At 40.0% G+C, this 55,526-nt stretch overlaps 3 protein-coding genes and 1 long non-coding RNA gene across 6 annotated transcripts in view; 3 read left to right on the top strand and 1 right to left on the bottom strand.

Moving 5' to 3' along the window:
* The first annotated feature begins 7,933 nt into the window (after positions 1–7,933).
* atp5f1b (ATP synthase F1 subunit beta) lies at positions 7,934–11,720 on the top strand. Its single transcript, XM_015052992.1, has 10 exons — positions 7,934–8,084; positions 8,743–8,916; positions 8,994–9,168; positions 9,256–9,377; positions 9,941–10,125; positions 10,213–10,371; positions 10,451–10,573; positions 10,713–10,925; positions 11,005–11,206; positions 11,284–11,720. The coding sequence occupies exons 1-10, from the start codon at positions 7,982–7,984 to the stop codon at positions 11,379–11,381; spliced, it is 1,554 nt and encodes a 517-aa protein (XP_014908478.1). The 5' UTR covers positions 7,934–7,981; the 3' UTR covers positions 11,382–11,720.
* A 1,447-nt stretch (positions 11,721–13,167) lies between these two features.
* Positions 13,168–16,521, bottom strand: LOC106960082 (retinol dehydrogenase 3-like). 2 transcript variants are annotated; one of them, XM_015053001.1, is made up of 5 exons: positions 16,414–16,521; positions 14,066–14,380; positions 13,718–13,976; positions 13,473–13,636; positions 13,168–13,400 (listed from the first exon to the last, which is right to left on the bottom strand). In XM_015053001.1, the coding sequence occupies exons 2-5, from the start codon at positions 14,376–14,378 to the stop codon at positions 13,177–13,179; spliced, it is 960 nt and encodes a 319-aa protein (XP_014908487.1). In that variant the 5' UTR covers positions 14,379–14,380; positions 16,414–16,521; the 3' UTR covers positions 13,168–13,176. The 2 variants fall into 2 exon arrangements, with proteins under 2 accessions (XP_014908487.1, XP_014908488.1); XM_015053002.1 differs by lacking the exon at positions 16,414–16,521 and adding an exon at positions 16,338–16,360.
* A 5,188-nt stretch (positions 16,522–21,709) lies between these two features.
* Positions 21,710–38,764, top strand: abcb11b (ATP-binding cassette, sub-family B (MDR/TAP), member 11b). 2 transcript variants are annotated; one of them, XM_015052999.1, is made up of 28 exons: positions 21,727–22,547; positions 22,685–22,703; positions 24,260–24,289; positions 24,378–24,429; positions 24,510–24,817; positions 24,957–25,044; positions 26,280–26,413; positions 26,490–26,661; positions 27,466–27,590; positions 27,680–27,854; positions 27,977–28,090; positions 28,188–28,298; positions 28,678–28,803; positions 29,254–29,457; positions 29,650–29,820; positions 29,905–30,106; positions 31,160–31,232; positions 31,617–31,737; positions 31,811–31,981; positions 32,109–32,213; positions 32,491–32,652; positions 33,111–33,314; positions 34,022–34,263; positions 35,007–35,163; positions 35,394–35,591; positions 36,217–36,423; positions 37,241–37,387; positions 37,869–38,764. In XM_015052999.1, exons 1-28 carry the CDS (start codon positions 22,469–22,471, stop codon positions 38,067–38,069), a joined length of 4,098 nt encoding a protein of 1,365 aa, XP_014908485.1. In that variant the 5' UTR covers positions 21,727–22,468; the 3' UTR covers positions 38,070–38,764. The 2 variants fall into 2 exon arrangements, 1 of the variants encoding a protein (XP_014908485.1); XR_001427496.1 differs by lacking the exons at positions 32,109–32,213; positions 32,491–32,652; positions 33,111–33,314; ... (4 more) ...; positions 37,241–37,387; positions 37,869–38,764 and having other exon boundaries at positions 21,710–22,547; positions 31,633–31,737; positions 31,811–31,901.
* Positions 38,765–41,473: 2,709 nt separating this feature from the next.
* LOC106960078 (uncharacterized) overlaps positions 41,474–55,526 on the top strand; it is a 45,073-nt gene continuing 31,020 nt past the window's right edge. The window contains exons 1-2 of the long non-coding RNA XR_001427494.1: positions 41,474–41,670; positions 47,406–47,568. This is a non-coding gene — a long non-coding RNA (uncharacterized LOC106960078). The remainder of the gene's footprint in view (positions 41,671–47,405; positions 47,569–55,526) is intronic.

The following is a 55,526-nucleotide window of genomic DNA, read 5'->3' as shown; positions in this document are numbered from 1 at the left end:
AAATATTTATTTTTAATATAGGTACATTGTAGTTTATACAGTACATGAGGCTTATCAGCATCTTTTGAACCCTCGTGTTATGTTCGCTTTTGAGGTACAGCAATAATGTTCCCGGGTCAATTTGACCCGGGAACACCTATCGTGTCAGAAAAAAAAGAAATTCTCCAAATCTTTTTTGTGTCTGATTATTAACTCCTATACTAACCATTTCAATCAATATTTGTGCAATTGTGTTTTTAATTCCTCACAAATAAAGGATCAATGACAACAATTTACTCATTCGGACATAAAAAAATGTGATTTACATTTTTTTATGGCCACTGAAAAACCTAAACACAAAATAACACTAAGTATCTTTGAAAGTGACTTTTTGTAAAATTTTTTATATTACATTTAGATTTTTTTTTGAAGGGGTCATCTTTATAATTGAACTTGAGACACTATTCTGGTCTGGGTCAAATTGACCCTCTGATTAAAATCAAGACAAATGAGTCCTGAAGATGATCCTCCAGCTGGCTTTCCAGTTTAAACCTGCATGTCCAAAACATAACTGGTTTTTGCATCACATGCTGCCCAAATTTTTATGCCATATTTAGCTGATGTGGAAGGCATACATTGCCTAAATAAGCAGCGACCTCTGAATGCCACAAGCCTGTCATCCTCTGTAACATTAGGGCCTGGGTTATAGAACAGGGCAAGTTGCAATCCACATGTTCCACACTGTCCTATTAGCTGATAGTTTGTCTTGTCTGTCGATTGTCAAATCGGATTACTCTGGAGAAAAGTCTCCAGAAACATTATGGCCCGAAATATTACCCTGCCTGTCTCTGCATCACATAGACTGACTGTTGATTCATTCTTTGACTTGAAAATTCTGGTCAGAATGAGGATCCCCCAAATATGCATGTAAATGCATTTGGTCATGCTCCTTCCAGTTCTATCCAAAAACTCGCCTTATACCATTCCCCCTATGTTAAAGGGGGGAACGGTATCTGATGCCCATATTTCACCCATCAGATACCGTTCCACCCGTTTTGTCGCCTGGGCGGTGCGGAGTGGCAGGAAGACGCAGGGGGAATCATATCTGATGGAGAAATGTGGATTGACGTAACACCTGAACACCTGAACGGTATCTGATGGGTGAAATATGGCCATCAGATACCGTTCCCCCCATTTAGCATGGGGGGAACGGTATCCGATGGGTAATATTGAGCATTGAAATGAATTTCCCTGTTTTTAATTTTATATATATATCTATATATAGATATAGATATAGATATAGATATTATTATTATTATTTTCTCGAGAAAAGGTGAAAGTGTGACAACTTTGCCGAAACAGGTTGTTTGAGCTTTCACGGTGTCCCTAGTTCTCCAGATAAGCGCGCTGAACAAGCGCGTGCTTGTTCAGCCCCTCTCGGGAGGTGTAACGCCACCAACAGGTGTTACGTCAATCCGCGTTTCCCCATCAGATATGGTTCCCCCTGCGTCTTCTTGACGCTCCGCACCGCCCAGGCGACAAAATACGCGCGTGCTCATTATGAGCACTGCACTGAGAAAGCACATCCGCTTGACTGCAGACGCTGCACCAATCCCGCTGTCGATTGATCAAACCAATTTAAAAGATAATATACAGATAAAAAATATGTCAGAAAACATGAAGAGATGAGGATGTACTCTAGAGTTTTTAAAAAAGACCAACTATTCAAAATTTGTCATTTTTAACATTTTTATATTTACATTTGGGTCTCAACTTCTAAAAATAGTACAAGTGTTTAGAAATAACAAACACCCAGCCATTTTCTGACAATAAGTTACGCTGTTACCAAGCAACCCCATCGGAACTTCACCCGTTACCTAGCAACTGACATTTGTGATGATATGAGACATCCTGATGAGGTCAGAGGACAAATAGCCAATCACACCGTGTCACTGTCACCATGCCAACATGCTTTCAATACCTACAGTTTTTTTTTTGTTGCTATATTTCTGGTAATCTATGCAGCGTTATGATGTGAGGTTTGTTTGTTAACATAGATGTGATGTAGAGAATACAAAATAAAATTTCCGCTAAGATGTAGTGACTTTTGTAACCGTGCTAAGCAAAATTCCTGTTACTTGTCTATAGCATACAATAAAATCCCTATAGGACACTGAAGTTTGCAGATTAAACATTAAAGTGAAAATTCACAAAAGGTTAATTTGTGTTTTATAAATATGTTACAAATTATACAAATATAGACTATCAGCACTTGCGGAATAGCATAAAAAATTTTACTTTTTTTGTTCAAGCTTCCCCTCGAATGAACAACAACACTCATTAAAGTTCTCCAGTTTTCATTAATACCATATGAGACTGTTTCAGCATGACAGATCAAACTTTATATTTGGCCCTCATTTGGAAAATTCTTGTTGGTGTTTGCAGCCTGCAGTAAGCAGCTGAAGCCATATAACCCAGCAACCAGGGTAGAAGGGAGCAGTTTTTATTGCCCTGCTTTTCAGAAAGAAGGAAAAGGTCAGCTGTCACTCAAGAATGCGCTCCTTAAACGAAAGCCCTTAAATCTCGCTCTGCTCACTTGCTGTCCACCGTTTAGGCAAAACGTGGATTCTTGGTTTGGAGAGAAATTGGAGGCTTGTTCGCTTTTTGGTGGCGTGTTTTGCGTGTCCACACGTTAAAGCTGTGCTACTTTGTCAAGCGGATTTATAACCAATCCGTCATACCTCCGACACACCTTCCAATTATGTGACTTTTAGAGTATGCAAATAAGTGAATGTGGTGGTTCTGAGAGTGTGAGGATGTAAACACAGTCATAACTGTAGTAAAGAGCAAACTTCAGCCCCCTTTTCTGCTCTGCCTTTGTTTTTTCTAAACAGGTGTGAACCATAAAGAAAACAAGAGCAAGCTTTTCTTCTATAAAACCGAGGAAGCAACCACTTATCTCTTTGATATTCCATAAGCCCTCTGGGTATCTTTGTCCCTTAACCTAACTACTGTTTTTACAACATAATGTACATGCTTTAAACCTATAGTTATAGCACCGAGGAGAAGGTGGCCTGCATCTGTGGCTCTTCTCTGTTGCACCAGTTGTACAGTTAGTCGAACCAGCAAGGAGAGCCGACGTGTGCAAATGTGTAGGAATTTTACATAGTAATTTTCACTGCTTCTTCTATTTTTTTTCTGCAAGTGGACCAGATTCGTTGGGAATTTATTGCAAACAACTCCGTTGACGCAAATATTTTACTTTATCGCTAGAATTTTCTTCGTAAACTTTTCAGAGATAGCTAACCTACACTTCGAGAACATTTTTCAAATGTCTTAGCTTAAATGACATATCCTACTACATTAAGTTAATGACAGTAAAAAATACAACTCAACTGGCATGCAACAAACATAATTTAGATTCTTTGGTTAATCTTCTTTTTGAGCGCTAATGTTAGCACTGCTAATTTGTTGCTAGCTTTAGCAAGTTTTCAGCTCAACATAAAAGAGAATAATTGGAAATGCTTTGTATTCTGCATTTTGGAACATATTTATCTCATTTTGGTATAAAACATCATGTTCATTGATACAAAGTGTTTACATTGGCCTTCCTTGAAAACAACTGAAAGCTAAAAAAAAGATGTGAATGCCTCCAGTTTCCTTGAACATTGAGAAAACAAATTTATCCTAATAACGACAGTTTCTTTAAAAAAAAAAAAACTCAGAAGAAAAGAATGGATGCAAATATTTCCTGTTTCTTTAAAAACTGGAAGTGAAAAACGTATGCTATTATGTCTCACTTACTTGTAAATGTAAATGTTTCGACTTCTTGAAAATTGAAAAATGATTGGTAATACCCTAACAAATTTCATAACAAAATATTACAATTTAGGTCCACAGTTTGGTCTGTATTTTTGAGAAAAAAGTTATTTTTGTTATAAAAATGTGCTGTTTTACATCCGTGAAACGTTAATGCAAAGTTATACTGCCGTACTTACACTTTCAAACATTTTTAAATCATTGACAACACGCGTAACGTGTAGAATAAACATATTTTTAATATGTAAAACTAGTTTGAAATATCCCAAACGAGCAGAAAAAGCCTTGGTTCTTTAGATCCCTTAATGACACGCATTCCTTGGGGTTGTGGTTATTATTTATTTTCCCTGGGAACACAAACGCTGTAAAAGATTGACAGCTTAAAACCCTAAATTACTGTTCTAATGAGAAGCTTCGCTCTCTATAGAGGTGGAAAGACCTCAGTGAAGGTAACATGTTCAGACCTTATTGTTTGTTGAGCTGATGCAAAGGGATGCAGAGAAAAAACCCAAACGCAACACTTAGACAAATTCCTACTGTCAAAAAACATATAACAGCACCAGCTAATGATCAAGATTTGTTTACTTAAGCTGCAAAGTAACAAAAGGCAATTAAGCTCCAATTTGAAAGAGTAGATGAGGTTAATGTGCTTAAATTTTCTCAATTTCCTCTAATTATCTTTAAACTTCCAGTCAAAGCAGTTTCCAGGTGATTATGTGGAAGCTAAAACTAATTAAAAAAGGGACTGCACACATTTAGATGTGATAAGATTGTGACTCATGAATGAAAGAATTTGGGTTTTTCTATATACTGGGGTTGACTACATGAGTCAACCCCAGTATATAGAAAAGCCAGTATATTACTAGAACAATACATTCACTGCAGCCCAATAATCTCCATAACTGCATCGTAACACAACAGAGTTGGGATTTGGTGGAAAGGCAGATTTTCATCCAATTAATCTTCAGGAACTGTGTGATACTGTCGAAGACAAAACAAAAAAGAGACGGAAATTTCCACAGACAAACTCGGAAATTTGAGGTTAATCTCAGAAATCATCTCAAAATTCTGAAATTTTCACATTTCTTCTAGAAAATTTCTGAGATAATTTTTTTTCTAGCAAATTTTCAATATCTCAAGCTCAAAAGTTTCAGGGTTTTATTTTTTTCTACAACGTTTCTGAGATTAACCTAAAAATGTCTGAGCTTCTTTCTGACAGATTCTTATCTACTATTTCCCTTATACACCGTCGCAAAAAAAAAAAGGAGATATAATATAAGCCACTGGCAGTCAGTCAGTATGTGTATTTGTGATCATATTCAGAGAAATTTCCATCAGGATTGTTATGCATTTTAGCGTTTGGACCATGTAGCATTGCTATGCAGCCTTGAGGCATGCTCCAGGCAGTGAGGAACATGCCAGAAAGAACAGAACCAAAATATTAATTGCAAAAATCCCTTTAGCATCCTCCCATTGTCCTACACCTGATGAGGTTTTGAATAAAAATAATAGTCAAGAAGCACAGAAAAATGGACTCCGTCTGTTGACGGTGTTGTAACAAACCTGCTTCACAAGAGAGAAAAACAACACACTGAGGTTGCTAAAGGTTATCTTTATAAAATACAATCCATAAATGGCTGCATAAGAGAGAGTTCTAATGAATGATGTAGCAGATCAGTAACCAAGCTTCAAGGAAACATGTCCAGTCCTGCATCACCAAGGCTCCTGCAGCTTACATCCAAACCAATCCAGCTGCAGTCACAGAAACCTAACACTCTCTTTCTTTCCAGGCAGGAATCCAACCCGTTGACCTTAGCTTTATTATTTTGCTAGGCAACTTCTTCTTTTTTTTTTTTTCCCAATATTTAGGAGTCTACGTGGGTGTTGGCAGACACTGACGACCCCGGCGTGCGTCTGTAATAATCAAGAGACGCAAAACACACAAAAAAAGCCTGGCAACGCAGTAATCTCAATCGTCAGTCATCAGGCCTTCACTTTGAGGCGAACCTCATTCAAATGCGACATGTGCCGCTGTGTTTTTTTGTGTGTTTTTTATTTATTTTTTTTGCAGACAAAGTCAGACGGGCGCTGGGACTGTGTCTAAGCGTGCAGATGGTCGGATAGTCATCTGCTGTGTTGGGGAGCGATGCCAAAAGAGTGGCAAAATAAAATGGCAGTAATATCAGAAACACTCTACCGAGCTTGGCTAAAGGAAAGCCCGAGTTTCTGAGATGTAACACAACTACCTCTCGAAGCGGGAAACTGACTTTGAAGGAGATCACAACTGTTTACGGAGAAGCTAATTAATTACAGCTTCTTTCAAAAATCTGTGTGCAGTCTGGAAGACATCTGCAATTTGAAGCTCTCTAAACTAAAGAGGAACTCCATGCTGTTCTGACAGAACAAAAAACAACCTGTCAAGGTTTGGTAAGGCAGCGCCCTCTAGAGTAAAATCAACTGTCTTTCAAGCACATCTGTATGGTGCATTGAGCCCGCACGTTCATAAATGCATCGAAAACTTTTTTTTTATTTTTTTTTTATCATGTGCATGTCCATCCTCCTTTCTAATACTGCTCAATCGCCTAGAAGACCCATAACAAAAAAAAACCCCATCTCAGTCATCAGGCCTTCACTTTGAGGCATACCTCATTCAAATGCGGCATGTGCCGTTGTGTTTTTCTGTTTTCTTTTCTTGTGTTTTTTTGTTGTTGTTGTTGTTGTTTTTTGCAGACGAAGTCAGACGGGTGCTATTTTATTGGAGAAAATAGCTAATTTTCTCCAATAAACCTTCATGAAATAGATGTCTTCTGACGACAGTAGTTTGCACTGGATTTTTAGAAGGAATGTCAGCACGCCACACTTTTCAGATTTATACCACGTTTTCCACTTGACAATGATGCATATGACACAAAGGTAAACATACATGCTGATGGGGGGAAGCGCTCACATTATTATTATTATTATTATTATTATTATTATTATTATTATGCTGTGTTGAGGGAGCCTCGTTTTTTACAGTGAACCACTGCCTCCCTCTAGTGTTACTGAGCAGAAATTCTAGTCTTACCCAGAAACGACATTGTTCCAGAATATGACATACAAATGATGTTAAAAACAACAATAAGGTCATTAAAATTAAGTCAATTTTTCCTTTCAGTCAGACATTTTAGTACATAACAATAACACACTGGAATTACAAATGAAAATAGAGTCAAGCTTTTAACTTTGTGGGATGTTAAGCGAATATTATTTACTGGTAAACAGCAAACGTGTAAGATGGTGCTATGGTTAGAGAGGAAAACATAAACTACTTGACTTTTCCCTAAACACACAATGCCCCATGTGAAACATGGTAGCGACATCATGATATGGGGATGCTTTTCCTCTGGAAGGATAGGTAAGCTGGTGGAAGTTGATGGTTTGCTATAGTCCTTGTCACGGTTGACCCAGGTTTGAATCCCGACCTCGGCACCCATGTCCTGTATTCTGTCAGAAAAAAAGTTGATGGGAACAATGGAATTACAGACAAGGCAAATACTTAGAGAAAATTTGTAGGAAGCAACAAGGCTGCAGAATTGAACAACGCTAAACATATATACATGTTAAAATGGCAACTTTTAGTTATGTTGCTGGTTCATACACCTCTCTACAGTGCAGCCAATGACCCTATTATTTGACTCAGGTGTGCTGAAGAAGAGATACCTCTAAAACCTGCAGGACAGGCCTGGATTCGAGGATTCCTGATCTAATCAACATAAGTGTTAAAATGTGCAGGAGAGTATGTTTAAGCTAAGTATAGCTGGAGCTTAGTATATTCTGTGCTGGGATACATCTCTAGAAGGAAATTTAGTGCAGCTTTTTTCTGGGGAAGTAGGAGAAAACGCCCCTCCACAGCAAAACCTGGCCTGTTGCACCTTGTTGGTAGTGGTAGTGAAAATTAGCTGAACGACATATTTAAAAGAACATATTAAATATGTTTAACCTTTTGTTTTGGCAGTCCCATTAACTGCCACACAGTCTGGCTTTGTGGAGGGCAGAATAAAGTCAGCTGGCTGCGTTTTGCGTCTGCGCATGCCCACTTTAACGGCTTCGAGGTTTCGCGCAAGCGCAGTCCGCTGGAGCGCTCAATGATTTATAAAGCCCCGAGTCGCTCCGTCTCCTTCCACCTTCAGCCATTTTAACCATGTTAGGAGCTGTGGGACGCTGCTGCACCGGAGCTTTGCAGGCTCTCAAGCCTGGGGTCCAGCCCCTGAAAGCCCTCGTTGGATCCCCGGCTGTTCTTTCGCGTGAGTCCCTTGCAGGCTGGCCGTTTTCCGAGAGGAAACATTACGTTAAAATGTTGGTGATAGTCTGAGAGGGCAGCGCTAATGTTAGCTGGGGCTAGCAACACGCTGGCTAGCCTGCCGGTGACGTAGTAGGCCTGTTTTAAAATGTCAGATTTTACTTTAGTTTACCCTACTCGGAAACATAACATGTATATATAATGACTTGCATGCTTATATTGAATAATTGTTTGCATTGGAAAACAAGTGGACTCTCCAGTTTGTTATGTTATTAGAATGACCTTTGTGAGATGACATGAGGCGCTGCTAGGTTAGCAAATTAGCAAGGTTACGCGGTCCTCTGCAAAGAAAGACGCAGTTAGTTTGACATAAACGATTAAAGAGGGCAAATTTGAGCTCTACACTTGTTAGAATATGTCCCGGTAAGTTTAGGAGCTGCAGAAAGTGTAAACTAGAGTACACGTCATTCATTTGTCATTCAAAACACAGCTTCCGACGGGGCGGTGTAGTATTTTTATGTTTTCTCCACATGCAAGGTCATGTTCAGTTTGTTTTAAACCTGCAGAAAATGTTGATAAAGAATAATTAGTGTAATGAGGTTGTTCCTATGTGTGAATAGCAGTGTTATTCTCGTATGGCTCAATTTTGTATCCATCCGCAGGCAGGGACTATGTCGCTCCTGCTGCCGCCGCCAGCGTCGCCACAGGCCGCATTGTGGCCGTCATCGGTGCCGTCGTCGACGTCCAGTTCGATGAGGCCCTCCCTCCCATTCTCAACGCCCTGGAGGTCACCGGCCGCGACTCTAGGCTAGTCCTGGAGGTTGCTCAGCATCTTGGTGAGCCTTAGAAACCTTCAACTAACAAAACTATTTCATGTTTGTAGAAGCTTGCTGAACATACTTGCTGTTCATAGGTGAGAACACAGTGCGTACCATCGCTATGGATGGTACTGAGGGTCTGATTCGTGGACAGAAGGTTCTGGACACCGGTGCCCCCATCAGAATCCCAGTGGGGCCCGAGACCCTGGGGAGGATTATGAATGTGATTGGCGAGCCCATCGATGAAAGGGGTCCAATCAATACCAAACAGTGCGTCAAAATAAAATATCTATAATCTTCTGACGTTCAATTCCTACCTAAGAATTAAATTTAATTGTTTAACTCTTTCTCCCTTAGGACTGCACCTATCCATGCTGAGGCTCCTGAATTCACTGACATGAGCGTGGAGCAGGAGATTCTGGTGACTGGCATTAAGGTGGTGGACCTGCTGGCCCCTTATGCCAAGGGAGGGAAAATTGGTATGTATTAGCATTAAAGGAGTAGTTCAGTTTTTGAAGGGGGTGAGGGTAATTTAAAAAACTTAAGACATTTTCCGTTTTGACGTACTGATTCCAGTTTTTCTTAAATATCTATAAATGACAACAAATGCAATTTTCAGGGTCAGTGGAGCTAGTTCACCTTTCTTTCCAAAAAACGTTTTATGCAAAAAAAAAACAAAAAACTTTTTCCTAAAATGGGCCATTATTTTTTGGAAGGTGACCAATATTACTGTTGTGTTTTGGGGCCTGCCACAATTTTTAAACTGTCCCTAATAAGCAATAATGTCATTTTGAGACCATTTTAAAGCAATATGTTAACATTGGAACTGGAGGATGTTTTTAAATAATCAAGGACTAAACAATAAATAGAATGGAAACAATAACCATTAACCTTTGTTACATTTAGAATAGGCTTTTCATTCATATTCCAACAGCCACTTTTTAATCAATAGAAAATGTTTTCGCCGTTCCCAGATGAAAATCGTTGTCTTTCAGTGGAAAAATCCTCTGTAGCAACGCAGTGATATTGCTTGTGGCTTCAGGGCTGTTCGGTGGCGCCGGAGTAGGAAAGACCGTGTTGATCATGGAGCTGATCAACAATGTGGCCAAGGCCCATGGTGGTTACTCCGTGTTCGCCGGCGTGGGTGAGCGGACCCGCGAGGGAAACGACTTGTATCATGAGATGATCGAGTCTGGTGTCATCAACCTGAAGGACACCACCTCTAAGGTGGGGCTCGAACTCCTCCTCAAAGAAGTAATGCATCCACTGTGCAGTAATGGGACGGGCTGGTTAAAGTCTGTTTTTCCCCTGTAGGTGGCGCTGGTGTACGGACAGATGAACGAGCCCCCAGGCGCCCGCGCCAGAGTGGCGTTGACTGGACTGACTGTGGCTGAGTACTTCCGTGACCAGGAGGGTCAGGACGTGCTCCTCTTCATCGACAACATCTTCCGCTTCACACAGGCCGGTTCTGAGGTGCGTACCAGTAACATGGCTAAGGAATCTTCTCCAACAGGAAGGCTTTTGCTAAAAGAATCACCTACCGCCTCCTCAGGTGTCTGCCCTGCTGGGTCGTATCCCCTCCGCTGTGGGTTACCAGCCCACTCTGGCCACTGACATGGGTACCATGCAGGAGAGAATCACCACCACTAAGAAGGGTTCGATCACATCTGTGCAGGTAAATATTTAGGAAAACACGATCTCAACTCTGCTTGATAAAATTGTTTTTGCTGCACAAAATGAACCAACATCTACCTTTCTGTGGGAACAATAATGTGATCAAATTAACTTGAAGCTAAACTTCGTTTCCTCTGCAGGCCATCTACGTGCCAGCTGATGACTTGACTGACCCTGCTCCCGCCACCACCTTCGCTCACTTGGACGCCACCACTGTACTGTCCCGTGCCATCGCCGAGTTGGGCATCTACCCCGCCGTGGATCCCCTGGACTCCACCTCCCGTATCATGGACCCCAACATCGTCGGAGCTGAGCATTACGACGTCGCCCGTGGCGTGCAGAAGATCCTTCAGGTTGGGGAAACTGCATTGTTTTTGTCGTTACGAAGACCTGTTTTCTAGTCAACAAGCTAACTGGTTAGCCTTCTTACAGGACTACAAGTCCCTTCAGGACATCATTGCCATCCTGGGTATGGATGAGTTGTCTGAGGAGGACAAACTGACTGTGGCCCGTGCCCGCAAGATCCAGCGTTTCCTGTCTCAGCCCTTCCAGGTGGCTGAGGTCTTCACAGGCCACTTGGGAAAACTGGTGCCCCTTAAAGAAACCATCAAGGGCTTCAAGAGCATCCTTGGAGGCAAGTATTGTTAAAAAGCACATCTACATTTAAGCTGAAACGCACACTTCATAACTTCATGCTTTTTGTTGTTCCAGGCGAATATGATAACCTGCCTGAGCAGGCCTTCTACATGGTCGGTCCCATTGAGGAAGTGGTCCAGAAAGCTGAGAAGCTGGCTGAGGAGCACTCATAAACACCTGAACATTCTGATCAGAGAGGGGGAGGGTCCTATGGTTAGGAGCACTTGGTTTGTAAAACATGTCAAAAATACAAATGTACCTGTCTTGTCGCCCTGAAGAAAGTTCTATTTAATGTTTCCAGTGAAAGGTGGAATAAATCACTGTCTTTACACAAACAGACTTGTCAACTGCATATTTCATAAGCTTTAGCTGTAATAGAGGCCTGTTCCTTGAGAAATCTTATGAAATGATTGTCCTCTACTGTGACCACAAGATGGCATACTTGAGCTGTAAAACTTTGAGTTGTGTTGCAGATTGTTACGTTTGGAAATAAAACGGACAAATAATTGGAACCTTTTTTTGTCACTTCATGTGGTGAGGTAATGTGCTTTAAAGTAGTTGCGTTTAGGGAAGAAAATGGAAAATTTAAGTTATTTTAAAAAATTTAAGTCAAATTTTGCAAGGCACTGAAGTTGTATGGACGACACCCGAGTAGCTTAATCTAACTTTTTAGGGCTTGGTGGAAAGGGTTAACAATATTTCAGCATGAGACATAAAACCTATACAGATTAGAGCACATCTTGGACATTTGACTAGTGAAAAATTACCTTACCAAGCTGACTGCAGTTGTCTTAAAGCATTTGATAATTGGACAATAGCAAGAATCTTAAAAAAAAAAAAAAAAAGTGATTGTTTCTGCCATTTATGATGAGCTGAAAAGAAATCTGAAGTCATTCCCAAACAACTCGTGCATAATTCTGTATGATTAAGCTGAAACCTGTGAATGTCCCAGAAAACTCAGACCGGGCAATTTCTTAGGCTCTACAGGCTGCAGCCAGCTTGTTGAATGTTAGATCTTTCTGTAATTTTAAGGCCATAAACCAGGGGTGTTTGAACTCCAGTCCCCAAGGACCACTGTCCTGCAGTTTCTAGATGTGCCACAGGTACAAAACACTGGAATGAAATGGCTTAATTACCTCCTTGTGTAGAGAAGTTCTCCAGAGTCCTGCTAATAACCTAATTATTCTATTCAGGTGTGGTGCAGCAGAGGCACATCTAAAAGTTGCAGGATACCTGCCCTGGAGGACTGCAGTTTGACACCTGTGGCAAAAAGTAACAACCGTTGAACATGTTTGAAAGAAAAAAAAAAAGAAATTGCAGCAAACATAGGTTTGCAAACTTGTATTTGAAAACTACTTCCAAACAAATGTTTTGCCATAAAGGAAAATGCAACATAAAAAAATATCCATACCAACTGGAGGGGTGGTGATTGGGGCTTATTTTGAGTCAACCACTGGATTATCTAACGTCTAAAGCAGTGTTTCTCAACCTTGGTCCTCGCCCCCCTGTCCTGCATGTTTTAGGTATTTCCCTTCTGCCACACACCTTAATTGTATCTCTGGGTGATTAACAGGCTTCTGCAGTACTTGATGGTCATGCAATCATTTGAATCAGCTGTTCTGGAATAGAGGCACATCGAAAACATGCAGATCAGGGGGGCGGTGAGGACCAGGGTTGAGAAACACTGATCTAAAGGTCTGTGTGCACAGACTAGCCTAATTTTGTAACCAAATTGAAAGCAGGTTGGGCTTTTTATTGTTTTTCCTTAACCTTTAACACCTGACTATCTTCAATGCGGAGATTTTACTTTAAGCAGCAGATAAGGTGGCCTTGACCGTAACCTTGAGAGAGCAGCTCAACCTTGTCATGGTGAACAATTCAAGACTGAAACCGACTGCTAATATTGAAACGTGCATTGTCAGCTAAGATGTACAGAGTGGTAATGGAAGTGGATGAATAGATGGAGGGTTACTGTAACTTCTTGGCAATGGGAATGGCATTCTTCAGGAAGAAGTAATCAACAAAACAGGTTGGCATGTATGACATTGGCAGCCAGAAAAACTTGGCGTCCCAGCCGGGGGAATAACGTTTGCGCGGCCAGGTGGCGGACACGGCGTGCTCCATGCAGCTGACCACCTTCATCAGATCGCCGTCACTCATCTGGGAGACTTTTTCTTTTATCACGTCTTTGGCTGGAACAAAAGATGAGTCCGTTGAAGCAAATGAAAGACGACAAGTGACAGGAATGAAATGTTTACGCTTACATTTTTGGAGGTATTCAACCCCATAGTCATCTCTGACGTCCTGCGGCAGTCTGTCCCACAGCGTTTGGACGTTCCTGGTGTGGAGTTCGCTGTCTGTGACGCTGGTCTTGAAGAATCCCGGCTCAATACAGAGGACTTTGACACCAAAAGGAGCCAGGGTGAACCTGAGGAAAATATGCCATCTTTGTCACTAAAAGGCCTGTGTTGGCACAGGAGTACATTTATGGCGCAGGTTAATATTTCACCGGAGGCTGTCGTTGAAAGCCTCGACGCCGAACTTTGAGACAGGGTATGGACCCCCGGTGACACAGATCCTCCCAAACACACTTGCGACATTCACCACTCGGCCTCTGGCCTTCTTTATCAGAGGCAGGACGCTCAGTGTGGCTCCGATCACCCCGTTCAGGTTAACCTCCAGCATTGATTTGTAATCGTCAAGGGTATGCCAGTCGCAGGGGCCGGAGGGAACAGCAACACCCGCGTTGTTTACTAAAGCCCAGAGACCTGCAAGGAACCCAAATACATATACAACCTTGAACAACCTGCTAAATTTCTCAATGAAAATTCTATCTGTCCATCTGCAACCAACTCACCATGCACCCCAACTTTGTCCTTAATCATGGCTGCAACTTTGGCCAAGCTCTCCTTCGACGTAACATCCAGGTGTGTTGTGATCAGGTTGCTGGAGCAGGCCTTCTTTAGCTGCTCCTCTCCCTTCTCAGTGTAACACCCGGCAATCACTCTGAAGCCTATCTTATCCAGATGGCGAGCCAGAAGGTTCCCAAAGCCGGTGTCGCAGCCCGTGATGTACACATACTTGTTGGCCTTGTCACCGACCCTGGGAAGCTCTCTGATCCAGCGGAACAGGTAGAAGAGCACAAGCAGGCCCAGAAGATACAGGAACATGTCTGTAATGTAAAAGAATGTTCTTATTTGCTACTGGAGGGAGGCAAGATCATCTGTAAAGAAGCATCAGGCAAAAATATTCTGGGTAAATACCACAGTCAACCAATCTGACCCTTAAACCAATGTTCATTTCCACCTTGTAATGTCATATGGCATTTGTTTGGTCATGAATGGCGCAGGGAAATAAACATATAAATAGTATTATTAAAAATCAGTCACTGGCTATAAAAGGAGCATTAATATTGGTCCAAATTTACATATTTGGACCAATATTAATGGTCCAAATATGTAAATAAAATGTATTATGTAAATATTATTACATATAATTTACATATTGGTGCAACCCTATTTTTTTCTGCTGATATGGAAAATACAAAGATTTTGCAAAAGGTCACAATCTTCATTAAGTTTGTTTTTTTTTTTTTAACAAAAATATCTAAAATGCAATTCTGGTGCCTTGGCAAGAGTTTGAACAAAGTCTTGTTCCTTAAGACCCCTCCAATGTGATTAAGTTCAAGAATATAAAAGGCCCAGGCTACTTTTGAAATGAGTTCAACAACAAGAACGTCTACAACAAAAACGAGCTGAAACAAAAGAAATCTAGAGAGGGGGCAATACTCAAGTCAGACACAAGTAAATACAGATATTTCCCAACCTTCCAGCAGACACCAACACACAAGATGCATATCTGTTCAGACAGATACAGTGTATGCATCAGTCATTGAGTAGGAATGTTCGTCATGGTGGAATGGTTTGGTTGGGCTCATTTGGGTGGGTTTCTATATCCACATTCAGTGATTGCATTCATTTTTTTTTTATCTTGCCCTTAAAATCTTATGTTTTGTAATAAACTGAACCAGCAATGAAACTAATTTGGTTTCTCAAAGAGCCCTTTAGTAACTGTTTGGTTTTCAACAGAGTCTTTAAAAGCTGTTCAATTTTCCTTTTTGCAGAGTTTGTTTGTGATCTTACACCCATTTGAAGAGAAGAAAAGATTTTTTATTGCAGATGTATTTATTTCTAGATTTTTTTAAATATAAAAACCCAACCTCTCTTCCATAACATTTTATATGGATTATGCAAAGAGATGCATACCTAACAAGTCCTCTTTGCATAAGCTGGCATGTAGATAATTGTAATAGATCTAACCTTTTTTGTGCCGCTTTTTCAGCTACAAAAGCTAATCACAAAAGCAAACTTGCACATCATTTTCTGTAATCACCTTTGAGGTCAAATTTACACCTCCCAGTCTGCTCCAATGGTTGGTTGGTTGTGTGACAAATTCTGTCCTGTAGCTGACTACTTAAGTCTACACTCAGATCTTTATGACCACATTGTCTGCGATCAGCAGCAGGATGATTTTTTTTTTTTTTTAATTATCGATCATAAAATTTGCAACATTGTTAGTCTTCATGACCCTTCAGATTGTGTTACAATATTTCCTTATCAGTTTTATTTATATTTACAAAATCATGGATCACTAACTGTTCCAACAACTTTCAGAATCATATTTGGCCCATAAAATCTGATTAATTTTATTTGTTTCATTTGGCATGAATGTGCTTCCGTACATGGAAGTCCTTCGGAAGATTACGAGCTCACTTCCCACCACACATTCTTCTGTCCTTTTACGAGCTAATAAATGAACACACTGACTGAAAAAGTTACATTTATATCATTTTTTTCTGCTAAGCCCAGTAATTGTGGTCAGAACGTTACATATGGCGTTGCTTTCACTTTTTTTTAACAACATTATGCTAAGGCGAAGAAAAAGTTGTTGCTGAGAGTTTAAAAACCTCCCTGGAAAGCATAACTAAACTTACAGGAGGAAACATTCATGCAACCATATTTCGTAACATGACGAGAGGACCTGCAGGGATCGATAGAGCGCATTCTACTCTGATAAAGAGATTTAAAAATCTGCAGTAAAACAAAGTAAAAAATAGTCGGACATCTCACCTCCTCTCTGTTCTCATCACCTTGACGTTTTATAAATTCTCCCTAATAGATACTGAAAGGCAGAAAAAAGAGTTACCTGCAGCAGAGTAATGTCCGTGGACTGTCTCCTGTTCGAGTGGACCTGATGAGACAAAGTCAGGAATCTAATCAGCAGATATCGAAATAGGAAACAATAGGCGCCCCCTGCTGGCAAGAGAAGGAATTGATTGTCCATATCCAGTTATGTTGGTCATCTTTTGTTCTGTTTTTTATTCATATCTATAGAGCTCCCATTAGTTTTCAGTTCTGATATTTTCATTCTGTACCATGTAGTGTTTTCATTTTTACCCTAGCATAAATGAAAATTTTTTAAATATATATTTTATATATAAATAACCCCAAATAAACTACAGAGCAATAGTTCCCAATGTGAAGTTAGCAGTAGGTGACATCAGCTAACAGTTGTAAAATTAAACATAGCTAAAATGCACAACATTAATAATGATAATAGTTTAAAACATATACAAAACAGAGCTAAATTACTCACAAACCACTGTATATGATTACATTTGTCTAAAGTACATGTCAAAAAATAATACTTGCAAAGAAATCCTTAAATACATACCACAGTGACAGACAGCAACAGAAAAAGAGGGAGGAGCTGCTGGTTGCTATGGTAACTATCAACCGTGTAGAGCATCATAGCTGAACTTAATACACCAATAAATGTCCGAAGAAACAACTTCTTGACTAAACAAAATCAATTTTAAGAATTTATATAAACACAAACTACACATTTGTAATATTGTTAAAATAAAACCCTGTTACATTTGCAAATGTCTAAATTTCCCTCAAGTCTGACTTCAGTTTTCATGGCACAACCTTCAGAAAATCTCCAGGGTAAGTTCCATAAAGGTTTTCTGAATTCTCCAAAGGTTAGCTTCAACAAGGACAGTGTAACCACCAGGGAAATATGAAGGAATATCCTCTAAATTTGTACCAAAAATGGCTGAATATTAACTGCGAATTTGGTGCAACCTTCAAAAAACGTCCAGGGGGAACCGTGCATTAAGGTTCTCCCAAGGTTAGTTTCAGCATTGACTTGCAAACTTATGAGAACTACTAGTGTTATCTATAGTTAGCTACAACTTCAGCTATATTGCTTTCAGAGAGCATCCAATGAATGTTCCTAAATCCATCTATCAATCCATCCATCCTCCATTTCTTTCTTCGTATTTCACAGACATTCATGTCGAGTGCAAGTACTTATACTTTGACAAGTGGTCTAAAATAACTTGAAATTTGGGGTTTGAAATTTGAGAGAGAAAAAAAAATCTTTTAATGGATCACATCCCCATGAGAGTAACTCTGAGCCCAAACTGTATTCAGCCTGAAGATGCCATCAAAATAGTTACACAGCAGGTGGCAAACTGATGAAACCTGCTGAAATCTACAGTAGGAACCTCACCATCATCACTTTTTGGTCTCCATCCAGCAATAACATTCTTTAACTTCCAGTCTGTTTACAGTCTGCTGCTGAACGCCTGTCTGCAGCAGCACTTATGTTTTTCAGACTTCAGAGTGCAAAACTGCGTCTGGAATAAACTGGTGCTGGATTTCCTTAAGTCTCAATGTGACTGATGAAAACCAAGCTAACATTAAGAAAATGCAGAGCTGGTGGAAATAACGATCAAAATGCTTTTATTCAGTTTTGTGTTTATTCCCATAAACCCTTTGAGATTGTTTGTGCTCCCACACCAAACACTAAGAAACGAGGAGTAGCAGCTTTCTGTTTTGACCTTTTAGAGGATTTCATTTAGCTCTTGGGCCTTGATTACAACAAAGGGCTAGAAAAGTCCTATAAAGGTTGCGGCTGTTTATTACTTTCCATCAATGTGCCGGTCATCAAACAGAAGAGTGTTGATCAGAGGGACTATTAAAAGTTTTCATAAGTACCCCTTAAGCCCTTTCACTTTTTAAAATGTTTCAGCGACAAGGTTCAGTGCATTTTTTTTTTTCCATTCGTGATTTTATGTGACAGCCTGCATTTGTTTATGGTTCTCTCATGATGTGTCTTCCTCAAAGACTCAAATACTTGGGCAAGACAAGTGGGAGTTGGAACCCAGATTTATATTGGTAGATATTCTTAATTTTCTTCCAGTTTACAATTTTCCACTACCTTGTGTTGGCCAATCACATAAAATCCGTTCGAGTTTGTTGTCAAATGCAAAGGAGATAAAAGGGTAAGAATATTCCCAAGTTTTGAGAAGAAAAAGTGTTCAAAGACTTTCACAACTCGTTGTTGAGGGTTCTATATTCCACAGTCAGTTTGCTATAAGTCATATTGGAGCTACAGACATTGATTCTTACTTTTGAAACACCATCAATCTGCCTAGAATTGTAAAGATGTTTTCTTTAGTGAGATGCTTCTCACATTTCTACCACCTGGTGGCAGCAGTGTAGTTTCCTGATCGCTGCTTGTATTCGCCTCTGGAGATGGAAAAGGAAAAATCTTATTTACAAAACAAAACAGCAAATATTAATTATTATGCGTTCACATACTTTCAGGCGTGTGACTGATGTTTTTAGTAGAATGTCTTAAATAAATCACCCAAACACAATGAAATGCTGTTGCTAAAACGTTTGTTTGTTTTTTTCTTGCGGTTGCTGCGTTGCTTTCTCATTAAATAAATGTACGGAGCAATATCACATATAAAATATCTGCAGAGTTTTACAGACACAGTGGTCCTTGTCATGCAGGTCCTGGCAACATTTATAGCCCGGGGTGAACGACCGTCTGTTCACTACTACTCACTTGTTTTCATGTGCATACAGGATGATTGTTATAATATTAAACAAAAGAATTACACTAACATTTATTTAAGAAATGAGAATTATGTGTTTGATGACTCGTTTTAATTATCCACCTGCTGAACTTTCCTAATTAATAACATTTATTTCTTTAAAACCAATGTCAGCGAAGCATAAACTTTAGTCTTTTTATTTAGCTAGTTTTGAATGTGCTCACATTTTTGTTTACTTTTGTATGAGAATTTGTTCTTGCAAAGAAAAAAATTCTATGGCAGAGATAAACTAAATTTTTAGTTTGTGTTACTCCATTTCAGGCCCTCTTAGTTTACTTTGAACGTTCACTAGAAACATTCACCAGTTTGTTCTACATAGGTGACCAGGTTGCTAGATGAGGGCAAAAACCGCAAGTGCACTGGCAACCCATAGTGGAGACAACTTTGGAGAGGACAATAACCCTCCTGTGTCCCCTTGACAATTTTTGCCTCTTTTTAAAATATATTTTATATTTGGCTGTGTTGAGGAAAATGCCATAAAATTTGGCAAATTTGACATTATGATTTTGTGGTGAATTTTAACTTTTGTCATTTTGTTTAAATTTTTATATGCCCTTAAACTAACTAGAGTACATTTAAATTTTTATACTCATTACAATTATAAGAATATTTTTGATTCTATTAAATCCTTTCAAAATGTCATATTTTACACATGGTTAAGGCATTATTTTATTTTCCTTGTAGCTAACAATTTTCATAAACGGAATGAAAAAAATAACATGTCCCCTTTTTTCAAATCTTGTATTTAAGGGTTTAAAAGTTGAGAAAATTTCAGATTTTTTTTTTAGTATCACGAGGACTGAAGTTAACAGTAACAGAATCTCTATAAATATGTCTGACGACCTTTAAAAATAGCCAAGAGCAGCTGTGTCAAATGAAACAAGTGAAATATAGAGGAAGGTTTTGTTTTATGCCTCGATAAAATTAATGATTTTTTTTTAAAATTCACATTCAAAAATGACATTTAAACCATTAGCTACATGTAGGTACATCTTGCTGACTTTAGTTAGTCAACCATTAGCGGAATTAACTTAATTGCCTAGAACTGTATCGTCGCCATCTTGAATTGCGGAACACGCAACTGTTCCTCCGAGAGTGAAGACGTCAGTTTTTGGTGCCGCTTCCAGCTGTTATGGCAAAACAAAAACGAATAGTATGCGACCTCTGAACAACATTTCACAGGTGAGAAGTTGATTTTGATATATTCCATAGCTTAGCAGAAATAAATACTTAAAATATATCAATGTGTGTGTGAGGTAGCAACTGATGAGATGCAATTTTAAGAATTACTGAAATTAACTAACTTTATATCATTAATATAATCTATATTCACTTACAATGGATATTTACCCTGTCTGTCACAAGAGGACCCAAATTTGGGTCCTCTCGTGACAGGGGTGTCAAACTCCAGTCCTCAAGGGCCTCTGTCCTGCAACTTTTAGATGTGCCTCTGCTGCACCACACCTGAAAAGAATAATTGGGTCATTAGCAAGGCTCAGGAGAACCGATCTACACAGGGAGGAGGTAATTAAGCCATTTCATTCCACTGTTTTTTACCTGTGGCACATCTGAACTCTGCAGGACAGCGGCCCTTGAGGACTGGAGTTTGACACCCCTGTCATTGTGAATGACAACCTGAGACCAACAGGTTAACGACAGCAAGCACGGTTAGTGAAGCTAATATGTTAATCAACTAATTTCTGAAGGATGCATAGTGTCACTTGTTAATTTGAGTACACGTACATTGGGTTGTAGATCTGATCATTTTACTATTTTTAAAATAAGTTAATGATCATAATATAATATCTCCCATCAAAATTATGTGGAATGACTGCAGTTTCTGGCCATTCTTTTACAAAACAAGCATGTTTACCAAAAAAACAAACAAAAAACCCCCAAAGAAATAGTACATGTGGTTTTTGCTGCTACATTGTTTAGAATAACGTGCACTGTATAATGTACAATAGCTTTACTTTTTTGTGAAGACGTTTAAATAAAACTGTGCCATGAAGAAGATTCCAGATCTTTGTGGAGAAAATGAACAGAAGTTAATTATTGTTGACTGTCCTCAGCAGACATGTATAATTAAAATGTATTGTTAAAAATTTTGTGGTGAAAATAAACTGACTGGCAAACTAGATCATTTATTACCATAATCCAATATTGATACTTCTTGCTGACATTAGCTAATGAGTCACTAGTTAAAACTGACTTTATTACTTAATCAGTGATGTATGCCGATGCAATAAAACTACAGCACCATTAAATGAGCCATGATACCTTCTAAAATGCTTACAGGTATTTTTCTTTGCTATATTTTTGTCTCCAGAGCTATAACCTGAGAAGTTTGGACATTATCGTTGAAAAGTTTAAGTAATTCTGTTGAAAAAATAAAACTAATGTATTGTATGGGTGCATTACAGTCACATTGATATGTCTCAAGGGTTTATTTTAGCTAATCTAGATGATTATGGCTTATAGCTGGTATCAAAAACCATCAAAACATCTCTCGCTCGCAAAATTAAATCTATTTCAATTCATTATCGCTGGCATATTTCCCATTGAATCATAGAACAACAGTTACTATTCATCCTACAGACTTTTCAACCTTGCTATTGAAGAACAGCTGCTAAATCATTGGATACATTCACTGAAACCTTTGCATTTTCCTTTAGTGCACTTCCTGGCCTAATTAGATTCTAATGAAGTCTTGACTTGAAGCAGTTTCTCTATTAAAGTCACTCAGAACTGAAACATGTTTTTCACCCAATTGATTGCTAAAACACTGGCACTCATAATGCCACTCAGTTCATTACAAGATTGACTTCTTCTTGAGGAACCACATAGTCACCATTTGACGCTATTATTTCCCCTGGACACGTTGGCCACATTTGGCAAATACACAGAAAGAGCACAGGGCTTCTGCGAGGGAACTGTTTGCTCTGCAAGTTCACTGGCCTTTTCAGTACAGGAACCGATAGGACACTTACCTTCAAACAAAGCAATCTGACCCTAAGGTCCAACCAAGCCCAAATAACACCACGTGACCCGGCTGCCAACGTGAAGAGGATGTCGATACGAACCTACCTGAAAAACCGTCACAACTACAACCACCTTCCAAAGGTGCCGCGCGTCATCCGATCGTACTGTGGAGTTTATACTTGCCTGGACTTTTAATTGTGAAGAAGAGAGAGATCAGATTGGGAACATACCTTGCTTGCATCTGTGAATTAATCCGACTCGGAGTTTGGGTTTCATCCTCAGACGTCCGCGGCTGATTTTGTCACCATGCCGACGGGATCTGTAAAGCTCCACAGCATAAAAAAACTGGGGCAGGATAACCACAGCTATGAAGTTTCAGACGAAGGTAATGTACTATGTCCTATATAAATTATTTTTAACAATAATGACTATTAATCAAGTTGCAATGAATGCAGAAAGAGTGGTTAGATAGACACTAAATAGAATATTTATTATATTATCCGTTCTGTGTTTGTGTTGCAGGACCAGCGGGCTCCTACATGTAAGTATAGCGTTAAAATACTAAATGCTAGAAACAAAAAACTGTCATACTTTCCTAACAATACATACAATATAGGTTCTTATCCATAAAATGACCATTTGTTCGCACCTTGACTCCTTGCACCCACAATTTTCATGTATATTATTAGGATTGTGCATGACAAACCAACACAAAAGTACAAAACTGTTATTTCCACTTTTTTATGAAGTGGAAAACAAAGTTTTTAAGAACATCAAATAAAATCTGAAATGTACCCCTTGCAGTCTGATAACCCTAAAAGAATATGCCAGCATCATGTAGTTGTTTCAGAATCTTACATTTTAATAAATACATAAAACATCTCAAAGCCGGAGCAATTTAGTCAAAGCCTCGGCTCTTTAACATCTGAAAACATAAGGAATGACCTCAAGTTGGTGTTTAAATTAGTCATGACAGATCTGGTAAATTTCTTTTATCTAGAGTGAGTCTTCGTGTTTGCGATCAAAAAGATAGATTTTACTTAATTTATATCTTGTACATATTTGTTGACATGACCAAAACGATTAAAATCACCGTCTGCCATCAGGGAAGCAAGTGTGCAGAAGACTCACTTTGGATAAAATGTTTTTGCAGATCTATCAGGAGAAATAATTAAATGTATCTGAAGGGAAACAATTATACCTTCTTTTTTTAATTTTCACAAAATTTGGGCCACAATCCCAGGGTCTGAAGAGGTTAATATCATCCCTAAGAAAAGATGTAATGTCAACTCAATCCCACTCCACAACCTCAGCTGACACTGTTGTCTGCTACCTGTCAGCAACATTGATAACCTCCATAGCACCTTTACGAAGAACACAAATAGAATACAAAAATCAACTTAAGGAAAGCATTAAACACAGGAAGTTAATTGCTGGTTGCATTTTTCTTGAGCTGGTACAATGGCTCAATATTAATGAAAAACCACCAATAGACTGTATATTCAGATATCATCTATTTCACTTTGATCACAGGCTTTCTTCTCGAATGTTTTTAAAATGTACCTTTTTCCAGTCAGCCAGCATGGATTGATTTCAATAATCAAGCAGATAAATTATTAACGCAACTTTGATGTGAGATTGCTGACAGAAACCAAGCTAAAGAAACAATGTGAGATGATTTTTAGATTTGTGATATGATGTGTCATTATTTGCACCATAATCAGGTTTTCCATTGCTTTAGCACATGTGCAGTCATTGGAGGTTTGTGGCTGAGAGCACGGAGACTACGTCACGTTTCTGCTGTGGAGTAATGCTATGATTTCCTGCATTTTGATTGGTTTTGGGATTGGCAGAGGAAGGGACCTATTCATGCAAGAACCCCCAGCATCTCAGAGTATGCTATTGTTGAAAAATCTCCTTTTTCAGAAGGTTAAACGAGAACATATTTTCTTATTTCAGGGAGGCTTTAGCTGTTTGCAGAAAGTTCCAGAGAACAGAAGGGACTCTCTATACATTTTGTATTAAGTCCTCATTGTACCATAATATAAAAGGGTTACCTGGGGGCAGTGACTCACAGTTCTGCTTTGTTCCATGCAGGTCCATGACTAATTCAAAGGACAAGGAGAAGTAAGTACTAAATGGCAGTAGATGTTCTGAATTCCTAATTCCACTCACCTTGTAAATAAAAGAGTTGACCTCCCCACTTCCCAACCAGGGTTAAAGAAAACCAAGAGCAACCTGCAATTAGAGTCGGCTTCTTCCAGCTGGTAACAATCCTTCCACTTTTTGTGTTTTCGTGAGATTTCTCCCTGTAACACAAAGCGCGTTGTCGATGTTTGCTGCCCAGTTCCGCTTTTCCACTTGCAAGGACGTCGCGATGATGATAGTGGGCAGCTTTTGCGCCGTGCTGCACGGCTCGGCCCAGCCGCTCATGCTGCTGGTGTTCGGCCTGCTCACCGACACCTTCATTGAGTATGACATCGAGCTCACCGAGCTGAGGGACGACCGCAAGGAGTGCGTGAACAACACCATCCGGTGGAAGAGGAACTACACCATAATCCAAGACCCGACTCAGCCTCTGAACCAGTCGGATCTGGGCCTAATCATCAACTCCACGTTAGAGATGCTTGTTCCTCTCAGAAACATGTCCTGTGGGTAAGTGGGCTATATAAATGCATGAGGTTATCTCTTTGAACTGTGAATGCACTATGAAGACGTTGTTTGTTAAAAAAGCCACATATGCATTTAGGTTTTTTGTGTATGTTTTATTAAGTGGCTGTGTGCTGACTTTCAGGATTCTGGACATTGAACATGAGATGACCATGTTTGCTTTCTATTATGTTGGAATTGGAGTATCTGTATTCTTGCTAGGATACTTACAGGTTAGTCCTGAAATGTTCATCTTTGCAGCATTAGCTTCACGAAGAAGCCATCTTGAAATTATTTGACCCAATCAATTGTGAAATCATTGAATCAAATTAGATGTAGAACATCAGATATACTGGGATGGCGTTCCTTCGTTAATAAACTAAATCACTAATCCTAGGTATGATCATCATCATCACCATTTTGTGAGTCTAGTGGCCAAAAGTCAAGCTTTTAAATCCTCCCACTATTCACTATTCAACTTTTAACCCTTTCTTTTGACTCAAACTCAAATGGGCCATCTATTGGCTGAAGCTCTGGAGCCTGTCCCCATTGCTTTAAAAGTAATTAAAGCACTATGATCAACAATTAATATAAAAGGCTAAATTAAATGAAAAGAGAATCAAAAACATGATGAAACAGTCTAATATAATGAAACTAAACCTGGGACTGCTGATCCACCTCAGTTAAAGCTGAAGACAGGCTTTGAAAATCAGTTTTCCATATTAGCTTCCCATTCTGTAACCAGAAGTGACTTCCTGGTATTGTTTACTTTGCCTGCCTTAATATCAAAGCGAAAAATTAATATATTTTGCTTATTTGATGCTTTTACTGCATTACGCACAAATTAACTTAGAATAGCTGTGTTTCCATAAATTTGCGTAATGGAAATGTGTAATTTTGGAAAAAACAACAACAAAAAAAACAACTTTTGTTTGTCCATAAAAGGTTTGGTGGCAGGATGAGCACCAAACCTGTATTAAAATAGTTTGTCTTGCAAAACTGCAATGGACACACTTCTTTTTGAATCACATAAGTTACATGATCAACAACAGGATGTTACCACTGCTGCAAACTACAAAGAAGACTGCAGGAAGTAGCTGGAAGATAACGGCACCGAATGTTTTTTTTGTTACCGTGTGAACAAACCTATTCGTGTGAGATTTTCATTGCATTTCTTATTGATCAGAACATCGCAATTGCAAAATTGTAAGTTTTTCGTCATTGGCAGAATATTGACAAAGTTTTGCACACATTCATAAAATTCTTAAGCCTGCCACAATTTTCAGGTTTTTATTTGAAAAATAAATACTGGTGTTCTGGCTCTTCAGCAATATTGTATTACTACTTTGCGTAGCTGATTCTAATTGTGATATAATTTTTAAAAAAAGCCTTTGTAAACAGATTAATGTAATTCTTCAAAACCTAACTGACCAAACGTAAGCATGACCTCCTTTCCCTCCACTGACAGATCTCTCTGTGGGTGACGGCCGCTGCCAGACAGATTCAGCTCATCAGAAAGATGTACTTCAGTAAAGTGATGAGGATGGAGATCGGCTGGTTTGACTGCACCTCTGTCGGGGAGCTCAACACGCGCATGTCGGAGTGAGTCGGGGACAGACGGGTTGACACTCTGGGCTGCAGCCCAGGAGTCTGACTTACAGACTCTCTGTCTCAACAGTGACATAAACAAGATCAACGACGCCATCGCCGACCAGGTCGCCATATTCGTCCAGCGCTTCACCACGTTTGTGTGCGGCTTCTGCATCGGGTTCGTGAAGGGATGGAAGCTGACGCTCGTCATCATCGCCGTCAGTCCACTGATTGGGGTTGGAGCAGGTCTCATGGCTCTGGTGAGAAAACAACTGCTCTTCGTTGTGTGTAAATTACCTCGACTTAATTAACTGGCACTTATCTTGACATTTCAACCTCACTTTAACTTGTAACAAGTAGAATCTTGACTTAATTTCTCATTAAAGCTGGTCAAAAGTCCGTTTTTAAAAAGAAGCTGGAAAGCTTTTCTATTGTATCTGTTGTAGAAATTGTTCATTATGGTATATTTGATAACTTTATCATTTAATTTTTATTGCTATGTATGCTAAATTTGTCATCTCTCATATGGTTGAATGATTTCTATTGTTTGTTTTTAATCAAAAGTAAAGTTTTTTATGTTTTGGATCTCTAAACAACAATATAAATGTTGTTTATTATTGACTAAAACTAGAAAAAAATGTTTTCTTAATTTAATGAAATTTGTGGCCTGCCATTAGTTAAAACAAATCCAGTTTTGGACTGCAGGGCAAAAAGTAAATCCTCACTAATGAGGATACTAAACAATAAAACATTTATTAAACTGATTTTCTTTGGGGAAAAAATGTATTTTTACATATACAATATAGCAGGTTTAGATTTAGATGGACTATCTAACCCCCAAATAATATGATTGCAGAGAAACTAAAAATGGCTTCGGGCTTAATCTTATTATTGTGCTAAAGTTGTAAAAAACCAAACAAATACATTTCTAGGTGCTGTAACTTGAAAATGAACTTATGAAGGTTTCTACAAGTCTCTGACTTTTTCAGTTGACCTAGCATATATTTATATATGGAGTGAGTTTCGACCCTCTTTAATCAACTTTGCATCCGTTTCCCATGCAGTTTGTGGCCAAGCTGACAGGGATGGAGCTGCAGGCCTACGCTAAGGCCGGCGCCGTGGCCGACGAAGTCCTCTCTTCCATCAGGACTGTCGCTGCTTTCGGAGGGGAGAAAAAGGAAGTGGACAGGTGCGGATTGTGCAAGGGCACAAACTGGAAGCGAGCAGCGTCAATTCTTTTCTGTGGAACTGAAGTCGAGCCTCTGTCGTTTTCTATAGGTACGACAGGAACTTGGTCTCGGCGCAGCGATGGGGCATCAGGAAGGGGATGATCATGGGTTTCTTCACTGGGTACATGTGGCTGATCATCTTCCTGTGTTACGCACTCGCCTTCTGGTACGGCTCCACTCTGGTGATCGACACTGAGGAGTACACGCCAGGAACGCTGCTGCAGGTACATACGACTTAACACGCAATGCATGTCTTACAAATCTTGTATAAGTCAGAGTTTTGTTAATACTATCTGGAAATGTAGAGAAAAGAAAACCTCCAGCAAAACCTTCTGTTTTCCTTCAGGTTTTTTTCGGGGTGCTGGTTGCAGCCATGAATTTGGGTCAGGCCTCCCCATGCTTGGAGTCGTTTGCAGCCGGCCGCGGCGCTGCTACTATAATATTTGAGACTATTGACAGGGTAGGAATGCCTCATCCTTTACATCTTCCCACTGAAAATTGTAGCTTAAATAACTGCCTTATCATACATTTTCATTACCTTTGATTTGTCGTCCCAGGAGCCAGAAATCGACTGCTTATCAGAAGCTGGATACAAGCTTGACCGGGTCAAGGGAGATATCGAATTCCACAATGTGACCTTCCACTATCCATCCAGACCGGAAGTTAAGGTAAAGTACTAATAAAAAAAATATTTGAAGGCTTTATGATTTTTTCAGATTTTAAACCCTGAACGCATACAAGGAAGCTCCAACTGAACAATTAAAGTAAAAATAAATCAAATATTTATTTATTTTTACTTTGGAGAGAAGAAACTATTGATTTCTAAATTCCTAATTATGTATAATAAGCTCTGATTATGCCATGTAAAAAATGTTAGTTTTTAAAGAGACACGGTATTTCAGAGCCAGCTGTCTGTTCATCCAACATTTTGTCCTCTTTGTGTCTGCCTCCATAATTCAAATATCCAATAACGCCGACCCCTTGAGATTAGATTTCTGCAAGTCAGTATATTTCTGATTATGGAGCAAAGAGCCTGTCTGTGAGCAGATCCTGGACCAGCTCAGCGTGGCGGTGAAGTCAGGTGAGACCACCGCCTTCGTGGGGCCGAGTGGAGCGGGGAAGAGCACCGCCATCCAGCTCATTCAGCGCTTCTACGACCCTAAAGAGGGCATGGTAGGTGCCGGCCTCGGCGTATCGCACTCATAATGAACCGGTTCCTCCATCATTCCTCCCATCGCTTCTCCTGAGACCGAAGCTTCCCTCGATATACTCCTCCCTCCTTTTTCGGCTCTCAAAAAATAACCATCCCCTGAGGGTGACAGAGGTACATGATAATCCGTTTCATTATTCAGTTAATGGTTCCTAACAGCCTCATTTTTCACTTTTTGAAAGAACTGCACACCCTCGCGCACCCTCCCTTCCTCTTTTCCAGCCTATCAGAAAAGACATATCGCTTTCTGAAGGTTTTCGAAAAGACTGACAGCCTTTTCGTTTCAAACTACCATTGTTGCAAAGAAAGAAGAAAAAAAAGGGCTGGGGGGGGCCTTCGCGTGGCACGCTGCTTTAATAGCATCATCCATCAAGTTTAGCATCGGCTTCTGCTCACTGTCCCCTTTGTCTTAGGTGACGCTGGACGGTCACGACATCAAAGGCCTGAACATCCAATGGCTGCGCTCTCTCATTGGCATAGTGGAGCAGGAACCTGTTCTGTTTGCCACCACCATCGCGGAGAACATTCGCTACGGTCGACCCGGGGTCTCCATGGCGGACATCATCACCGCTGCGAAGGAGGCGAATGCGTACAACTTCATCATGGACCTCCCACAGGTTTGACACACAGAGAGAGAAAGAGGACGAGAAACATCCAAGTTAAAGATTTGTTTTTGTTGGGGGATTTTTGTTTTTGCATCTTTATTGTTCCAGATCATCAAACACAATGTGGAAAAAGTACAAGCATATAACTGGCTGTTATTGTACTTTGAAAAGTACAATTTTCTTTTCTTTTCTTAAATCCTGCAGAAATTTGACACATTGGTGGGCGAGGGTGGGGGCCAGATGAGCGGAGGGCAGAAACAGAGGATAGCCATCGCTCGGGCTTTGGTCAGGAACCCTCGTATCTTACTGCTGGACATGGCGACTTCTGCTCTGGACAACGAGAGTGAAGCCATCGTTCAGGAAGCTCTGGATAAAGTATGTATGTCTTGGGCATGCATTCTGTTTCCAGGTAACCCAGTTACAGTCATGAAATCTGAAATGCTTTGGGCTTTCTTACAGGTACGCATGGGACGCACCACCATCTCTATTGCTCACCGACTGTCCACCATAAAGAACGCAGACGTCATTGTTGGCTTCGAGCGTGGCCAGGCTGTGGAGAGGGGCAAACATAATGAACTGCTGGAGAGGAAGGGGGTGTACTTCACTCTTGTCACCCTGCAGAGCCAGGGAGACAAGGCTTTGAATGAGAAGGCCCGGCAAAGTGAGTCGAGCACTTTAAATAAATCTGGCCTCGTCAGCTGCCAAATATTGAGAAAGTCTTTCTTTCAAAGCCAGAACCTACAACAATAGTACACAATTTCTTTGCTTTCAAAATTATATTGACATTTTTCTGATAACACAAACTGTTGCAGAGTTATGTAAATTCCCCTTTTGCAAATGAGTTGACTTCGACATGTTCTGTGTTAGCATGCTAACAGCTCCATTAGTGGCCTTAACAGCTCTACTAGTGAACTTGATGGCCCAGTTAATAACCTTAACGAACCTGTTGGTAACCTTAATAAGCACGTTAATAACCTTAATGGACCCATTAGTAAGCTTATTTGCCCGATTTGTGACCTTACCTCACCAATTAATGACCATGATAACCCCATTAATGACATTAATGGACCTATAATTAACTTCAATGGACATATTAATGACCCTAAAGGACCAACTGGTCACCCTAACTACCCAATTAATCAACTTGATGACCCTATTAATGACCTTAAAAGGCCCTTTGGTGACCTTGTTGACCATAGTAATGACCTTCACGAACTAAATGGTGACTTTGCAGTCCCCTATTAGTGACCTTAATATCTTCATTGATGACCTTGACTGCTCCATTAGTGACATTGACAGCCCTGTTAGTGGCGAACTGATCCACTGAAGGTAAGATTGTATAGCTTGTGAGAAAAATCGAAGATTGTTCTCAAAAATTGATACATTGTTCTGATTGCAAATTTTAGACTCACATGTCACGCCCAGAATCAAAGATGACTTTTTAATAATGCACCAAAATATGTCCAGTTTCTTTCCATTTAAGCTTTTAGGATTGTTACTTTATTAAAGAGATACGTTTTTTAAAAAAAAAAAAATCCAGTTCAAGCAAGTTACTGTCCCTTCGACTTTTATCTCCGTGCTCAGACACTGTCTGCTGAACTCACACCCACACACATAGTAGATACTGCTTGTACTCTTCCTCTATTTATAAAGGAATAGCTGATCAGAGAACTATGTGAAACGAATCACTTTCCTTTCTCCTGTCTTCTATTAGTGGCTGAGGGTGGCGAGCCAGAGCCAGAGAGGTTAAATCTATCCAGAGCGGGCAGCTATCGCGCCAGTTTAAGGTATTGTCCGAACACTGTCTACATTAATTGCTCTTTCACTGACTTCGGGTTTCGCATTCATTTACTCAGCTTTAAATGTGCATCTAAATAGGACTGCTCCAGCTGTCTTATTACAACTGAAATCGACTGTGCCACAGCAATCACCGTCACCGTAATTTAGTTAATTACCTTTTATATTTCCTTCGACATTTAGAACGTTTAGCTTACGCTGTCATCCAGAGCCGCTTAAATATTGCGGCGAGAGGACAGAGAGAGAGGCTGAAAGGTTCCCATTAATAAGTTCAATTACTACAACAGTGCTGAGTGGTTACATTGTACGAAAACACCTTGAATATGTAAGCGTGCAATAAGCGAAGGACGTCTGAGACGATTTGTTTTGAGCAGAGCTTCGATCCGCCAGCGCTCCCGGTCCCAGCTCTCCAACCTGATCCCGGACTCCTCGGTTCCCGTCGTTGGAGACCTCGGCCCCAGAGCCTACTCTATGTCTCAAGAAGACAAATACAAGGTGGGTTGCAATGTCTATTTTTAGCCTCGCCGTCTTTAATCAGTCAGCACAGCTAACCTGCGTGTACCTTCAGAAATCCACACCGGAGGAGGAGGAAGAGGAGCTGGTGGAACCTGCTCCGGTTGCCAGGATTCTAAAGTACAACGCTCCAGAGTGGCCCTACATGGTGTTTGGGTCTCTGGGGGCTGCAGTCAACGGAGGCGTTAACCCAGTTTACTCGCTGCTGTTCAGTCAAATCCTGGCGGTAAGATCTGAGGGAAAACTCTATAAAACACTTGAAAACTTTCAGATATCTTTCCTAGACTATTCACATGTGGACATATTGAATATTTTTCCTTCTTCTTCCGCGTCTTTGTGCTGCATGTTTGCAGACCTTCTCGGTGACAGACCCCGACGCTCAGAGGAGGGAGATTAATGGAATCTGCGTGTTCTTTGTCATGGTTGGAGTCGTCTCCTTCTTCACCCAGATGCTGCAGGTAGAGCAGCAGTTAGCTCCGACAAGACCGATTGCTTCACTGTTTTTTTTCTTCTGCTGTCTTAAAGAGAGCACAAGAAGTCAGAACAGAACACTCTCACGTTGATAAATGAATACCTGTATCGAATTAAAAAAAAAAAAAAAACCTCACCTCATTTCCTTAGGAGGGGAATATCGAGTCCCGGGAGTTCATAAGTCAGAATAGAGATGTTACACTGTGTTCGCGTGACGGCATTTTAGATTTAATGAAAACCATTCCTGTCTGCGTGTGTCTGCAGGGTTACGCGTTTGCCAAGTCCGGAGAGCTGCTGACCCGCAGGTTGCGACGAATTGGGTTTCAGGCCATGCTGGGCCAGGAAATCGGTTGGTTTGATGACCACAGGAACAGCCCCGGAGCTCTGACCACACGCCTGGCGACCGACGCCTCGCAAGTGCAAGGGGTGAGTTAAAGCCTCGAAACTAATGATTACTTCAGTGATCGATTATTCTGACGATAAACCGCACAGGAAAATTTATACATTCTTCAGATTTTTCATTTAACCACTAAAGTCCTATTTTAAAAACAATGTTAGAAATACATTTAAAAAATGGAAATAATTCATTTAAATTAACATTTTATGATATTCCTTTAGTGAATTTGAGCCAGGTGAAGCTAAAATTGCCACTTGAGTTTTGGCTGAAACACACACACACACATATATATATATATATATATATCTATATATATATATATATATATATATATATATATATATATATGCATTCTATTTAACAATTAATTATTTATAAAATTAGTTGACGATTAATTCAGTAATCGATTAATCCAGTTAATGGTTTCAGCCCTAATGATTTGTACAGTTTGAGTTTGTAATTCTAACCTCTCTGGATTCCTCTACAGGCCACAGGCTCCCAGATCGGCATGATCGTCAACTCCCTGACCAACATCGGCGTGGCCGTCATCATGTCCTTCTACTTCAGCTGGAAGCTCACGCTGCTCATCCTCTGCTTCCTGCCCTTCATCGCGCTCTCCGGCGGCTTCCAGGCCAAAATGCTCACAGGTTTCGCCAAGCAGGACAAGCAGGCCATGGAGTCAGCCGGGCAGGTCAAAATAATAATAATAAAAAAAATCACACAAAACACAGTTTTTCACATGTAATTGGAACCTATTTGTCAGAATAGTCTGAAAATGTCATCATTCAGATAGTAAATGACAAGTCAACAGTATCAGCACAACAACCTTAGTAACCTTAAAGGTGTCGGCTGACATCTGCTGTCTAACCCACAGTCAGCTGATAAGAGAAGACTTGACAGGAATGTCTATTTTAAGCTCCATGTTGGAGCCTCTTTATATAAAAAAAAAAATATGCCTCTCACTTGAGAGCAGAAAAAGTGTTTCCTCAGCTTGAGCCTGAGCCACCCAAGCCTAAAACTTAATGTGCCTGAAGGGCACAGAGTAAAAAAAAAAAAAAACAATACAGTAAGAGTCAGAAAGTTCAAAAAAAGTGTTCAAAAGTCAATTTACTGTGAACTTTCTTTGTGCCATGTTAATTATACCAGTGCAGCAAACCCCACCCCATCCAAGTAAAGTGGATTAGATGAAAATTTAATGATCCCTGTGGGGGGGAAAATTGGCTTACTGCGGTCTCAATAGGAGAGGAAACAGATAAGAACCGAGCCACTGCTTTATCTAGATCTTACTTTCCCTCACATATTAAAAGACACGCAAATTAGAAACATCTTCTCTGCTCTATCTGTCCTTTAATCTCTCGACTCTCCTGTCTCTCTCTCTTTTTTTTTCTTTGTTTGCAGATTTCGGGCGAGGCCTTGAACAACATTCGCACCATCGCCGGCCTGGGGAAGGAGCGGAGCTTCGTGGAGATGTACGAGGCGCACTTGACCGCGCCGTATCAAGCGGCCTTGAAGAAGGCGAACGTCTACGGCGCTTGTTACGGCTTCGCGCAGTGCGTGGTCTTCTTGACAAATGCCGCGTCCTTCAGGTTCGGAGGCTACCTGGTGGAACAAGAAGGACTCCATTTCAGCCTGGTGTTCAGGTGGGAATAGGATACCAAAGTGTTGTGACCTCCAAATATCAATAAGCTTTAATTTTGTAAGTAACACTGGGAGACATTTTAAATATCCATAAAATACACAAAATAACTAAAAGTAATAAATAAAATGGATTTAAAAAACAACAACACACAAACATCATACTTTATATAAAACTTATGGGCCCATACCAGGTGAGCTGTATTTATATTTAAGGATTTTTATTGACAATACTCAAGGGCACCAAAAGAGTTTCGTCTTCCAGGTGAAATAATATAAGGGTTTAGATTAAAGCTTGCACATGTTAGAATGGCTTAGTCAAAGTCCAAATCTAAAATTAAGAAATGGATTTTAGTGGATGTCTGGCTAATCTTTAATTATTTTTCCATAGATGGATAACTGTTTGGTTTCTTGCTGACATACCGAAAAAAGTTGGAGTGCAAAGTATTGACTCAAGATAAATACATTCATCTTTCTTCATTCATAATTATGAATGACATTGTGTTGATTAAATCTCTTTAAAAAGGTTGAAAATTATGATGTATGAACTATGAACTCCTTTGGAAGGTGTTGAATTTATATGCTCTTATATTTTCAGTCACAAGCTATCAGAAAAATACTTGTCATGTTAGGAGTCTGAGTCACTGATAAAAGAAAAAAAGAAAAAAAGATGACAGATCTATGAAAAATGTCACCCGAGATAAGGCTTACATGAAGAGAGATCGCAACATATCGCCGTTTGTTTCAGGGTGATCTCAGCCATCGTCACCAGCGGCACCGCTTTAGGCAGAGCCTCGTCTTACACTCCGGATTACGCCAAGGCCAAGATTTCAGCGGCGCGCTTCTTCCAGCTGCTGGACCGCGTGCCTTCAATCAGCGTCTACAGCAACAGGGGAGAAAAATGGGTACGGAGGCACGTTATTGGTCAGTGTCTCATCCTGCCACATTCCCCACTGAGACAGCAAAAGCAGGCAGACTAGACGCAAGTCTTATCATCTACAGTTTGTTTTAGATCAAAGGAAAGAAGTGTGTGGGTTTGTTGGAAAGGAGGAGACAAAAAAAAAGTCACTTTATAAAACATAATCTTTGGGCTCCGTTTTCACTTTCTGTCGTGTTTTTTTTTTTTTTTTTTTAGGATAACTTCCAAGGGAACCTTGACTTCATCGAGTGTAAGTTCACCTACCCCACCAGGCCTGACATCCAGGTCCTGAACGGCTTGAACGTCTCGGTGAAGCCCGGTCAGACGTTAGCCTTTGTGGGCAGCAGCGGCTGTGGGAAGAGCACCAGCGTCCAGCTGCTGGAGAGGTTCTACGACCCGGATCACGGAAAAGTGGTGAGGAAAACCAGCAACATCCGACTACTGACTGTCAGCCAGTTTCATTGAGGGTACACTGCCTCCAGAGGTATTCACAGCCATGAAACCTTTCCACATTTTCTCACGTGTTAACCTGCCACCACTTTACTAGCACAGCTATTGCTGACCTTTTTTAAATGCCACATTTTGAACTTTCAGACGGCTAAACGTTATGTATGATCACTCTAATGAGGCTCATCATAACTGGAAATAACTCTTGATGTTTCATATCAAGGAATAATTGCTAGACTTTCAGCGTGTGTGTGTTGATGGATGTGTTCCACGTTACTTCAGTCCATCCAGTGAGAAATGCTGAGTGAATCCTCTTTAAAATCTGTAGTCCTTGTTCGAGTGGGCTGTCTTTGTGCCAGGTAGGAATCTCTGCCAAGAATCAAATGGTCTTAATTGCGACGGAAACGGTTTTGAAAGCATGTCGCCTTAATTGTCCGTCTGATATTCAAAGAGGACAGAATCACCTCTGCGTAGACGGGAGCAAAATTACAGTAGAGATAGTGCGATGATAGCTCATTATGGGGATTGTATTTCCAGTCCACAATCATTAGATCACTTTCTACTAATGGCAAAATCTATTTCCTTCCTGCAGCTGATTGACGGCCATGAATCAACCCGCGTCAACGTGCCCTTCCTTCGTTCCAAGATCGGCATCGTTTCCCAAGAGCCCGTTCTGTTTGACTGCAGCATTGCGGAGAACATTAAGTACGGCGACAACTTGCGGGAAATCGGCATGAACGAAATCATCTCGGCCGCCAAGAAGGCCCAGCTTCATGACTTTGTGATGTCGCTCCCAGAGGTACCGTAGATTTTCAGTGGATGTGCTTCGGCGAATGATGGAGTTGAGATAATGGGTGTTCAGGAAAGTGGTTAGCAGTGAATGGTATTAGGAACTCGTTGCGCAAAACATATCCAAAGTTAACTTCTTTGCAATGAACTTTTTACTGCGTAGAAAGAAGACCCAAGTCTTTCCATTAAGCACAGCACTATACTATCCCAGATAAAATTCAAATCCTAGACACTAATGTTGCAAGAAAGCAACAAATTACTTAGTTATTCATGCCACCTTGTCAGGCTTCAAAAACAGTACATAAAGCTAAGCTTTAGAGTCACAATGCTCTGATAATTCATTTCAGAACCGTTGGCTCCTTTTCCAGCTAACTAACAACTGAAAACAGTTTATACCATAGTCTTTTCCATGTTTATATTCTTTTAGCAACTCAATGGGTGCAGGTAGTTTCTTCTACAACACAAAGTCATTTCTTGGAGACTTACTCTGTAGCTTAAAAACTAGATTACCAAAACTCTGTACTAATATTCACCACCCACTTTAGTTGGGTAGATTGCTTGATGAACACATGCCAAGCACAAGGCAGAATGAAGAAGAAAGGGTATTTAAGTGACTTCCACTGTGGTGTGTGTTAGCGACAGACACACTGGTCTTGGTATTTCATAAGTGGAGGTTTTGCATCAAATGTCTTGCTGATGTCAGAGGTTAGAAGAGAATGCTCGGACTGACTTCAGAGAATTAAAAGGCAACAGTAGCTCAGCTGACCATTGATTACAGCAAAGGCCTTTTGCGTAAAGGGAGTTCTTGTCTCCTCCTCATTCCACAGAAATACGACACCAATGTGGGCTCCCAGGGTTCTCAGCTCTCTCGTGGTCAGAAACAGCGCATCGCCATCGCCAGGGCGATCATACGTGACCCCAAGATCCTGCTGCTGGACGAGGCCACCTCGGCCTTGGACACGGAAAGCGAAAAGGTAGGGCTTCGGTAAACCGAGGGGCTCCGTCTCCCGCTGGCGCGGCACAGCTGGCTCACTGTTCTCTGGGCACCACAAGCAAAAAGGGCAGGCAGTTAATTATTATCATCGTTAACATCATTCATCATGTCTATTATTATCCCAAGCTGCTTACAGTACATCCCAACCCTCTGGTGGAGCCTCTCTCACATGAATATTATCTGTGGGCCTTTGCAGCAGCTTTTCCATCTCAAAGGGTTGAACCATGCTGAGCAGCAGAGAGACCGCTCCACTGGAACATTCTAATGATAGTAATCAACACATGATTGTGAAATTGCTATAATTGTGATGGTTTTGTCTGCTTTGTGGGAGATTAGATAATGGATCCTGCCCGTACGTGTGAGTGTGCGTGTGTGTGCGTGTGCGTGCGTGTGTGCATGCATTTTCACACACATCAATGCATTTGTATTTACATGTGTGTGCATTTCGGTGGTAATTACAGACCGTGCAGGAAGCCCTGGACAAAGCCAGAGAGGGACGGACGTGCATCGTCATCGCTCATCGCCTCTCTACCATTCAGAACTCGGACATCATCGCTGTCATGTCCAGGGGCTTCGTGATCGAGAAAGGGACGCACGACCAGCTCATGGCCTTGAACGGGGCCTACTACAAGCTGGTGACGACGGGGGCGCCGATCAGTTAACTGGTCGCAGGCGCAGCGGGAAGCGCTCTCTCGGAGATAAGGACTGAAAGCATGCCTAGCTTGACATCAAGTAAACAAAAAGGATGGAAAAGCCAATTGTTGCGGTATTTATTTTTATGATGGTATCTAGAGGAGAAGAAGATGGGGATTTCAGAGAACGGAAATCAAGAGATGTGCTTTTTGCTGCTCAGGTGTTTGTTTCTTATGGCTATGCAATTGTACAAAATGTATTGTTCTGAATTAGTTGCTAGCTGTAGTGCAGGAAATTACGTTTTTACATTAGAACTTGGATTTAATTTGAATTTTGATTTACTTCACGCTTTGTCAACTCAGTGATTAATTTGTAATGGAAGAATATATTTGTTTTTTGCATTTTAGTGTGAGTCAGTGTATCCTTTCAATCTATTTCTGTGTTAGGATTTTTAAAAAACATTTTACTTTTGTTTCATAAACATAACTTGACAGATTTGTGATGGATGATATTGAAAGTTATTTGAATGTAAGAAGATTTAAATTTCCTGTATAGCAAGTATAAAAATAAGTGGACTCATCATGTTCATCACCTTTAGCTTTAGCTGTTTCTGGGAGCTTCTGACTGTTAACCAGAATGGTTAAAATCAATCAGCCTACATGTTTTGTTTTGTTTTTCATTTATTATGTATTTGTTTGATACTGAAATAAAGCTTTAACCTTTATGAGCCTAGAATCAACAATCGAATTTAATCAAGTGCCATTGTTAAAATCTTAATTGATTACACTAAAAAAGGCAATTCTAAGTTTAGTCTAGATTTAAAGGCACTCTGTGTTTCAGCACTTTTGCAGTTTTCAGGAAGTTTGTTCCAGATTTGTGGTGCATAGACACTGAATGGTGCTTCTCCTAATTTGGTTCTGGTTCTGGGGATGCAAAGCAGAACAGAACCAGAAGACCTGAGAGGTTCTGGAAGGCTGGAAACCTGCAGATCTGTAATGTATTGTGGTGCTAAGCTGTTCAGTGATTTATAAACTAGCAACAGTATTTTAAAGTCATTCCCTGAGCTACAGGGAGCCAGTGTAGGGACTTTAGAACTGGAGTAAAATGGTTTAGCAGTTAGCAAATGTGCTAGCAAACTTCTAAAGCATTTATTATCATGATAGACACTAGGTGGTGTAGTTTTACAACTCAAGTTCCCATTAACTCTTTAGCTAACAGTGCTAAAGCGGTTAGCTTAAGCAGGTTTGTTTAAATTGTGATGTATTTTTAAGCTTTTTGAATTTAAAAATGTAAACCACATGTCCAGACTTGAGGGTTATAATTCACTGGGGACATTTGTGTGTGTGTGTGTGAAAACAAAGCTGTGGTAATAGCAAAAAATCTAATCTACAATTCAGTTGTTTATTTTTACCTTCTTTGTTTCTAAAATTCACTTTTTGACACATTTAGTAACCTGTTCAATAATTTACAAGGCATGTTACTGTTCTTGTTTCAATTGTTTGCCAACTGTGAGCTATTGCCCCCCCAAATCAGCTTTTTATTCACTAATGGGGTGTGGAGTTTTGAGGATATCATTATCGAGTTTTTACATAACTCATTGCTTACCTTTTAAAATGTTGAAGAAATCATTATTTTTGTACTAATACTTAATTATTAATCTTTTTTTAAACACAACTGTTTTTCTCTACGTCTCTGTCATTACTTTTACCGGAACAGTCAGTTCTTGTTACGACGTTCCCAAATTCATGGAATCGGTGTGTTTTGCTCAGTATTGCCCTCAGTGACCAGACTATTGGCGAATTCAGCAATAAACAGCATGTTAAAAAGCAGATGACAGTCCTGTGCAAATAAACAGCTCATTATTCCTGCTATCTTTAGACTCTAATGGGGTGGGCGGCCATATTGGATTTTTCAGGAAATTAGAAGTGATGCTCCCAGCTGATTTTTCTTCTTTTCAAAGTTCTCTGAAACTTTGAGAATTCTCTAGAAATGTGGCTCTCATCGTGGCATGATGTTGGAGTAGCTCTGTTACATTGGTTGCGATTTGTTTTTTTGTAGATTTTTGTTAATTTATATTATAAATAAAAATTAACAAATTTTTTTTACACGTTTGAATAATTATTCATTCTGATTTTGGATGCTGTGCAGCTGGCAGGATTTTTTTTCTCTTTTGTTTTCACCTTTGGACAATTAGCATTATTCATAACCATGGTAACAAGATGTCTTCAGTTTTTTTTTAGTTTTTTTTTTTTTTAGCAAGGAGCAGGTTATTATCATCTCAAAAGCTCAATACCTGCCATTCAGCCACACAGAGATTTAAAGAAGAGAGGCAAAAGCAAATGAGGTGGATCAGCAGTGTTCGCCAACAATTGGTGTCATCCAGGACATGTTCCTGCAGAATATCATTTTTGCCATCACACAGCAACAGTCTCTTCAGTCAGGGGCCTCTTCAGATCTGTTGCCACTGCTTCCTGCTCACAGATTTAGCAGAAAATCTGTGAGCTATTAAAGATACTTTAAACCATAGCAGTCCCTTTTATGTTACTTAAGATTTGTGCCAGATTCATCCACACCATCATCCATGAGGTTTCCAGTAACACACCGTTAACTTCTAATTCAGCTACTTTAAAGGATGTTATGCAGAAAAGCGTGAATACATAATTGAGTGTTAGATTGCTTGATGCACTTTAGCTTTCTTACAGTACAGAACATAATTCCAGCCAGAATATAATTCCTCTATTTTTCAGTTTTGCTTTAGTGAACGCTTTGATAAAGAAACCTACATGTCACATTGAAAAGTCAGCTAGGTTTAGGCTCCTTTCTGAGCACCAAGAGGAAGCCATTTACTCCTTTTCTTCTTTTCACCTTTGCTATTTTAGCTTAACGTATTCCCATCACAGCTTATGTGCACTACGTCCAAGGTAGCAAAAAAAAAAAGAAAGAAATATGCAGTTCTGGTTAAAAGAAAAAAGCAAAACATGATGAAAAAGACTGACAGTGTTAAAGAGTAAATAAATACTGACTGATTTAAGGACATGACTGGATTACAGCTGAAATAATAGGAATCATGCATCGAAAAAGATTTGTCAATGAGATTTGTCACACCAACTAAAGCCAACTACAACACATCCAAAACTTGTGTGGTTGGTAGTCATTTTGACTTCCTGTCAGAAGATTTTAAACTGAACCACATAGAAAATATAAAAAAGCTGCATTTCACTTCATCTAAGTGAAATGCAGAGAAAATGTTTTTATCTTTCTGATTTAGCCTCAGGGTTATGGTTTCCAAGTCAGAATTCTTGTTTGTTTAGGGACTCTAATCATCCGTACTCTCAAGGTGGCGCAGACCAAAAATACAATTGTGTAGGGCGCCACCTACTGGTAAGGGTAGGGACAGGTAGCTGCTGTAAGGTAAACTTTATCTTTTATAAAAGACAATCTACATAAAAATAGCAGTTATGTGTAGCCACGACTTTCCTCGTTTGTTGTGTTTTGAAAGTGAAAGACAAAATAAAAATGCATACACAGAAAGAAAATGAAGCAAGATACGCCTCTCATAGTTTACCACTAATTTGATTGACCTTGTCCTTCAGCTGTGTACTTCACCTCTTCGGACTCCACACAAAAGAGGTAAGTACCGAGTTGAGGTGTATAAAACATTCATATTTCCCATGTTACATCTATATTCATATGTTCATACGCGTGGAAGAATGTTGTATCATGATTTTAAGGAAACGCACACTCTCTCTGACGCGGCTTTTCCGTCGACCTCCAGTGACAGCCTCCGTAAAGCTGCGCCATGATTATCTAATTTTATAGTAAATATATACAATATTTGAAAAACTCATACTCAGATTTTCCTTTGGGCTTTCTAGTTGATTTTTTCAAAGTGTTTTGAGAGTTAAGCATTTAAAATTTTTTCTTAATATGCAGCTTATACAGCGAGCTGTCGTTGTCTTAGTGAGCTGAAGTTAGCTTTGAAGTGGAAGCTGAGTCAGATACTAATTTCAGTGTTTTCCACATGTAAAGCTGTCACTTGTTCATAGAATAACCCTGAATCTCAGGGAGACGCGTTTAAAAGTGGCCTACATATTTGACGTTTTTCCTTAGTTGCAGAATTATGGAGCTAAATCACGGCCATTTTGTTTGTTTAAAAAACACAAAAATTTAATGACAATAGGAAAGGATTTTTTTGCTTGTTTTCGCTATTTCATTATTTTACTTTTAAATGTATTGTTTCCTAGTCAATTGTTTTTTTTCGACCAGGGATTCACCTTATTTTTCCAAGCTGAAGATTGTTATTCTGTTCTAAATTTGTTTTTGACCTTCAGTTTTTTATTTTTTCCAATTTCATGTGAATTTATATCAGATGCAAATCCCCTAGCCCTGATTTGGCATGAATGAGCAGCGAAACATGATGGAAATAATAATAATAATAATGAACAGAATGATTGGCAGCAGAAGCTGGAGCAACACAAAGTACATTTCTAAAAGCTAAACAAACGGGTTCAAACCCATCCTATCTTTGCTCAACCGTCAGCAAATTTGCTGCACTTCATTACATATTCACATATATGTATAACACCAATTTTTATGAATTAAAATTGGTACTATTAAAATTTTCTGAGACTGAATTTTGCGTTTTCATTATGGGAGCCATAATCATCAAAATGACAAGAAATAAAAGCTTGAAATATTTCACTCTATTTGTAGTAAATCCTAATACGCTAATCTCACTTTAAAAAAAAAAAAAAAATTCAGCTGTTTCATGATGGACAATTTTTTCTTAATTGTAACTGTTACAGGGAAGCTTGCTGTAGTAATGACAGCTGACTGCTTCAGAAAGACGCTGGTTAACTGAGATACACATTCAAAATAATTGCATTTCAATGCCGACATTGTAGCGACAGAGCTGCAATACAAGGCGCCACTTTATAAAGCCGTCCGCTCGTTGGGGTGAGGCATGGCGCAGCTTTCTGCTGTGTGAAGATAATGCTGGATGGCAGCATTTCAGGGCTAAGCCGCTCAAACAGCAGCCGCTCTCCCTCACGCTTTTACATAAACAACGGCATGACGGAGGAGCACGATAGAGTAACACAGCTGCTTAAGAACTCAGCGACTTAATGTGACAGGACTCCCATCAGGCAGCGCGCTTCCAACAGGTTGTTCTGATGCCGCCGCTCGTGACAGCCGCGCCGTCAAGAGTGCAGGTGTCAGAGACACTCCATCAGTTAGCGGTAATATGTGATCACACCACACTGACCTCTGGGAAATTGAGTCTTTAATCACGACCACTCCAGATCCAGCCTCCCAGTGAATTAGCATTCCTGAGATGCGATCTCATCTGTCTGCTTCGACTGCCAATTCGTTCAGTGAGGGGACACTGTTTGACTTTGCGACTTGTAATGTCGATGTGATTCTGATTGATGGAAACGGGCCCTGGAGGCTGACTGGCTCCTCTGTTTTCAATGTGGAAATAGTAAGCAATGTCATTTAAAGGGAAGCTAAAGCTAGCGGCTAGTTTGAGACGAACTCAATAATAAATTGAACTTTGAGTTCAAACTGTAAACTTAAACACCACCATCGTGGTTATTTTATGGACACAAACTGTAGTCCTGTTTGGACAGGTTGATAATTTCCACAGGAAATGAAGGTAGGAGGCGGTGCGCCACCAATGATCTTCCTGTTAGAAACATTGTCTCCGGTGAATGTACCTAGATTCACTATAGTTCTTCTAGTAAAACTCAAATGCTTAATGCTTTAGATTTATATGCATGTCATTTCCTGTTGCCACTACAAGACAAATATGCAGATAAGTACACACACCACTTTTATCTCAGCTTTTAGTTAAAAATGTACAAAAGCTGTTTTGGCTGTTTGCTGATGTTATAGCAATATTACCCCTGAAAAATGAGTAAAAGTGGTTTGCTCATGGTTCAACGGCTGCAAATGGGCCTTGGAATAATTTTGTGCAGCCACAATTGAAAAATTACTTCTAGACGTTTTGGTGGCATGTGCACATTTGAATTAAAACACAAACTTTAAACACTCAAACCTCTACACCTGAACAAAACAGTGATGTACATTATGGCTATGTGTAGACTTAAACAGAATCAGCTTTATTCGTTAAGTTTATGCACACAGAAATGGAAGTAGACTTCAGCTTCACTTTGCTCTCTCTCAATGAAAACATTTTAAATATAAATATATAAAAAGAAAAAGAAAAGGTTTTGTGAAAAAATTGTATACAGCCTGTTTTTTTTTTTAAAAAAAGAAGAAATGAACAATAGTGTAAAAATGCATTTATGACATCTTGTTTTTTCAAATAGCGCTCTGTAGTGTAGACCTGGAGGTAAAAGTCCAACCAGCTTGTGTCCAGAATGTGTGGGGTCTGCAGGGATCTTAGCTGCCCTTTCCCCTGACCCTAAAACCTGTACATGAAAAAGTTAATGGAAACAGCAAAATTTAAAATAACTTCCTTAATTTCACCTAAAGAAAAAAGTTTAGATTAGGTTAAGGTGGTTTTTTTCTGAAAAAAAAAGGAGGGTGAAAACACAGTGAGCGTTCAGACATCCTGGTTGGTCGGCAGGAGAAAAGATACGTTTCATTTTTGGTCTGTGGAAGAGCCTCAGTTCAATCAGACTAAATGATTTTCCTGTTGTCAACCGATCTGTTCAAGTGTCCACTTCACTGCCGAAAATAAATCATTTCTGGAAATACAATCCTGACCTTTGGGGGAAAACAGAATGGCTGACGCAGTGACGGGAACGGAATTAAACATGGCTGCAACCAAAAATGACGTTTGCTTCTGATTAGCTTTGCGTTTAATCTTTCTGTGCGTTTTGTTCCACTCATGCGTTAACAAGGCAGAGCATGTGCATCAAGAACAACATTAAAACGTGTCGAGGTCGCACTCATTTTCACTGCGTTGCGCTCAAACATGCTCTGACACAAAGAACCAAAGTAACAGGATTTCTTTGCCTTAGACTGGAAAGTGGACGTTGGCTCCAAAAGAACATAATTTTTCGATGGTGACACATGGTAATGGCTTTTATTACAGCAATCATTGTTATCGCCGCTGTAACTAAGTAATTGTTGCCACAGGGACAATGAGAACCTGGCGTCCTGAATGTAAGTTAGATATTGATTTAAACTGATAGACTGTGACGATCTAAGAAAGTAGTTCCTCAGCTGTCCATTGCTTTCCTAGGCAGGTGGGACTCTTGAAACTGTTAGTACCGCTGAGCCAACGATCAGTCACGTTTCCCTAAGACACCTCAGACTTTGTATGTGGTTCAGGATTGGCTTAATGTGTCTTCTGTTCTAGACATTTCTGTTGTGGTAGGTTTTGAAGACGTAGTCTGTACAACAATAATCTCACCATAAAGAAAATCATTTGTTAAGGTAAATAGAAGTGGATTTCTTTACACTCAAAACAATCTGTCTTTGGAACAATTTTTGCTTTAGGACTAACAATATGACTGGAGGCAGCAACCCAAAGCTGAGGCGAAGAGGTCACGACAAAATTCATGCCAACACAGCAACAAATGGCTCTGGTGGATTTGGCAACTTATCTTCAAAGTGACTGCATGTGACGTTGCTGAATATAAAGTTTTTTAGGTAAGAAAATCTATTGTTTCTTCTTGGTTTTTAGTTGTGTTCCGTCTATATAAACATATTCTAGCATCCCTAAATCATTTTATGTTTAATTTAGAATTGATTTCCATTAGTAGCTACAACAGCAATTTGTATTTCCTCAGTGTTTAAGCCAACTGAATAAGTTGTGAAAATAAGTATTTTAACTTCCATACCAACATTAGCATTAGCTTACACAGATATTTAGGGCTCGTCATTCTGTGACAAATTTTCTTAAAATAGCATCCTAACAAGTTCTAACCCTCACGAGTGAAAGAACTGCAGTTAATATGTTTGAAAGTGAGACTTTTAGCTACTTTCATTCACTAACGACATGTTTTACACTACCGTAAGATGGCTTGTTGATAGAAAATATTTTGGTAATGCACTTAAAACAGAGCAAAGAGTAGGAAACAATGCTGATCAAAACTGGAGCAGAAATCACATGTAACTGAATTCTGCTAGAGCTAATGAGCTCTTAAATCTGTGTGTAGAGTGCCGATAGGGTAGATCTCCAAGCTAACGTTCTCAGACAACATTTCTCCTGACTTCCACCTCCTTATTTGACGAATGTGATACATTTGCATTGATGTTAAAAACTTTGCTTTCTCTACTTGTTTTTGATGGCCATTACTTGATTGATACTTTCGTGTGTGAACTTTCTAATTACACAGCCTATTAATATACAAACAAGCATCTAGTTTACTAGTTTACTATTAGCAGCTCCTTCTGAATTCAGTTTGCTTTTATTATGACTGTTTTGTTCTCTGAATTGAAGAGATAAAAAATCCTGATCATAAATGCAGTTCATAGATGATTACCACCTGATTTTCTTGCTAAGATTCTTATTCAATGTGTGGCCTTGGGTCTGTTCTACCAGATTCAAGTGCGAATTTAAAAGTCAGCAGGTGAATTGTTCAGCTTCAATCAAGCACAGTGCAGACATCTGTCATGGCAGCTGACAGAGTGACGATTATTTTCAATGAACTGTTTCTTCGGTATGTCGTGGTTTTAGAAAAAGAAAGACCTAGCTAATATTCCTCCATAGGGGGAAAAAATATAATTGTTGTCTGATGTGGTGTAAATGCATCAGGTGAGATGAGCGGCTCATGAATGTTCTTTGACCTTGGAAGTCGCTCTGCGTTTGGGGACGACATTCTGCTCGCATTAAGTATTTAATCTTCTCATTCATTAGAGAAGTGGGAGAGTGTCACGGTTACACCAAAGGACAGGCGACGTGGGAGTGCTAGTATTTTTGTTCAGCTGACCCCAGCGTTGAGAAAACGTTCCCTCTGAGAGGAATAAAAAAAAAAAAGAAGCCATCTTCAGGACTGTTGAGGTTCGTTTTCAACAACCGCAGGTGATTTTTACTGACCTACATCACTGCTGATTTCCCAGTGTGTTTGTAGGCCTCACTTTAGGGAGCGTTCTGTCTACATGACCCATTCTCAGTTGTTGAAGCAAATTATTTAAAGGTTCTGTCGTTTGTTGCTGGAGTTCTGCTATTAGTCTGCTACATTTGGTCTGTTTTAGCCTTTTGCTTTGTATCTCTGTGTGGCAGCTTCACAAAACAGCGAAAAATAAATAAATTCCAAGTGTAGTCAATACAGCCGGTAAGATAATTGGCTCAGAGAAAGTGTGTGTGTTTTTTTTCTTTTAGAAATTTGGCAAACTGTGAGGCAGGTAAGGTCACTTTTAAGGAGGTAATTTGTTCCTCTCTGTTCTGGTAGGTGGTACAAAGCTCCGAGGGCAAAGTGCAATAGATTTTTTTTTTCTGTTTTGCTCTCAAGCTGCCAAATCCTCCTTACATCACTGCTGATGTAAGGGCTGACTTCATCCACTTCCTGTCAACGCTTCATGGAGGGAAGCAAGAGAAAAGCCCCTGATCTTAAGGTGTGTACTGAAGGTCTTTTGTGTCACTAGCTGGACTAGCTAAATATTTTCTTCCAAAAAATAGTTTAAAAATGTACGTGCATCAGACTCGTAGAGAATGGTGACAAACACAAATTATTTGTAAGGATAACCTTACAAATACCCTTCTGGTGTCCCAGAAGGGTCAAAAAAAGCAAAAGTCCACTGAGTGTGATCAGTCTCCTCTGTCCAACATCGTTTTCCTCTCTGGTTTTATGCTCATGTATAAATGGCCGTGTTTGCAGGTCAAAAATCAATAATGTGCATCAGTGTGTCGTATTTCTTTAAAGCAAGCGCAGACAAACCAATTTCTTCTCCCCCACTGGTCTCAGAGAATGAGAAAGCGATGCAATCATAAGAATATTTGTGCTGATTCTCCCCTCACTTCATCTGTTTTAAACACGCAGCCCAAATAAAACAAGTTCACGCCCCGTCCTCGCTCTCCTCGGCCTCACCGCTTTCTGAAGAAAATGAGTCAACAGAAGTCGTGAGAGAAAATCAAGATATGTTCAGCAGGAACAAAAGAAGTTGTTTTATTAAAGACTTTGCACAGAGTGCTATGCTCTACAGATAGAGGACACCATTAATATTAATTATGAGGTTGTAATTGACTGATAACGTATCGTCTTCTAAGTAAAGGTCATTATGGATGTTTGAACATCTACGGTCCAGTATGACTAACTAGAAATCATTTAAAAGATAAATTAGCTACCGTTTTTTTTTTTTATGTATTAACATTTTTCTAAGACGTTAAATCTGATTGGATCTCTACAAGTCACCATTGTCTGGTTTTGCTGTTGACTAGCTACATATGTTGTTAGCATCATTGTCAACAAAAATAAGTCAGATCTCGCCTGACCTTTTGAAAAAAAAATTATTTCAGCAGACTAGCTAAAAAAAAGGCACCAAATGTTACAATCATCTATTAATGTACATAAATCCAAAGTGTTTTCCTGCAGATATTAATTTTGAGTTTTAATTTGTTTTAAACTGCCAAAGTCAGCAAAAGCAGACAGCGAGTGAATAATCTATTTTTTTCCCCCCATTTTGAGCAAATTTATGGCGACATCACTGCGAGTAAGGCATCATATTACTGAGAACCACCTGCAGATCTCCCTTCAAATTAATCCAGTTGTTGATTTTTATGTCTATGTTTGCCCAGCCCTATTCGATTTCTTGATAGAAATGCAGCTGAGGTGGTTTCCAAAATAATCCACTGAAATATGACTTTTTATCTGGTCATAGCAAAAATGTATGACATAGAGTTGGATGCCTTTAACCATCTTTTTATTCTGCATAATAGCAGCGCTTGATAGAAGCACGGTGTGTGTTTTACGGGGGTATAATTGCTTTGCAGGGCCTATTTGCATAGGTAATTAGCACTGACAGACATTGGTCTTTTTCTGTTTTTAATCAGCCGCCTGAATGGCAACGAGGGGAGGAAATTGCTGTGAGTGATTGTGGGCTGTCCTCTTAATTTGTCACCAACATTCAGAAAAAAGTAAATACACAGAAAATGTATTTAAAAAACATTTAAATTCAGTGTCACACAAATTATGCGATTAAAATGCTTCTGTGTCGGCCAGAAAGTCGAATGAAAAAAATGAGATGAAAACAAGAGGGGGTTTCATCTTTCATTTTGTAGAAACTTAACCCACAACAACCTGAATGTGGCGACCAGGTTTAGTGATGCCATCAGGACAAGTCGCCTCCATTTCCTGCTGTCCGATCTGACATTTTTGTGAAATCCTCTTAAATTGGGACAACCAGTAGAAAAGGTTGATTTGCCATGATGGGGAAAATTTTGCTGTTTGAGCTTGGTTTGTTCAACATAAACAGCAAATCAAATAATTGTGACAGTCCTTCATGACTGCAGTGACATTTGTGAATAATGCGTTTTCCTCCCTCTTTTTTATGATCTTAATTTCCCTGCCACCTTTTACAAATCCTTTGCAGTCGGATTAAGATGAATATGTTGCACAGCTTTAGTTTGATGGATGGAAAAAGACCTGAACACAAACGCAAGTCACAGTTTTCAGACTTTTCCATAATCACTATAAAATAACGCTCATAATGTGACAAATTTGGAAAAAAAAAACTAAACGGATACGAATGGTTTTGCAAGGAGCCGAAAGAGTTTTCTAGAAATTAGATGTGGAATCTTCTGGGTCTTCAGTAATCCAACAAAATGTCTCTGGTAGCGTTTTTTAAACCGTGCTTTAAGGTGTTAGATAAGTGTGTTGTTATTGGGGCCATAAAGAAGCCAGGGTCGCTCATTTGACTGGGTTTATCGCGCCGTGTGATTATCTCCCTTTAAGACCTCGGCCGTCATATTGTCCACATTGGCCCGTCGCCACTAACATTCATTGTCTTTAATGCCACAGGGAGGAAGAGTAACTGCCCTCCCACCTTTGATAAAATACACACCAAAGATGAAAGAAGGATGCTGACTTTTAACAGCCGCCCACCGGGTTATGAGCTTTCCTCCTATACTTCCCAAAGTTCCTGGCGTTTGACTGCCTTTAAATAAAACCACCACCGTCTCTGCAGAGAGGATAATATGATCTATTTCCCCCCCACATTCACTCACCGGCCCCAAACGGCGCACGCCCGGCCCCTTCGCGTCGAGTCTAAATAACAGCAGCTATTAATCTCGCTGACACTTGAGGCCTGATTGGATTTTCTGCGCAGCTCGTCTTGACACGGCGCAGGATTTCTCATCTATTCAGGCGTCACCTTGTCAGATATTTATTTATTTGCTCGCTGCATACCTGCATTCAGCACCTGGGAGCTGCATGATGAATGGGGAAAAAGTGCTAGAAGACCTCGCTTATCAGTCGCCGGATGGTCTGAAGAGAGACAGACAGACGAAGGAAATGAGACAATTACAGGAGGTCAGGCAGAGCAACACCTGGGTGGAAATATGGAGCTAAAGCTGGTTTCATTTGCAGTGTTTATTAATTATGTAATGTTATTACAAGTTAAACGCTAAGCTACGTTTCATTTTGAAAAGTCTAATCCTCACAGGTTTAGCTTACTTTAAGTCTTCTCTAAATCACAACTTTTAAACTAGGATGCTTCCGAGAAGATGCAGGAAGACTTTATTGTCTAATTATACTTGCCTGATGAGCCTGTGGTCACCAGGTGACAGCAGCGTTCAAATCCAAGGTGTCTGTGGATCCTTAAAAAGTCTTAAATTAAAAGTAAGTTGGCCTTAAATGTGTTCATCACAAGTTGACAGACTTTTCTGTCAGGCAAAAAAAATTGAGTCAACGTTACTTACTGGGCTAATAAACTGAACTTGGAAATTGTTTTCAGACTTAAAGCAATAAAATGAGCTCATTTTATTAATCTGTTTTGATAATCGGCTCGTGGAATGCTGATTATAAGTGGTTTATGCAAATATATTAAATATCATCAGATTTTCGATAGTATTTTTTGTGAGTAAATTATATCCCAACACCAAACAGCTCTCCCTTCTGGCTGGAGGGTTAATGTGTTCTTTAGAAATTGGTCTACTACATTGTTCATCTCAGACTGTCTCAGTGGTTGGAGATTAGAAGCATCTCTAAATACACATTTTAAGAGTTTGGGCTGGAATTTAAACTGCAGATCCTGAGAATGAAAGGCAGAAAAAATAAAAGTTCAGATCAGGATTACAGTCATTTACTTTAAAGCATGTAGTAAGATTTTCATAAACGGATTCATTGCATTCTGGACCATTTCATAAGCAGTCTGTGGGAAAGGAGATTATCAGTTCGATGTGCTGAAGCACGATTCTGAAGTGTTTGTGTCTATATGTGAATAAGAATGTGCAAGGTCAGCTTTTGTGTGCTGCACCTCTTCACACTTATAAGCTATTTGCTAGTCTCTAGTTATGAAACATTAGTAAAATGCATCAGATCGTGGCTGAAAACTGACAAAATATGCATGTATTTTCCCCTGAAACAATCTTGTGATTGCATTTGAAAATAAAAACCCTCATGTTTGGGGTATACACTCTGTGTTTCGTGTCGACAAGTTCACAGACATGTTAGACAAGGACAAAGGCAATGTCAGTCTGTCTCTCTAAACCCAGAAATATCATGTCTGCAAAGCAAGCCTTGTGGAAAATGCCCTGTTTTTTTTTTTGTTTTGCATTCAGCGCCGTGTTTCCTTGTCAGCAACACGGAAGCAGCCAAAACAATCTCTCCTTCATCTGCCGAGGCTTTCCTAAGCCGCACGGAGCGAGCCGAATCAGACGGGAGGAAGCGGCAATAGAGTAGACGGAGGCTTAAGCCTGCCTCAGATTTTCAGAGACGCGGCGGCGACACGTCGGGAGCTTCTGGGAGACGGATTTAGAGCCGGCATATGAAAACAAAACACAGAGGAGAAAGAGACAAAAAGCCAACGAGACGAAAATGCAGTTGGAAAGTGTCATAGTAGAAATGCGAACAGCTTGATGCGCAAAGTGAGTTTCCCACAACACCTTACAGTGGCTAATGACGGCTCCGTTTTAGCTCCACACGAGGCCTTTCTCTTCTTTATTACTGAGGTCAACTTGTGACCTGAAGCAGAAACATGAGCAATAAAACTCCTGCTGGAAGCTAATCAGAGCCGGTCAGGCGCTAAAAAGACGCTTTTTTTCCCTACTGGCCAGGAAAGGAGAAGTTCGGTGGTGGCAGCTGGATCTCTCCTGGTCCAGCGTTTTAAAAACGGGGCTTATTCAGCTCATGCTGGGAATTAAATGAGAACGTTCACACTGCCGCCTTATCTGCCAGTTCAGCGTTGCCACAGGAAACGCAAAAAAATGCTGGAGCCTGCCGTGAAAAATTTAAAGGAGGGAAATGGATAACTTTCAAATAAAGAAAATAGTCTCCCAGCAACCACACTGCTTACTAATTATAGTGAGAATAATTGTGTTTGTTGATTCCAAAGACGTACTCAATTATTACAAAGTTTGGTGTATGCAGAGGAGAAAGCAGACTCATTATCCCGTGTTAGGAGGTTTATTCTTAGACTTTGGTTACCAAATTCAAAAGAGTTTTGTTTTTCCACCAGTATTTCTTTCAGCACATTGTTTGCTTTCAGAGTGACTTAACCAGGATTGGATTCAGTTTAAATAACTTTATTTGTTCCCAAGGGGCAATTTAAGTTTACCTGTTGTTCTAATGGTAGCTGCTCAGGTCATGGGTTGTTTCTGTTCACTGAAAAATGACCAAAGTTCATTTTGTGATTTTTATTTTTTGCGCTGTGGCCTCTGGGGGGCGATAATGTGCTGAATTTTTTTTTTTATTATTATTCACTTACAAGAGGAGAAGAAGAAAATAACGAGGAAAGATCTTGGGTTACACTGATTGCAGTTTTGCAAAATACACAAATTTGAATTAAAAAACCTGTTTCTGAAGCAAAAAGCTTATTAAATCTAAAAACATGATTTTCTTTTTTTCAAAATTGTCGCGTTTCCATTAAGCAAATTTATTTTTGCAATTCTAATTTGCACAATTTCATGGTCAACAGCAACGCAGCTACTGAAACGCAGCGCCATTCGTTATTGTTCTGTATTCTTTGTCTTGTTTTGCGGCTGTGTTACAGCGCCACCTATTGGCCCGGCATGCCCACTACAGCGCTCTCAGTAGTTTTAAGTGCTGTCATGTGGACGCACATCTTTTTTAACCGTTTACAAACATTTATCGCGTTTGTCTTTGTGTAGATTGATGGTCGTTTTTGGTGGTGGCAGGTTTATTCTGTACTGTAGGAATGACTCCCCCCCCCTCCCCAAAGAACAAAATCTGTTGGAGCTGCGAGAGATTGGAGAAGAAATGGGTTCAGACCATTTTTGTGTTGATTCAAACACAGAAATAAACACAAGGTGACCTTGGGTTTACTTCTAGTTTAGTTCGAAGTGAACCCAGCCCCAAATCTCATGTTCACGGTGAAAATTGAACAGAGGGCTACAAAAGAAGAAGCATTGTGTATTGAAAAGAACAAAAACCAAAAACTCATTAAAGAGCCGTCGCCTCAAAAGCACAAACACATAAAGATGAGGTGTGGATAAAGCTTAGCTCATCCAGCAGCTCGCTTTATGAGCCCGTCAGACGCCGGACTCCCTCGCCGCCTCCTGACGGGTCGAGCGAGCGTTGCTGGTTGGCAGGAAGCAAAAGAAAACCCAGACGACACGGGCGACCTTTACAACGATGTTCGACACTCTTAGCAGAAATAAGGAGCTTTAGCTGAGAATGTTGACACGAGAACGTTAGGCAGGCTGCTCCAGCTACCTGAGAGCCCATGAGCTATTTATGAGGCTCCGCTCTGAAATATGCAAATATTAATAAGCTCACAGCTGGTCATAAATATGAGACTGCGGCGCTCACAGGAAGGTGAGGCCGAGCTCTACGCCTCCTCCAGTTCCAGGGGAGCGGCTTTCATCCCAGGACATTAAGAGTTAATTTATAGCCGCCGCTATGCAGATTCATGCCGGCTGTCCCGCTCGTCTCCGTCAGGCGCTTCCTGATGTATGCGTCCAATTTAAATCCCATCCATCTGTTCCGGGTGACAGGAAATAATTCACGCTGTGCAGCTCTGTCAGCGACTGGACCGTTCTGTCCCGCCACATATCAGTTTTTGTGTCGTAACTTTTTGGGTTTGTTCCACGCGCCTCGGCTGTCTCAGTTTGACGCTCCTCACCTCACGAGGCTCTGCAGAGGAGTCTGAAAACAAACGCACCCTTCATCAATTTGTTTCGCACGACTTTGACTGTTCGATTGAATCGACTTTTGCTGCTGTGTGCATCTAAACAGTGAAAGCTTTCTGCTCTTCTAATATTTGTAAATCACATACGTTTCAAGACTTAAAAAAAGTATAATCTTTAGAGTATTCGGAATTTCCCTAAAAGTGACACAACGAATGACCTCCATCTGCTCTTGATGGAAAATTTCTCCCCTGTAGGTTTAAGAAGGGGCTGCAGTTTTCTCCGTACACACCTCATGGTCCAACACACGCACAGCCTACAGTCAGCTTCCATCAGATCTGAACCCAACATGCCCTCTGAAACCCACACAACCCGGACAGAACTCCAGTAATATTCTTGCTTTTAGGCAACAACAACAGAAAAAAACATCCAGCGCTTCTAAAAATAACCTCTGGTCACCAAGGCTGCACTGACCAGGAAATGTTTCAGCAAGGTACGCATGGAGGAGCTTGGTGTCAGGCCAGCCCAGTTCTCTCACCTTGGTGGAGAAGTGAGAAAGCAGATGGTGAATTATTCCAGAGATTCTCGTAAAGCCTCAAGAGTCCAAGTGACACTGAGGTCATGTGAACTGGAAGGACAATTAGCTTAAAAAGAAAGTTCAAACATGCTCAGAAGGATTAGAAAAGGGCTTAAAGAAAATAACATTTTCTGCAGCCGATTAATCCGCTTTCAGAAAATTGCCCCCAGAGTCTGAACCGGCCAACGAAACCGAGATCTCCTCTGAGCTCCAAACTAAAACATATTCACATCCATCCACCTTTTTCCATTTTGTCTTGTTCCACCCACCAACTTCATTATTTTTTATATATAATAACCAACACTGAGTAGTTATTAGGCGGCAGGAAAATTATACGAGATCGTAAACAGGTTTTGTCGATGCAGATCTGAAAAGTGCGGGGTGTTTATATAAACACAGTGGAAACACATTTTGCTGCAGTTAGACATTTTCTGCATTTCTTTGCTAAACAGCTCAAACTCAGATTGGATGAAGAGTTCACATGAGCATATATTTTCAAGTTTGCCACAAATTTTCAACTGGACTTGGCTTTGGACTTTGACTAGGCCGTCCTATTACATTGACATGCTTTGATCCAAACCTGGACTGATCTTCCAGAATTGCATTTTATTAATTCATTCATCTTCCCATTAACTCTGACTCACTTTCACCTAGCATGATGCTGCCTCTACCAAGTCTAATTTTAAATCAAAG

Source organism: Poecilia latipinna, unplaced genomic scaffold, assembly GCF_001443285.1.
Source record: "Poecilia latipinna isolate Pla-1442-1.1 unplaced genomic scaffold, P_latipinna-1.0 Scaffold1152, whole genome shotgun sequence".
NCBI lineage: Eukaryota > Metazoa > Chordata > Actinopteri > Cyprinodontiformes > Poeciliidae > Poecilia > Poecilia latipinna.
This window is presented reverse-complemented; position numbering and strand designations above follow the sequence as displayed.

Coding starts and splice junctions, on each gene's coding strand:
- LOC106960082 (XM_015053001.1), bottom strand. CDS start 14,378: ATGTTCCTGTATCTTCTGGGCCTGCTTGTGCTCTTCTACCTGTTCCGC. Junction 13,977..14,065: donor GGACAAAGTTGGGGTGCATG/GTGAGTTGGTTG, acceptor GGTTCCTTGCAG/GTCTCTGGGCTTTAGTAAAC. Junction 13,401..13,472: donor GGTTGAATACCTCCAAAAAT/GTAAGCGTAAAC, acceptor CTTTTGTTCCAG/CCAAAGACGTGATAAAAGAA.
- atp5f1b (XM_015052992.1), top strand. CDS start 7,982: ATGTTAGGAGCTGTGGGACGCTGCTGCACCGGAGCTTTGCAGGCTCTC. Junction 10,126..10,212: donor TGAAGGACACCACCTCTAAG/GTGGGGCTCGAA, acceptor TTTCCCCTGTAG/GTGGCGCTGGTGTACGGACA. Junction 10,926..11,004: donor GCGTGCAGAAGATCCTTCAG/GTTGGGGAAACT, acceptor GCCTTCTTACAG/GACTACAAGTCCCTTCAGGA.
- abcb11b (XM_015052999.1), top strand. CDS start 22,469: ATGCCGACGGGATCTGTAAAGCTCCACAGCATAAAAAAACTGGGGCAG. Junction 28,091..28,187: donor TATTTGAGACTATTGACAGG/GTAGGAATGCCT, acceptor TTGTCGTCCCAG/GAGCCAGAAATCGACTGCTT. Junction 29,821..29,904: donor TTCAGGAAGCTCTGGATAAA/GTATGTATGTCT, acceptor GCTTTCTTACAG/GTACGCATGGGACGCACCAC.